General features: G+C 39.0%; 3 protein-coding genes and 1 pseudogene across 3 annotated transcripts; 2 read left to right on the top strand and 2 right to left on the bottom strand.

The window, feature by feature from the left end:
- Positions 1-7,778: 7,778 nt before the first annotated feature.
- Vmn1r37 (vomeronasal 1 receptor 37) lies at positions 7,779-8,687 on the bottom strand. Its single transcript, NM_134165.1, has one exon. It carries the CDS (start codon positions 8,685-8,687, stop codon positions 7,779-7,781), a length of 909 nt encoding a protein of 302 aa, NP_598926.1.
- A 14,502-nt stretch (positions 8,688-23,189) lies between these two features.
- Vmn1r36 (vomeronasal 1 receptor 36) lies at positions 23,190-24,107 on the top strand. The gene has a single exon (NM_134166.1). The coding sequence runs from the start codon at positions 23,190-23,192 to the stop codon at positions 24,105-24,107; it is 918 nt and encodes a 305-aa protein (NP_598927.1).
- Positions 24,108-27,886: 3,779 nt separating this feature from the next.
- Gm6794 lies at positions 27,887-28,403 on the bottom strand (annotated as a pseudogene).
- Positions 28,404-60,394: 31,991 nt separating this feature from the next.
- Positions 60,395-61,285, top strand: Vmn1r35 (vomeronasal 1 receptor 35). The gene has a single exon (NM_134167.1). It carries the CDS (start codon positions 60,395-60,397, stop codon positions 61,283-61,285), a length of 891 nt encoding a protein of 296 aa, NP_598928.1.
- The last annotated feature ends 10,804 nt before the right edge of the window (positions 61,286-72,089 follow it).

Below are 72,089 nucleotides of genomic sequence, written 5' to 3'. Positions count from 1 at the left end.
TTTGTTGAAAATGCTGTCTTGTTTCCACTGGATGGTTTTAGCTCCCTTGTCAAAGATCAAGTGACCATAGGTGTGTGGGTTCATTTCTGGGTCTTCAATTCTATTCCATTGATATACCTTTCTGTCACTCTACCAGTACCATGCAGTTTTTATCACAATTGCTCTGTAGTACAGCTTTAGGTCAGGGATGGTGAGTCCAACAATAGTTCTTTTATTGTTGAGAATAGTTTTTGCTATCCTAGGTTTTTTGTTAGTCCAGATGAATTTGCAGATTGCCCTTTCTAACTAAGTGAAGAATTGAGTTGGAATTTTGATGGGGATTGCATTGAATCTGTAGATTGCTTTTGGTAGGATAGCCATTTTTACTATATTAATCCTGCTAATCCAGGAGCATGGGAGCTCTTTTCATCTTCTGAGATCTTCAATTTCTTTCTTCAGAGACGTGAAGTTCTTATCATATAGATCTTTCACTTCCTTAGTGAGGAACACACCAAGGTATTTTATATTATTTGTGATTATTGTGAAGGGTATTGTTTCCCTAATTTCTTTCTCATCCTGTTTATCCTTGTGTAGAGAAAGTTCACTGATTTATTTGTGTTAATTTTATATCCAGCTACTGCACTGAAACTGTTTATCAGGTTTAGGAGTTCTATGGTGAAATTTTTAGGATCACTTATATATACTATCATATCATCTGCCTATAGTACTATTTTGACTCCTTCCTTTCCAATTTGTATCCCCTTGATCTCCTTTTGTTGTCTAATTGCTCTGGCTAGGATTTCAAGTACTAATTGCATAGGTAGGGAGATAGTGGGCAGCCTTGTATACTACCTGATTTTAGTGGGATTGCTTCCATCTTCTCTCCATTTAGTTTGGTATTGGCTACTGGTTTACTATATATTGCTTTTATTATATTTAGATATGGTCCTTGAATTCCTGTTCTTTCCATGACTTTTATTATGAAGGGGTGTTGGATTTTGTCAAATGCTTTCTCTGCATCTAAGGAGATGATAATGTAGTTTTTGTCTTTGAGTTTGTGCATATAGTGGATTATGTTGATGGATTTCCATATTAAACCATCCATGCATTCATGGGATGAAGCCTACTTTGTCATGATGGATGATCATTTTGATGAGTTCTTGGATTCTGTTAGCAGGATTTTATTGAGTATTTTAGCAGTGTTATTCATAAGGGAAATTGGTCTGAAGTTCTCTTTCTTTGTTGGATATTTGTGTGGTTTAGGTATCAGAGTAATTGTGGCTTCATAGAATGAACTGGGTAGACTACCTTCTGTTTCTATTCTGTGGAATAGTTTCAGGAGAGTTGGAATTAGCTCTTCTTTGAACGTCTGATAGTACTCTGCACTAAACCCATCTGGTCCTGGGCTCTTTTTTGTTGGGAGACTATTAATGACTGCTTATATTTCCATAGGGAATATGGGACTGTTTAGGTCATTAATCTGATCCTGATTTAACTTTGGTATTTGGTATCCGTCTAGGAAATTGTCAGTTTCATCCAGGTTTTCCAGTTTTGTTGAGTATAGCCTTTTGTAGTAGGATCTGAGGATGTTTTGGATTTTCTTAGGTTCTGTTGTTATCTCTCCTTTTTCATTTTTGATTTTGTTAATTAGGATACTGTCCCTGTGCCCTCTAGTTAGTCTGGCTAAGGGTTTATCTATCTTGTTGATTTTCTCAAAGAACCAGCTCTTGGTTTGATTGATTCTTTGAAAAGTTTGTTTTGTTTCCATTTGGTTGATTTCAGCCCTACGTTTGATAATTTCATGCCATCTACTCCTTTGGGGTGAATTTGCTTCCTTTTGTTCTAGAGCTTCTAGGTGTCCTGTCAGGATGCTAGTGTATGCTCTCTCTAGTTTTATTTTGGAGGCACTCAGGGCTATGAGTTTTCCTCTTAGGACTGACTTCATTGTGTCCCATAAGTATGGGTATGTTGTGGCTTCATTTTCATTAAACTCTAAAAAGTTTTTAATTTCTTTTTTTCCTTCCTTGACTGAGGTATCATTGAGTAGAGTGTTGTTCGGTTTCTACGTGAATTTTGGCTCTCTATTATTTATACTGTTATTGTAGATCAGCCTTAGTCCATGGTAATCTGAAAGGATGCATGGGACAATTTCATTACTTTTGTATCTCTTGAGGCCTGTTTTGTGACTGATTATGAAGGAAGTTCCATGAGGTGCTGAGTAGAAGGTATATCCTTTTTTGTTTTTAGGATAAAGTGTTCTGTAGATATCTGTTAAATCCATTTGTTTTATAACTTCTGTTAGTTTCCATGTGGCTATGTTTAGTTTCTGTTTCCAGGATCTGTCCATTGATGAGTGTGGGGTGTTGAAGTCTCCCACTATTATTGTGTGAGGTGCAATGTGTGCTTTGAGCTTTACTAAAGTTTTTTTTTAATGAATGTGGCTGCCCTTGCAATTGGAGCATAGACATTCTGTATAGAGAATTCATCCTGGTAGATTTTATTTTTGATGAGCATTAAGTGCCCCTCCTTGTCTTTTTTGATAACATTGATTTGGAAGTCAATTTTATTCTATTTTAGAATGGTTAGTCCAGGTTGTTTCTTCAGACCATTTGCTTGGAAAATTGTTTTACAGCCTTTTACTCTGAGGTAGTGTATGTCTTTTTCCCTGAGGTGGGTTTCCTGTAAGCAGCAAAATATTGGGTCCTGTTTATGTAGCCCATCTGTTATTTTATGTCTTTTTATTGGGGAATAGAGTCCATTGATATTAAGAGATATTAAAGAAAAGTAATTGTTGCTTTCTGTTATTTTTGTTGTTAAAGTTGGCATTCTGTTCCTGCGGCTGTCTTCTTTTAGGTTTGTTGGAGGATTACTTTCTTGCTTTTTCAAGGGTGTAGTTTCCTTCCTTGTGTTGGAGTTTTCCCTATATTATCCTTTGAAGGGCTGTATTCCTAGAAAGATATTGTGTGAATTTGGTTTTGTCATGGAATGCTTTGGTTTCTCTATCTATAGTAATTGAGAGTTTTAGCCTGGGCTGACAATTGGGTTCTCTTAAGGTCTGTATAACATCTGTCCAGGATCTTCTGGCTTTCATAGTCTCTGGTGAGAAGTCTCGAGTAATTCTAATAGGTCTGCCTTTATATGTTACTTGACATTTTCCCCTTACTGCATTTAATATTTTGTCTTTATTTAGTTCATTTGTTGTTCTGATTATTATGTGTCAGGAGGAGTTTTTTTTTGTTTTGTTTTTTTTTTTTTTTTTTTGTTTTTTTTTTTTTTTTTTTTTCTGGTCCAGTCTATTTGGAGTTCTGTAGGTTTCTTGTATGTTCATGGGCATCTCTTTCTTTAGGTATGGGAAGTTTTCTACTATAATTTTGTTGAAGATATTTGCTGGCCCTTTAATTTGAAAATCTTCATTCTCATCTACTCCTATTATCCATAGGTTTGGTCTTCTCATTGTGTCTCGGAGTTCCTGGATGTTTTGATTTAGGATCTTTATGTATTTTGCATTTTCTTTGATTGTTTTGTGTCCATGTTCTGTATGGAATCTTCTGCATCTGATACTCTCTCTTCCTTCTCTTGTAGTCTCTTGCTGATGCTCACATCTATGGTCCCTCATTTCTTTCCTAGGGCTTCTATTTCCAGAGTTGTCTCACTTTGGGTTTTCTTTTTGTTTCTACTTCCATTTTTAGATCTTGGATGGTTTTGTACAATTCCATCACCTGTTTGGTTGTGTTTTCCTGTAACTCTTTAAGGGGTTTTTGTGTTTCTTCTTTAAGGGCTTCTACTTGCTTAGTAGTGTTTTCCTGTAATTCTTTAAGGGGTTTTTGTGCTTCTTCTTAAAACCTTCTACTGTTCAGCCATGTTCTCCTGTATTTCTTTAAGTGAGTTATTATTTTTCTTCTTAAAATCCTCTACCAGCATCATGAGATATGATTTTACTTCTGAATCTTGCCTTTCATGTGTGTTGGATTATCCAGAACTCACTGATATGGGAGTGCTGGGTTCTGATGATGGTGAGTGGTCTTGGTTTCTGTTAGTAACATTTTTTTTTTTTTTGCCTTTTGACATCTCGGAATCTCTTGTGACAGTTCTTATAGCTGTCTCTGGTTGGAACTTTTTCCTCCTGTGATTCTGTTATCCTCTCTCAGCACTCCTGGGAGTCCAACCCTCTCCTGTATCTCAGTGGTCAGAGTACTCTCTGCAGGCCACCTCTCCTCTGAAGGGAAAGGAGTGCAGATGTCTGTACCACAGATACGCATCCTGACTGAAGATGAAGGCCTGAACTGGGGCCTGTCCCAAAATCTATGTTGCTTCTGCAGTCCACAGGAGTTCCTGCACAGCCTGGTGCCTGAGGGATCTGGGATACAAGATGGCTCTCCCACCTGCTCCAGTGACCAGAGCCCTCTTTTGTGGCCACCCCTCCTCTGGAGGGGAAGGAGGGTAGATGCCTGGAGATCAGATCTGGTTCTTGGCTGAATATGAAAGCCAGAAATAGGGCATGTCCCAGAAGCTATGATGGCTCTGCAGTCCGCAGGCTCTCCTGTGCAGACTGGTCTCTGAAGGACTCATGACCCAAGAAGGGCCTCTCAATCTTGATTATTTTTTCAAAGCATCAACAATTCTATTCATTGATTTTTTTGAATTAGTTTTATTTTACATAATTTCTACCTTGTTGTCTCTAAAAGTTCTCCTGTCTCCATACCAACTCTCTCCCACTCAAAGTCATGCCCTTTTCTAAGAGAATTTTTCTTAATACAGTACTCATGACATTTCCTGAAAGGATAAATATTTAAATAAAAACAATGATAAATTTCTGTCACAATATTAATTATGGATTTCCCTTTCAATCATGTTCCAATATTAATTATGGATTTCCCTTTCCTCAGCTTCTTTCCACTTTATTCTGAGCCTATATCCTATTGTCAGACCTGTACATTTAAAAAACAAATGCTGGGCCCACTCTAGTACCAGGGTGCCTTGCCCGCGGAGTCTCCGGACACCTGCAAGTAACCACACAGCATTCCCCACGGGATCCTAAGACCTCTGGTGAGTGGAACAGAGTGTCTTCTCAAATCCAATCGTGCGGGACCCGAGACTGCATTAACTAGGGAGCAGATAACCCGGCCTGAGCAGGGGCACAAGTCCCTTCTGGTTCACTCCAGCAGTGGACTTCCTTGTGCGCAGAGTTTCTGGACACCCCCAAGGTCCTCACAGGACCCTCCACAGGATTTTAAGACCTCTGGTGAGTGGAACATAACTTCTGCCAGGAGGCAAGTTCGAACACCAGATACCTGGGCACCTTCCCTGCAAGAGGAGAGCTTGCCTGCAGAGAGTACTCTGACCACTGAAACTAAGGATAGATCTAGTCTCCCAGGTCTGCTGATAGAGGCTAACATAATCACCTGAGGAACAAGCTCTAACCAGAGACAACTATAACAACTAGCTCCAAAGAATACCAGATGGAGAAAGGCAAACGTAAGAATCCTACTAACAGAAATCAAGACCACTCACCATCATCAGAACGCAGCACTCCCACCCCACCTAGTCCTGGGCACCCCAACACAACCGAAAAGCTAGACCCGGATTTAAAAGCATATCTCATGATGATGGTAGAGGACATCAAGAAGGACTTTAATAACTCACTTAAAGAAATACAGGATAACACTGCTAAAGAGTTACAAGTCCTTAAAGAAAAACAGGAAAACACAACCAAACAGGTAGAAGTCCTTAAAGAAAAACAAGATAGCACATCCAAACAGGTGATGGAAATGAAAAAAGCCATACTAGACCTAAAAAGGGAAGTAGACACAATAAAGAAAACCCAAAGTGAGGCAACACTGGAGATAGAAACCCTAGGAAAGAAATCTGGAACCATAGATGCGAGCATCAGCAGCAGAATACAAGAGATGGAAAAGAGAATCTCATGACACCATCCTTGAGGACTTAGCTTTCCCAAGTGAAATTGTGGGTAAGATGATCCGTGTGAAACTGGATGGCAGCTGGCTCCTAAAAGTCCATTTATACAAAGCACAGCAGAACAACGTGGAACACAAGGTTGAAACTTTTTCTGGTGTGTACAAGAAGCTCACAGGCAAGGATGTTAATTTAGAATTCCCAGAGTTTCAGTTGTAAAGAAAATGACTGAATAAAGTGTCATTCATAGTAAAAAAAAATGAAATGAAGTTGCTGTTCGGATGGTTCGACTTGGGGAGCTCTGCCATATCCATTCATTCATCCATTTATCCATGCATCCAAATGTATATGTCTGTCTATATGTATGTGCATATGTGTATAGATATGTGTGTGTGTTTGTGTGTGTGTGCGTATGTGTATATATATACATATATATATATATATAAAAGCATGCATGAATAGTTGTCAAGGTGATTGTTACACTAGACGCTGACCAGAGTGTGAGGGTATGAATATGGATGCGTCTATGCATACTTGACTACTATAAAGCATCTTAATTCCTTTCCTTTCTTTCCTGTGTGGTTCACAAAGAGATACCCAGCTTAGCCAGACAGGCTGACTCACCAGAGAAAGGAGCACTAGCAGTAAATCCTTTTACTCAATTCCCTGCTGCTAAACAGCACATGTTAATCTCCAGATATCAGTGCTTATTAAAGCACAGGTAATAAGGAGTTAATAAAGCTAAGTTTTCAGTGTTTAAGGAAGCACAGAACAATAAGAAAAAGTTAAGTTTCCCTAGTGTTTCTTTAAGCATAAAGAGTTAAATAAAGCACAGAGAGATATAAGGAGTTAAAGAAAGCACAGAGAAAAGACGCCAGCAATTTTAAACTATAGAATAAGCAAGAACATTTGCAGGACTTTTTGGAACTTATCAGCAGGCATTCAGTTGAGTTAGAGAGCTTGAAGGCCAGAGACCATCAGTCTTTAAAGCCATTTCGGAGGCTGTGACCCACTTCAACCCATTCCAGGCCACGAAGGCACCCAAGAAGCCAAATTTGTCTCCAGGCTTCCATATTCACGTGCACACACACCCTTCATCTATGCACACATATACATGCATGCACCCATACAAAAAATAACATGTCATACATTATGTATGTATATGTACACAATTTTTATTCATCAATATTTCAGTAAGGGTGAAATAATTGAAGTACAAATATTCAGGTACATGAAAATTTCATATAAGAAAGACTTGTTAAATATTTAATCCTTAATGAGTAGCAAAAACTGGAAACTTTATACTCAGAACTTTTATGAAACCATAGAAATTAAAGCTAGGAACCAGAGTTAAAGTTACAATCAAATATTTATATTATTCTTGATCATTTAGAGTACATTAAAATATTTTTAAAAAAAAATCTTTTAAACTTACTAGCAGCAAGGATAATCTTTTGAATAACATCGATATCTAGGAGATATTTCTGATAAAGAGTGAAAGGGAGGAACTAAGGGAAATCCTGTGGAAATATGAATTTATGTTGTACAATATACTTAAGAACCATATACTTATTGTTAGCAGAATTGTCAAAAGAATGAACAAGTATAATACTAAAAATTCTATTTAAATCATATGAAGAATCTTGCTTTGCTGCTTGAACTATTAAACAGTTTAAGAAAAATCTGTTTTTTAAGGAAAAAATTATTGGTGCTGCACCAGCATGGCACCTTAAAAACATCTCTACCTCCAGATCCAGAGGATCGCATGATTTCTTCTGACATCTGTGGATACCAGGAATGTATACATGCATACATGCCAGTCTGAAACTGATACATACAAATAAAATAAACAAATTGTTGTATAAATAAGAGGAAAATTACACTTTTTAAAAAATCTGGTGCCATAATTTTTGCATACTTTTTAGTATAATGATTATTCGCTTATCAGAACTGATTTGTACCAAAGGAGTAATTGTGGGATAGACATTCATGACAAACTTCTGAACAGTCAGGATGACCGAGTCATACATCCATAACAGGACTGAGGAGGACGAGATGATGAAGTCCACCCAGTACATGACCACAAAGAAAACCACCAGCAGCAAGATGGTCTGAGTGGCCCTTTTCTCAGGGGAGGCTCTCAGGTGGTTGATGCTATGAAGATGCTTGCATTGCCTCTGATGTCTGAACAAGATAATCACCATGTATGTGCTCATAGTCAGCATGACTCCTACAAGAAACACATCTCTTAAGGTTGTCATGGTTAAAATCAGTCCCCTGATGATGTAGTTCATGGGGAAGAGTGAGCAGGATTTAGTCACCTTCAGCTGGTTGGTCTCACTCACATTGGTATAAGCGCCAGTATAGATGATCCGGTTAATGCTGAATGACAAATTGAAAGACCAAAAATAGAAGAAAGAATAGATCATGTATTTTTTTAGTTTATGTTTAAATTTTGCCAACAAAGAGGTATTGGGACTGATCGTCACAGCCTGGAACACACTCAGGAGGCAGGTGATGCAGATAGAGAGGCCTCTCATCACTCTGTTTATGTAAGCAGTTGCCTTACATATGAAGTCATTGCCAATGTTCAATGACCCTAAGAAATCTTTAAGCCAAGCATGCCCTCCAGTGAGAAACATCATTATGTGAATGAAGGTCAACTGAAAGGAGATCATGTCCATGGGCTTAGATCTGTGACACAGGATTATCATAGTGTAGAAAAAAAGAAGAAATATATTGGCTATAGCTCCAAGCCCAGTTTGAAAATTAAGGATATTATTTAATGAAAACATAATCAGAAAGTGTATTCATCTTAAGCACATAGAGGAAGCATATTTCGAATATCTGAAAAAATATTAGATACATCAAACTTATGATTCTCTGGTTAGTATATCTACATCATTGTTCTGTTTTAGATACTTATTTTTATTGGATAATTTATTTACTTACATTTCAAATGTTATCCCCTTTTCAGTTTCCTCTCCAGAAACCCAGTATTCCATCCTCCCTCACTCTGCTTCTATGATAATACTCCTTGACCCAACCACCAACTCCCACCTCCCATCTTTGGAATTCCCGACATTGAGGCATCGATTAGCTACATATTCTTGATTACTCTCTCTAACTTTTGATGTTCCAAAATGGACATCATTTCCTACATTTCTGTAAATCTCTCTATGTATCTTCTTTCTGTATAGAATGCTATAGAAACTACATGCAGTCCCAGTCACATCTATAGAGAATTCACAATTTGTGGGCCTTTATTATTACACCTGATCCTCCTCATATCTTAGTAATCCAGTCCCGTTGACTTAAATCACGTCATTTTGTAGTTAACACCTAAAATTATAGTGATGAGCACACAACATAAATCACTTTGTACAAATGAACAGACATTATGCTGAGCTGGGAAAAAAATCACAAAAGAAATAGAAAACATCATGTCATTCTCATATTCCATAATTTGTTATACACAAAATTGAAACTCTCCATGGCATGATTAATACTTCTAAAGGAATTTCAATGATAATTCATAAAAATCCCAGTGTTTTAGTTAGCAAAATATCATTCTTGATTCCTCAATTTTTATTTCTTTTTCTGAGAGATCTTACATCTCTCAGATCTGGAATTAAAGAAAAAGATACAGTTGGAGACCATAAGTATAACTCCACACCTATTAAATATTTAACCATTAACTATGGTTATAAATAAGCCTAGATATCTCCCAGTTTCGTTCTCCTCCCAATTAAACCTTTTGTGAGATTCTACTGCAGTTCTAAAGAACTGCTGGCTCAACACATATACTAGATGTCTTTTATTTTGCAGGGGGAGGGGAGGTAGAACATTTCTAATGGCATTTCAGCCATCCCTGTTGTTATTTTACCTCGCTAGTGCCTCCTGCATTTATCTCTCTCCTTCTTTTGTAAGAATCCCCCATCCATTTTTCCATTCCCTCACCAAAGCAATTGTGTTCTGCTATGCTCTGTTACCTTGCTCCCACCTTCTCCTGTATTTATGTTTCCCTCATTACCTAAGGAGGCCCCCTTTACTTTTCCCTTCTCAGATCCCTGTGTCCTACAATTCCCCTTTACCTTCTTCCCACATTCTTTTCTCTCCCACTCCTTAATGTGCCCATCTTTGCCCCTTTTCTTGATCAAACAACTTGCACTGTTCTATTACTTGTCCCTATATTGTTAACTACAAACCCACTCCTATCCTGGCAATGGTCCCATTTTATTTTCCTAGGTTCCATAGTTTCTACAGGCTACATAATCTCATCTGAAGGCATGGAGCTGGGAGCCTCCTGTAAAAGAGAACATGTGATGCTAAGACACACACAAATTTCAACACATTATGACAAAGGAGAACTCACCAATGGTGACCAGATAGAGATTCTGTTTTAGAGTTACTGCTTTAAAAGACGTTCCTTCTCGTGAATGAAAAACAATGTTAGAAGTGCTATTTTACATCATCAGCATCCACACACTTTTTGCAATTGATCTCAACAGTCTTACCTTTGGAAACCATATTAGCTGAAATCTACATTATTTATAAATCATTACACTGATGTTCCTATGTCTACAAGAATCTGTTGTATTTGTTTATGCTACAGAATTGCTCAAAAGTAAAATTCTAAACAGAGATTCTCCAAACATTTTTAAAGAATCCTGTTCCTATTCTAACTCCTACTTACAGCTCTCAATATTAATGAAAATGAAAAAGAAACACTTACCAGGTGGGCCTTTGATGAAAATCCTTACAGAATGGGGCCCTAAGAAGTAGTTATAAGGCAGGAATGTCATCAGCTCATCTCCCTCTAGACCCATAGTTATGATGTCATCTGGAGAAGGGAGTTCTGACCTTGAGGTTGTTACAAAGTTGCACCATCAAATGGAAAAGTGAACTTCCCTACTTCCAAGAGAAAAGTAGAGTAGGAACAGCTGAGCTCTGGCTTTCCCATGTGTGAGCTATTCTCTCCAGGCCATATCTGTCTGTGTGGATTAACTGATCCCAGTCCTTGTGAACACAATAAAAGTAACAATAATATTTCCTTTAACAAAAGTACAAAGACATTTCAGATTCTCCCATGGTGTCCCACTTTCTTGTAAAACATTCCCTGTAGCCTCCATACCTCAGGGTAACATCTAGAAATTAATAACACAGATGCTAAAATTACAGAAACGTCACCTCCTTCAAAACACACTTAAGAAAAGTTATCTTTCTTACAGAGAACACAGTGGTGAAGGAATGCAACTGTATTGTCAGTAGAAATGGGCTATGGGGCTGGAATGTAGGTCAGTCTGTAGAGTTCGTGCCTCTATATGTACAAAGGATGAATCTCTGGGTTTGAAACCCAGCACCACATAACAGTAACTATTGTATGTATTATCACACATAGTAATGTACACATGTGTAATTACTACAGTCAGGAAGTAGTGGTGGGAGGATCAGATATTCAAGACTGCTCTTTGCTACATGTTCAGTTTGATGCTTCTGGCAGAGCATGCTGCATTTCTCCACCAGGAAGAAAATAAAACAACCCTCTTCCACAATTTAGATAAAAGCCTATAGGCTCCTGCTATGGACTATTCTTCCATGCCTATTCTTTAACTAACTCTGGTGATTGTATTAACAGGATACTTTATATCACAAACTCAGATAAAGAAGAAACTGACAAATGTCTCTTATTGACAAATAACTGTCATCATCTCCTTTTTTATAATTTATCATAAAGTTATTTCAGCTCTAATTATAACTGCCACTTTGGTTATTCTCTTAATTCAAATAACTCCTACATTCCAATGGTGACATTTAGGCAGACAAGATGGACTGATGAGACAAAGGAATCATTCACCAAGTCTCATCACAAGCGTTTAATCTCATGGACCAACATAGGAAAACGAGGTAACATCTACAAGTGGGTCACTAACGGGCACTTATACCATGTGGCATGAGTGTGTATACTCAATAAGTAAGTAATAAAAACAAAAAGGTGGCATTTGTTTTTTAAATGTACAGGTCTGACAATAGGATATAGGCTCAAAATAAAGTGGAAAGAAGCTGAGGAAAGGGAAATCCATAATTAATATTGGAACATGATTGAAAGGGAAATCCATAATTAATATTGTGACAGAAATTTATGATTGTTTTTATTTAAATATTTATCCTTTCAGGAAATGTCATGAGTACTGTATTAAGAAAAATTCTCTTAGAAAAGGGCATGACTTTGAGTGGGAGAGAGTTGGTATGGCGAGTCAGGAGAACTTTTAGAGACAACAAGGTAGAAGTTATGTAAAATAAAACTAATTCAAAAAAATCAATGAATAGAATTGTTGATGCTTTGAAAAAATAATCAAGATTGAGAGGCCCTTCTTGGGTCATGGGTCCTTCAGAGACCAGTCTGCACAGGAGAGCCTGCGGACTGCAGAGCCATCATAGCTTCTGGGACATGCCCTATTTCTGGCTTTTCAAGGACCATATCTAAATATAATAAAAGCAATATATAGTAAACCAGTAGCCAATACCAAACTAAATGGAGAGAAGATGGAAGCAATCCCACTAAAATCAGGTAGTATACAAGGCTGCCCACTATCTCCCTACCTATGCAATTAGTACTTGAAATCCTAGCCAGAGCAATTAGACAACAAAGGGAGATCAAGGGGATACAAATTGGAAAGGAAGGAGTCAAAATAGTACTATAGGCAGATGATATGATAGTATATATAAGTGATCCTAAAAATTTTACCATAGAACTCCTAAACCTGATAAACAGTTTCAGTGCAGTAGCTGGATATAAAATTAACACAAATAAATCAGTGAACTTTCTCTACACAAGGATAAACAGGATGAGAAAGAAATTAGGGAAACAATACCCTTCACAATAATCACAAATAATATAAAATACCTTGGTGTGTTCCTCACTAAGGAAGTGAAAGATCTATATGATAAGAACTTCACGTCTCTGAAGAAAGAAATTGAAGATCTCAGAAGATGAAAAGAGCTCCCATGCTCCTGGATTAGCAGGATTAATATAGTAAAAATGGCTATCCTACCAAAAGCAATCTACAGATTCAATGCAATCCCCATCAAAATTCCAACTCAATTCTTCACTTAGTTAGAAAGGGCAATCTGCAAATTCATCTGGACTAACAAAAAACCTAGGATAGCAAAAACTATTCTCAACAATAAAAGAACTATTGTTGGACTCACCATCCCTGACCTAAAGCTGTACTACAGAGCAATTGTGATAAAAACTGCATGGTACTGGTAGAGTGACAGAAAGGTATATCAATGGAATAGAATTGAAGACCCAGAAATGAACCCACACACCTATGGTCACTTGATCTTTGACAAGGGAGCTAAAACCATCCAGTGGAAACAAGACAGCATTTTCAACAAATGGTGCTGGCACAACTGGTGGTTATCATGTAGAAGAATGTGAATTGATCCATTCCTATCTCCTTGTACAAAGCTCAAGTCTAAGTGGATCAAAGAACTGCACATAAATCCAGAGACATTGAATTTTACAGAGGAGAAAGTGGGGAAGAGACTCGAAGATATGGCAACAGGGGGAAAATTCCTGAACAGAACAGCAATGGCTTGTGCTGTAAGATCAAGAATCAATGAGCAATCTTGGATCCAGGACTCCAACGAAAGTAGTCTGCACAGGTGAGAGTGTGCACTACAGAAGCTAACATCTTCTGTGACAGGCCAAAGCAACACAGCCTCTGGGAAAGGTCCTTTTGGGCCTTCATCTTCAGTCGGGTGGGAGGTCCGAACGCCTGATAACTGTGCACCTTCCCTGTAAGAGGAGAGCTTGCCTGCAGAGAGTGCTCTGACCACTGAAACTCAAAGGAGAGAGCTAGTCTTCCATGTCTGCTGATAGAGGGTAACAGAATCACCAGAGGAACACTCTCTAAACAGACAACTAAATCAACTAACTCCAGAGATTACTAGATGGCGCAAGGTAAATGTAACAATCTTACTAACAGAAACCAAGACCACTCACCATCATCAAAACCCAGCACTCCCACTTCGCCCAGGCCAGTGCACCCCAACACACATGAAAAGCTAGACCCGGACTTAAATGCATATCTCATAATGATGGTAGAGTACATCAAGAAGGACTTTAATAACTCACATAAAGAAATACAGGAGAACACTGCTAAACAGGTAGAAGACATTAAAGAGGAAGCACAAAAATCCCTTAAAGAATTGCAGGAAAACACAACCAAACAGGTGATGGAATTGAATAAAACCATCCAAGACCTAAAAAGGGAAGTAGACACAGTAAAGAAAACACAAAGTGAGGCAACGCTGGAGATAGAAACACTAGGAAAGAAATCTGGAACCATAGACGCGAGCATCAGCAACAGAATACAAGAGATGAAAGAGAGAATCTCAGGTACAGAAGATTCTATAGAGAACATCGGCACAACAATCAAAGAAAATGGAAAAATGCAAAAAGATCCTAACTCAAAACATCCAAGAAATCCAGCACACAATGAGAAAACCAAACCTACGGATAATAGGAGTAGATGAGAATGAAGATTTTCAACTCAAAGGACCAGCAAATATCTTCAACAAAATTATAGAAGAAAACTTCCCAAATCTAAAGAAAGAGATGCCCATGAACATACAAGAAGCCTACAGAACTCCAAATAGACTGGACCAGGAAAGAAATTCCTCCTGACACATGATAATCAGAACAACAAATGCACTAAATAATGATAGAATACTAAAAGCAGTAAGGGAAAATGTTCAAGTAACATATAAAGGCAAGCCTATCAGAATTACACCAGACTTTTCACCAGAGACTATGAAAGCCAGAAGAGCCTGGACAAATGTTATACAGACACTAAGAGAACACAAATGCCATCCCAGGCTACTATACCCAGCAAAATTCTCAATTACCATAGATGGAGAAACGAAAGTATTCCACGACAAAACCAAATTCACACATTATCTTTCCACGAATCCAGCTCTTCAAAGGATAGTAATAGAAAAAAACCAATACAAGGAAGGAAACCACATCCTAGAAAAAGCAAGAAGGTAATCCCTCAACAAACCTAAAAGGAGAAAGCCACAAGGACAGAATGCCAACTTTAGCAACAAAAATAATAGGACCCGACAATTACTTTTCCTTAATATCTCTTAATATCAATAGACTCAACAACCCAATAAAAAGACATAGACTAACAGACTGGCTACACAAACAGGACCCAACATTCTGCTGCTTACAGGAAACCCATCTCAGGGAAAAAGACAGACACTACCTCAGAGTGAAAGGCTGGAAAAAAATTTTCCAAGCAAATGGTCTGAAGAAACAAGCTGGAGTAGCCATTCTAATATCGAATAAAATCGACTTCCAACCCAAAGTTATCAAAACAACAACAACAACAACAAAAAACAAGGAGGGACAGTTCATACTCATCACAGGTAAAATCCTCCAAGAGGAACTCTCAATTCTGAATATCTATGCTCCAAATGCAAGGGCAGCCACATTCATTAAATACACTTTAGTAAAGCTCAAAGCACACATTGCACCTCACAAAATAGAAGTGGGACACTTCAACACACCAGTTTCATTAATGGACACATCGTGGAAACAGAAACTAAACAGGGACACAGTGAAACTAACAGAAGTTATGAAACAAATGGATCTAGCAGATATCTACAGAACATTTTATCCTAAAAAAAAAAAAAAAAACATATACCCTCTTCTCAGCACCTCACGGGACCCTTCTCCAAAATTGACCATATAATTGGTCACAAAACAGGCCTCAAGAGATACAAAAATATTGAAATTGTCCCATGCATCCTATCAGACCACCATGGACTAAGGCTGATCTTCAATAACAACATAAATAATGGAAACCCAACATTCACGTGGAAACTGAACAACACTCTTCTCAATGATACCTTGATCAAGGAAGGAATAAAAAGAAATTAAAGACTTTTTAGAGTTTAATGAAAATGAAGCCACAACATACCCAAACCTATGGGACACAATGAAAGCATTTCTAAGAGGGAAACTCATAGATCTGAGTGCCTCCAAAAAGAAACTAGAGAGAGGACACACTAGCAGCTTGGCAACACATATAAATGCTCTTGAAAAAAAGGATTTAAATTCACCCAAGAGGAGTAGACTGCAGGAAATAAACTGAGGGGTGAAATCAACCAAGTGGAAACAAGAAGAACTATTCAAAGAATTAACCAAACGAGGAGTTGGTTCTTTGAGAAAATCAACAAGATAGATAAACCCTTAGCTAGACTCACTAGAGGGCACATGGACAGCATCCTAATTAACAAAATCAGAAATGAAAAGGGAGACATAACAACAGATCCTGAAGAAATCCAAAACACCATCAGATCCTTCTACAAAAGGCTATACTCAACAAAACTGGAAAACCTGGACGAAATGGACAAATTTCTGGACAGATACCAGGTACCAAAGTTGAATCAGGATCAAGTTGACCATCTAAACAGTCCCATATCACCAAAAGAAATAGAAGCAGTTATTAATAGTCTCCCAGCCAAAAAAAGCCCAGGACCAGATGGGTTTAGTGCAGAGTTCTACCAGACCTTCAAAGAAGATCTAATTCCAGTTCTGCACAAAATATTCCACAAAATAGAAGTAGAGGGAACTCTACCGAACTCATTCTATGAAGCCACAATTACTCTGATACCTAAAGCACAGAAAGATCCAACAAAGATTGAGAACTTCAGACCAATTTCCCTTATGAATACCAATGCAAAAATACTCAATAAAATTCTTGCTAACCAAACTGGACAACACAGTAAAGCAATCATCCATCCTGACCAAGTAGGTTTTATTCCAGGGATGCAGGGATGGTTTAATATACGGAAATCCATCAATTTAATCCATTATATAAATAAACTCAATGACAAAAACCACATGATCATCTCGTTAGATGCTGAGAAAGCATTTGACAAGATCCAACACCCATTCATGATAAAAGTCTTGGAAAGATCAGGAATTCAAGGCCCATACCTAAACATGATAAAAGCAATCTACAGCAAACCAGTAGCCAACATCAAAGTAAATGGTGAGAAGCTGGAAGCAATCCCACTAAAATCAGGGACTAGACAAGGCTGCCCACTTTCTCTCTGCCTATTGAATATAGTACTTGAAGTCTAGCCAGAGCAATTCGACAACAAAAGGAGATCAAGGGGATACAAACTGGAAAAGAGGAAGTCAAAATATCACTTTTTGCAGATGATATGTTAGTATATATAAGTGACCCTAAAATTTCCACCTGAGAACTCCTAAAACTGATAAACAGCTTCGGTGAAGTAGCTGGATATAAAATTAACTCAAACAAGTCAATGGCCTTTCTCTACACAAAGAATAAACAGTCTGAGAAAGAAATTAGGGAAACAACACCCTTCTCAATAGTCACAAATAATATAAAATATCTTGGCGTGACTCTAACTAAGGAAGTGAAAGATCTGTATGATAAGAACTTCAAGTCTCTGAAGAAAGAAATTAAGGAAGATCTCAGAAGATGGAAAGATCTCCCATGCTCATGGATTAGCAGGATCAACATTGTAAAAATGGCTATCTTGCCAAAAGCAATCTACAGATTCAGTGCAATCCCCATAAAAATTCCAACTCAATTCTTCAATGAATTAAAAAGAGCAATCTGCAAATTCATCTGGAATAACAAAAAACCTAGGATAGCAAAAACTCTTCTCAAGGATAAAAGAACCTCTGGTGGAATCACCATGATTGACCTAAAGCTTTACTACAGAGCAATTGTGATAAAAACTGCATGGTACTGGTATAATGACAGACAAGTAGACCAATCTAATAGAATTGAAGACTAAGAAATGAACCCACACACCTATCTTCACTTGATGTTCGACAAGGGAACTAAAACCATCAAGTGGAAGAAAGACAGCATTTTCAATAAATGGTGCTGGCACAACTGGTTGTTAACATGCAGAAAAGTGTGAATTGATCCATTCCTATCTCCTTTTACTAAGGTCAAATCTAAGTGGATCAAGGAACTTCACATAAAACCAGAGACACTGAAACTTATAGAGGAGAAAGTGGTGAAAAGCCTCGAAGATATGAGCACAGGGGGAAAATTCCTGAATAGAACAGCAATGGCTTGTGCTGTAAGATCGAGAATTGACAAATGGGACCTCATGAAACTGCAAAGCTTATGTAAGGCAAAAGACACCGTCAATAAGACAAAAAGGCCACCAACAGATTGGGAAAGGATCTTTACCTATCCCAAATTGGACAGGGGACTAATATCCAAAACATATAAAGAACTCAAGAAGGTGGACTCCAGAAAATCAAATAACCCCATTAAAAAATGTGGCTCAGAGCTAAACAAAGAATTCTCACCTCAGGAATACCGAATGGCTGAGAAGCACCTGAAAAAATGCTCAGCATCTTTAATCATCAAAAAATGCAAATCAAAACAACCCTGAGATTCCATCTCACACCAGTCAGAATGGCTATGATCAAAAATTCAGGTGACAGCAGATGCTGGCGAGGATGTGGAGAAAGAGGAACACTCCTCCATTGTTGGTGGGATTGCAAGCTTGCACAACCACTCTGGAAATCAGTCTGGCTGTTCCTCAGAAAATTGGACATAGTACTACCGGAGGATCCCACAATACCTCTCCTAGGGATATATCCAGAAGGTGTTCCAACTGTTAAGAAGGACACATGCTCCAGTATGTTCATAGCAGCCTTATTTATAATAGCCAGAAGCTGGAAAGAACCCAGATGCCCCTCAACAGAGGAATGGATAAAAAAAATGTGGTACATTTACACAATGGAGTACTACTCAACTATTAAAAAGAATGAATTTATGAAATTCCTAGCCAAATGGATGGACCTGGAGGGCATCATCCTGAGTGAGGTAACCCAATCACAAAAGAACTCAAATGATATGTACTCACTGATAAGTGGATATTAGCCCAGAAGGTTAGTATACCCGAGATATAAAATACAATTTGCCAAACACATTAAACTGATGAAGAACGAAGACCAAAGTGTGGACACTTTGCCCCTTCTTAGAATTGGAAACAATCACCCATGGAAGGAGTTAAAGAGACAACGTTTGGAGCTGAGACAAAAGGATGGGCCATCTAGAGACTGCCATATCTAGAGATCCATCCCATATTTTGCCTCCAAATGATGACACCATTGAATACACTAGCAAGATTTTGCTGAAAGGACCCTGATATAGCTGTCTCTTGTGAGACTAGGCCGGGGCCTAACAAACACATAAGTAGATGCTCACAGTCAGTTATTGGATGGATCACAGGGCCCCCGGTGGAGGAGTTAGAGAAAGTATCCAAGGAGCTAAAGAGATCTGCAACCCTGTAGGTGCAACAACATTATGAACTAACCAGTACCTCGGAGCTCTTGACTCTAGCTGCATATGTATCAAAAGATGGCCTAGTCGGCCATCACTGGAAAGAGAGGCCCATTGGACAGGCAAACTTCATATGCCCCAGTACAGGGGAATGCCAGGGCCAAAAAATGGGAATGGGTTGGTAGGGAAGTGGGGGGGATGGTATTGGGGACTTTTGGGATAGCATTCTAAATGTAATTGAGGAAAATATGTAATAATAAAAAATATTTAAAAAAAAAGAAAACAGAGGTCAAGAGAAAAATCTCTAGCTTGGCTTAATAGTTTAAAAAAAAACAAATGCCACCTTTTTTTTTATTATTTACTTATTGAGTGTACACACTCCTGCCACACGGTATAAGTGCCCGTTAGCAACCCACTTGTAGATGTTACCTCCTTTTACTGTGTCGGTCCTTGAGATTAAGTGCCTGTGATGAGACTTGGTGAATTTGTCTCATCAGTCCATCTTGTCTGCCTAAATGTCACCTTGAGTGTAGGAAGAATTTGAATTAAGAGAGTAACCAAAGTGGCAGTTATAATTAGAGCTGAAATAACTTTATGATAAATTATAAAAAAGGAGATGATGACAGTTATTTGTCAATAAGAGACATTTGTCAGTTTCTTCTTTATCTGAGTATATGATATAAAATATCCTGTTAATACAATCACCAGAGTTATTTAAAGAATAGGCATGGAAGTATAGTCCATAGCAGGAGCCTATAGGCTTTTGTCTAAACTGTGGAGGAAGGATGATTTATTTTTTTCCTGGTGGAGAAATGCAGCATGCTCTGCCAGAAGCATCAAACTGAACATGTAGCAAAGAGCAGTCTTGAATATCTGATCCTCCCACCACTACTTCCTGACTGTAGTAATTACACATGTGTACATTACTATGTGTGATAATACATACAATAGTTACTGTTATGTGGTGCTGGGTTTCAAACCCAGAGATTCATCCTTTGTACATATAGAGGCACGAACTCTACAGACTGACCTACATTCCAGCCCCATAGCCCATTTCTACTGACAATACAGTTGCATTCCTTCACCACTGTGTTCTCTGTAAGAAAGATAACTTTTCTTAAGTGTTTTATGAAGGAGGTGACATATTTGTAATTTTAGCATCTGTGTTATTAATTTCTAGATGTTACCCTGAGGTATTGAGGCTACAGGGAATGTTTTACAAGAAAGTGGGGCACCTTGGGAAAATCTGAAATGTCTTTGTACTTTTGTTAAAGGAAATATTATTGTTACTTTTATTGTGTTCACAAGGACTGGGATCAGTTAATCCACACAGACAGATATGGCCTGGAGAGAATAGCTCACACATGGGAAAGCCAGAGCTCAGCTGTTCCTACTCTACTGTTCTCCTGGAAGTAGGGAAGTTCACTTTTCCATTTGATGGTGCAACTTTGTAACAACCTCAAGGTCAGAACTCCCTTCTCCAGATGACACCATAACTATGGGTCTAGAGGGAGATGAGCTGATGACATTCCTGCTTTATAACTACTTCTTAGGGCCGCATTCTGTAAGGATTTTCATCAAAGGCCCAGCTGGTGGGTGTGTCTTTTTCCTTTTCATTAATAGTGAGAGCTGTAAGTAGGAGGTAGAATAGGAACAGGATTCTGTAAAAATGTTTGGAGAATCTCCGTTTAGAATTTTATTTTTGAGCAATTCTCTAGCATAAACAAACACAACAGATTCTTGTAGACATAGGAACATCAGTGTAATGATTTATAAATAATGTAGATTTCAGCTAATATGGTTTCCAAAGGTAAGACTGTTGAGATCAATTGCAAAAAGTGTGTGGGTGCTGATGATGTAAAATAGCACTTTAAACATTGTTTTTCACTCATGAGAAGGAATGTCTTTAAAAACCGTAACTCTTGCTAGTGTATGCAATGGTGTCATCGTTAGGGGCTAATTATGGAATGGAACCCTGGATATGGCAGTCTCTAGATGGTCCATCCTTTTGTCTCAGCTCCAAACTTTGTCTCTGTAACTCCTTCCATGGGTGATTGCTTCCAATTCTAAGAAGGGGCAAAGTGTCCATATTTTGGTCTTCGTTCTTCTTCAGTTTCATGTGTTTTGCAAATTGTATCTTATATCTCGTGTATACTAAGTTTCTGGGCTAATATAATACATTAAAATGATCTGAAAACCCTTAGATGTTTGTGTAAGTATCAAAATAGGATTTCAGGAAGATTTTTTAAAAAATACTTAGGGTTTTTCTCTTTTGTAGGTCTGGTTATAATAAAGATATTGATTTGTATAAAAAAAAAACCCAGTAACTCTAAAACAGAATCTCTATCTGGTCATCATTGGTGAGTTCTTCTTTGTCATAATGTGTTGAAATATGTGTGGGTCTTAGCATCACATGTTCTATTTTACAGGAGGCTCCCAGCTCCATGTCTTCAGATGAGATTATGTGACCTGTAGAAACTATGGAACCTAGGAAAATAAAATGGGACCATTGCCAAGATAGGAGTGGGTTTGTAGTTAACAATATAGGGACAAGTAATAGAACAGTGCAAGTCATTTGATCAAGAAAAGGGGCAAAAAGGGGCACATTAAGGAGGGGGAGAGAAAAGAATGTGGGAAGAGGGTAAAGGGGAATTGTAGGACACAGGGATCTGAGAAGGGAAATGTAAAGGGGGCCTCCTTAGGTAATGAGGGAAACATAAATACAGGAGAAGGTGGGAGCAAGGTAACAGAGCATAGCAGAACACAATTGCTTTGGTGGGGAAATGGAAAAATGGATGGGGGATTCTTACAAAAGAAGGAAGGAGATAAATGCAGGAGGCACTAGCGAGGTAAAATAACAACAGGGATGGCTGAAATGCCATTAGAAATGTTCTACCTCCCCTCCCCCTGCAAAATAAAAGACATCTAGTATATGTGTTGAGCCAGCAGTTCTTTAGAACTGCAGTAGAATCTCACAAAAGGTTTAATTGGGAGGAGAACTAAACTGGGAGATATCTAGGCTTATTTATAACCATAGTTAATGGTTAAATATTTAATAGGTGTGGAGTTACACTTATGGTCTCCAACTGTATCTTTGTCTTTAAATCCAGATTTGAGAGATGTAAGATCTCTCAGAAAAAGAAATAAAAACAGATGAATTAAGAATGATATTTTGCTAACTAAAACACTAGGATTATTATGAATTATCATTGAAATCCTTTAGAAGTATTAATCATGCCATGGAGATTTTCAATTTTGTGTATAACAAATTATGGAATATGAGACTGACGTGATGTTTTCAATTTCCTTTGTGATTTTTTTTCACAGCTCAGCATGTCTGTTCATTTGTACAAAGTGATTTATGTTGTGTGCTCATCACTATATTTTTAGGTGTTAACTACAAAATGACGTGATTTAAGTCATAGGACTGGAATTTTAAGATATGAGGAGGCTCAGGTGTAATAAAGGCCCACAAATTGTGGATTCTCTATAGATGTGACTGGGACTGCATGTAGTTTCTACAGCATTTGAAAAAAGAGAGAAGATACATAGAGAGATTTACAGAAATGTAGGAAATTATGTCCAGTTTGGAACATCAAAAGTTAGAAAGAGTAATCAAGAATATGTAGCTAATCGATGCCTCAATGTAGGGAATGCCAGGGATGGGAGGTGGGAGTTGGTGGTTGGGTCGAGAAGTATTATCATAGAAGCAGGGAGAGCAAGGATGGAATCCAGGGTTTCTGGAGAGGAAACTGAAAGGGGGATAACATTTGGAATGTAAGTAAATAAATTATCCAATAAAAATAAGTATCTAAAACAGAACAATGATGTAGATATACTAACCAGAGAATCATAAGTTTGATGTATCTAATATTTTTCAGATATTTGAAGTATGCTTCCTCTATGTGCTTAAGATGAATACACTTTCTGATTATGTTTTCATTAAATAATATCCTTAATTTTCAAACTGGGCTTGGAGCTATAGCCAATATATTTCTTCTTTTTTTCTACACTATGATAATCCTGTGTCACAGATCTAAGCCCATGGACATGATCTCCTTTCAGTTGACCTTCATTCACATAATGATGTTTCTCACTGGAGGGCATGCTTGGCTTAAAGATTTCTTAGGGTCATTGAACATTGGCAATGACTTCATATGTAAGGCAACTGCTTACATAAACAGAGTGATGAGAGGCCTCTCTATCTGCATCACCTGCCTCCTGAGTGTGTTCCAGGCTGTGACGATCAGTCCCAATACCTCTTTGTTGGCAAAATTTAAACATAAACTAAAAAAATACATGATCTATTCTTTCTTCTATTTTTGGTCTCTCAATTTGTCATTCAGCATTAACCACATCATCTATACTGGTGCTTATATCAATGGGAGTGAGACCAACCAGCTGAAGGTGACTAAATCCTGCTCACTCTTCCCCATGAACTACATCATCAGGGGACTGATTTTAACCATGACAACCTTAAGAGATGTGTTTCTTGTAGGAGTCATGCTGACTATGAGCACATACATGGTGATTATCTTGTTCAGACATCAGAGGCAATGCAAGCATCTTCATAGTATCAACCACCTGAGAGCCTCCCCTGAGAAAAGGGCCACTCAGACCATCTTGCTGCTGGTGGTTTTCTTTGTGGTCATGTACTGGGTGGACTTCATCATCTCGTCCTCCTCAGTCCTGTTATGGATGTATGACTCGGTCATCCTGACTGTTCAGAAGTTTGTCATGAATGCCTATCCCACAATTACTCCTTTGGTACAAATCAGTTCTGAGAAGCGAATAATCATTATATTAAAAAGTATGCAAAAATTATGGCACCAGATTTTTAAAAAAGTGTAATTTTCCTCTTATTTATACAACAATTTGTTTATTTTATTTGTATGTATCAGTTTTGGATCGGCATGTATGCATGTGTGCATTCCTGGTATTTATAGAGTTGAGAAGAGCTCATGAGATCCTCTGGATCTGGAGGTACAGATGTTTTTAAGGTGCCATGCTGGTGCAGCACCAATACTTTTTTCCTTAAAAAACAGATTTTTCTTAAACTGTTTAATAGTTCAAGCAGCAAAGCAAGATTCTTCATATGATTTAAATAGAATTTGTAGTATTATACTTGTTCATTCTTTTGACAATTCTGATAACAATAAGTATATGGTTCTTAAGTATGTTGTGCAACATAAATTCATATTTCCACAGGATTTTCCTTAGTTCCTCCCTTTCACTCTTTATCAGAAATATCTCCTAGATATTGATGTTACTCAAAAGATTATCCTTGCTGCTAGTAAGTTTTAAAAGATTTTTAAAAAAAATATTTTAATGTACTCTAATGATCAAGAATATTATAAATATTTGATTGTAGCTTTAACTCTAGTTCCTAGCTTTAATTTCTATAGTTTCATAATAATAATGAGTTTAAAGTTTCTAGTTTGTACTACTCATTAAGGATTAAATATTTAACAAGTCTTATATGAAATTTCATGTGCCTGAAATTTGTCCTTCAATTATTTCACCCTTAGTAAAATATTGGTGAATAAAAATTTTGTACATATACATACATGATATATGACATGTTATTTGCGTATGGGTGCATGCATGGATATTTGTGCATTGATGAAGGGTGTGTGTGCATGTGGACATGGAAGCCTGGAGACAAATTTGGCTTCTTGGGAGCCTTCTTGGCCTGGAATGGGTTGAAGTGGGTCACAGCCTCCGAAATGGCTTTAAAGACTGATGGTCTCTGGCCTTCAAGCTCTCTAACTCAACTGAATGCCTGCTGATAAGTTCCAAAAAGTCCTGCAAATGTTCTTGCTTATTCTATGGTTTAAAATCGCTGGTGTCTTTTCTCTGTGCTTTCTTTAGCTCCTTATATCTCTCTGCTTTATTTAACTCTTTATGCTTAAAGAAACACTAGGGAAACTTAGATCTTTCTTATTGTTCTGTGCTTCCTTAAGCTCTGAAAACTTAGCTTTATTAACTCCTTATTACCTGTGCTTTAATAAGCACTGATATCTGGAGATTAACATGTGCTGTTTAGCAGCAGGGAATTGAATAAAAGGATTTATTGCTAGTGCTCCTTTCTCTGGTGAGTCAGCCTGTCTGGCTAAGCTGGGTATCCCTTTGTGAACCACACAGGAAAGAAAGGAAAGTAATTAAGATGCTTTATAGTAGTCAAATATGCACAGACACATCCATATTCATAACCTCACACTCTGGTCAGGGTCTAGTGTAACAATCAACTTGACAACTATTCATGCATGCTTACATATATACATATATATATGTATATATAAACACACATATATACACACACATACACACACATAGACACACACATATATACACATATGCACATACATATAGACAGACATATACATTTGGATGCATGGATGGATGGATGAATGAATGGATCTGGCAGAGCTCCCCAAGTCGAACCATCCGAACAGCAACTTAATTTCTCTTCTCTGGCTTTTTTATACTATCTTTGACAAAAAGGTGTTTTTTTCAAAAATTTATTTAATCTTTTATTTATTTAATTATTTACACTCCATATTTTAGCCACATCCCATACCTTCTCCCTGCACCCCTGTCTCCATGAGCATGTCCCCAAACTGCATCTCCCACACCTTACCAGACCTCTAAACTCCCTAGGGCCTCCAGTCTCTTGAGGATTAGGTCCATATTCTCTGACTGAACCCAGACCCAGCCGTCTTCTGCAGGATATCTGTTCGGGGCCTCATATCAGCTGCTGTATGCTGTCTGATTGGTGGTCCAGCTTTTGAGAGATCTTGGGAGACCAGGTTAATTGAGACTGTAGATTCTTCTACAGGGTCGACCTCCTTATCAGTTTCTTCCAGCTCTCTCCTAATTCAACCCCTGAGGTCAGCAGTTTCTGTTATTGGTTAGGCACAAACATCTGCATCTGACTCTTTCAGTTGCTTCTTGGGTCTTTTTGAGGGCAGTCATGATAAGTCCCTTTTTGTGAGTGTTCCATAGCCTCAGTAATAGTGTCAGGCCTTGGAGCCTCTCCATGAGCTGGGTCCTATTTTGGGCCTATCACTGGACCTTCTTTTTCTCAGGCTCTGCTCCATTTCCATCCCTGCAGTTCTTTCAGACAGGAACAATTATGGGTGAGAGTTTTGACTGTGAGATGGCAACCCATTCCTCACTTGATGCTTTGTCTTTCTGCTTGAGGTGGGCTCTACAAGTTCCCTCTGCCCAATGTAGGGCATTTCATCTAAGGTCCCTCCCTTTGAGACCTGAGAATCTCTTACCTCACAGGTTTCTGGTACATTCTGGAGGGTCTCCCCAACCTCCTACCTCCCCAAGTTGCCTGTTTCCATTTTTTTCTGCTGGCCCTCAGGACTTCAGTCCTTTTCCCCATCCAATACCACATCATGTTCATCTCTTCCCTACATGTCCACGTTCCTTCAAAGGTCCCTCCCTCCCTCCCACCCCCTTGAGATTGTTTTCTTCTGCCTCCTCTGAGGCCTCCTCACTTGGTCCCTTCTGCTTGTTGACCTTTGTGAGATCTGTGGACTGTATCTTGGCTAATATCCCACTTGTTAGTGAGTACATACCATGCATATCATTTTGTGTCTGAATTACCTTACTCAGAATGTTATTTTTCTAGTTCCATCCATTTGCCTGCAAAACTCAGGATGTCTTTGTTCTAAATAGTTAAGTGGTATTCCACTGTGTAAATGAACTCCATTTTCTGTGTCCATTCTTCTGTCATGGACATCTGGGTTGTTTCCGGCTTCTGGCTATCACCAACAAGCCTGTTATGAACACAGTGGAACACGTTCCCCTGTGGCATGCTGGGGCATCATTTGGGTATATCCCCCAGGCTGGTATTGCTATGTCTTCAGGTAGATCCATTTCTAATTTCCTCCAAACTGATTTCCAGAGTGGTTGTACCAGTTTGCAATCTTACCAGCAGTGGAGGAGCATTCCTCTTTATCCATATCCTCATCAACATTTTATTGTCACCTGAGGTTTTGATCTTAGCTATTTTGATTTATGTAAGGTGGCCCTCAGGGTCGTTTTGTTTTGTAATTCTCTGATCACTAAATACTTTGAATATTTCTTTGGGTGCTTCTCAGCCATTGAAGATTCCTGTGTTCGAATTCTCAGTTTAGTTCTATACCCCATTTTTCGTTTGGGTTGTTTGGTTTTTTGATGGTTAGGTTCTTGAGTTCTTTATATATTTTGGATATTAGCCCTCTAAGATTTTTTTCCCAATCTGTAAGTTGTCAATTTGTCTTATTGACTATGTCCTTTGCCTCACAGAAGCTTTGTTCTTCAGAAAATTACCTCAGAGATAAAATATTACATAAAATGGGAGTTACAGAAGGATGTAAATATTATGTTGAAATCAGTGTTTCATTATAATATGACATTATAAGTTAAAAGCAACATTTTTTTTTCATGGCCTTGCCTTCCTGTAGTGCATACATGCATCTTTATCCTTGTACCAAAATGTTTTTCCTTGAACACAAATTTTCTGATATCTATTTTTCTTTTTAGTGTAAATATGAAAACTCATTGTATTTGTTTATTATGCAGTCTTTACTTACTCTTATGGGGAATGAGCACATTCTATTCTTTCCCCCACCCCCCATAGGTATATAAACTATTTATTAACAGCAAAGGCCCAGAGACTTATTTCTTCTTGGATACACCCACAGTTCGGCCCCTGTGGCCAGTGGTCTTGGTGTGCTGACCGGGGGCACGAAGGCCCCAAAAGTGGCACAGCCCTCTATGGGCTCGAATTTTCTTCAGCCGCTCCAGGTCCTCACGCAGCTTGTTGTCTGGACTGTTGGCCAGAACCTGGCTGTACTTCCCATCCTTCACATCCTTCTGTCTGTTCAGGAACCAGTCTGGAATCTTGTACTGTCATGGGTTCTGCATGATGGTGATCACTCGCTCCACCTCATCCTCCGTGAGTTCTCCAGCCCTCTTGGTGAGGTCGATGTCTGCTTTCCTCAACACCAGATGAGCATAGCTCTGCCCCACGCCCTTAATGGCAGTGATGGCGAAGGCTATTTTCTGCTGCCCATTGATGTTGGTGTTAAGTACTCGTAAAATGTGCTGGAACTTCTCAGGAATCACTAGAGACATGGCGGCGGCACAGACGGCAGCGTGTAGGCCTCCTGTGGAAGAGCACATTCTATTCTTGATTCTCACTTTATTACATCTTTATAGCAAGGCAACTATGACCATCTCTAAAATTTTCTTAAAATTATTTGAATCAAATCAGGGGTTCTATAGAATCTTTATTGCTTTTTCTATATAGTATTATTACAAGACAGCACATTTTTTTAGGTTTGCAGAAATCTGCTGGAAAGGGTAGGTCCATACCTAGTAATGGTTATATATGTAATAATAACACAAAGCATATTAATAGCAGGAATCTTTCCTGAAATGTAATTTCCTTGACCTTGCCTAAAGGAGCAAATCCATCATAGCTTTTCCGTCCATGGTGGACCCATCTCAGGAAGATTACTTGCTGGTTTTTAGCTTCTCCTAGATAGCTCCTGGCATCGGCTGTTTTTATTTTTTCTTTTTCATATGCTCCTCACCTTGTATGTTGAGACTGTCTCTCACTGTAATCTGGGACTTGCCAATAGGCCAAGATAGTACTCTTCTGTCTCTGCCATTACAACTCTGGAAAATAAAATTGTTCACCACTGTGCCCCATCTCTTTAAAAGTTGCTTTTCTCTTTTTGTGAAAATAGATATATATTTTTCTTTTGTATTGGATATTTTCTTTATTTACATTTTAAATGTTATCCTCTTTTCTGGATTCCCCACTTCCAGGAAACCCCCTATCCCATCCTCCTTCTCCCTGCTTCTATAAATGTGTTCTTCCACCCACCCACCCACTCCCACCTTCCTGCCCTCTATTCCCCTGCACTGAGGCATCTGTCAAGCCTTCATAGGATCAAGGTCCTCTCCTTCCATTGATGTCTGACAAGGCCATCCTCTGCTACATATGCTGCTGGAGCCATGTGTACTCCTTTATTGATGGCTTAGTCCCTGGGAGATCTGCGGGAATCCAGTTTGTTGATTTTGTTCTTTCTATGGGGTTGCATACCCCTTCAAATCCTTCATTCCTTTCTCTAACATCTCTATTGGGACCCCATGCTATGTACAATGGCTGTCTGTGAGCATCTGTTTCTGTATTTGGAAGAATCTAGCAGGTCCTCTCAGGAGACAACCATATCATGCTCCTTTTACACCATGTACTTATTGCCAAACACAATAGTGTCTGGGTTTGAAATCCTGTATATGGGATGGATCCCCAGGTGGGACAGTATATATCTTTTCTTCAGTCTCTGCTCTGTACTTCATTTCCATATTTGTATTATTGGAGAAAATCCTGTCTGATCTTTGTATTTTCAAATTGAGATATTTATGTATTTACTGATCTGTATGAGTTTTTTTGTGTATTTCATTGGCCAATTTATTAATTGAATTTCTTATTTTTTAAATAATTTTTATTAGATATTTTGTTCATTTACATTTCAAATGCTATCCCCAAAGTCCCCTGTTCCGCCCCCCCCCCCGCCCTGCTCCCCAACCAACCCACTCCTGCTTCCTGGCCCTGGCATTCCCCTATACTGGGGCATATGATCTTCACAAGACCAAGGGCCTCTCCTCCCATTGATGGCCAACTAGGCCATCCTCTGCTACATATGCAACTAGAGACACTGCTCTGGGGGCTAGTGGTTAGTTCATATTGTTGTTTCTCCTATAGGGTTATAGACCCCTTCAGCTCCTTGGGTACTTTTTCTAGCTCCTCCATTGGAGGCCCCGTGTTCCATTCAATACATGACTGTGAGCATCCACTTCTGCATTTGCCAGCCACTTGCATAGCTTCACAAGAGACAGCTATATCAGGGATGTCATTTGAGATGTAAATGAATGGAATGAATAATATTAATAAAAATAATTTTCATTGTCAGTCAGTTGACCATTGAAGAAGGGCTTTTGTTTGTTTTCCCACAATTCTGAAGAGAGATCTTTTGTGGCATCCCAGGGAAGAGCACTACATCACAGTGTCCCTCCCCTTTTCCTTAGTCCCATATTGAGTTTTGCCTTGCTCCTTGGTTAGTGGAAGAAGCAGATTGCAAAATTAGGGTGGGATATGATAGGGATCTCCCTTAGTATAGGTAGGGCCCAGACACAAGTCATGTTGTTTTTTTTTTTAATCTGTGTTGCAATCCCACAGTTCCTCATTGCCTCTCCCCATGGTTGTGGCTACTTGAGAGGCAAGTACATCACAGGGTCCCTTTGTTCACAGTTCCCTTACTCTTACAAACAACAAAACACCATTGGTCATCTCTTCTGTACCCTCTCCTATACTTCTAGCATGTTCAAATCAATCTTTTCCATGTGTTATTTGACGTTGTGCACAGGTTACACTCTAAACACCAAGATGAGAATAGGAGCTTCTACTGTCCAAATATATGAGTGCTTTACAATGACCACATCAGACTGAGGTCTTCCATCAGATCAGCCACTCCTCTAAGTCTATGTCTGGCATAGAAGACAGTACTATGGGTCCACTTATTTCTAATTGCCCTAGAAATTGTATAGTAGCCAAGCCAGTGGCTGTTCATTAAACAAACAGACTGTGCCATGTTCCACATTAACTCCAGGGAATGCTGAGTCTCAAATTCAAAGCCAATCCCTCAGTATAATTCAGTACAGGGCTTGGCACTATAGCCATCTTTGTGTATTTGGCAGTTTAGATAGAAGCTGCCCCCCTGCCCTGCTGGCTCCCTTTGCCTCTGTTGGGACTTCAACTTAAGTAATAGACTTTGGATCATAGTCTTTATTTGTTTTTCATCTCAAGGCCTCTAACTCCAGGGCTCACCTTGTCCTCTGTTGGTTCCTCCAAGACTTGTGGGAGGGAGCTCATTTCCCATGTGCAGGATGCAAGAGATGCATCCCTGACTTGAAGTTAAAGCTTGTCTCTTATAGTGAGGGAATCAACATGTTTCAGGATGTCTTAAGCAATTCTCCCTAAATCTCCTGAATCCCCAGTTCTTTCTCCAACTTCTTCTACCTCCTGCCCTGTGGTACTTTAGTCATCTTGTACTATGGATGTCACAGTGATCTTCAGAGCCACTGAAGGTTTCCAAAACACGTATGATCTGAACCCAAGAGATAGTCTTTATGTTCACTGAGTGAAGATCCTTCTGCTAATTAAAGGTCTGTAAGGCCAGATATCATTGTCAAACTGGAAAAAATGTGAGAGATGAAACCACTATCTTTTCTACTAAACCCACCAGTCTCACAGAAATGTCTACTAACAAGAAAAACCTAGGTGAACCACAGGACAGAATTTTAAAAGAACAACCATAAACTTTATTAAAAGGTTTAAAGCAGATACAAAGAACTTAATGAAACTAAGGAGACAGAAACTAAGGGGAATAAATTCTTGAGTAATGCTCATGAAAACACAAAGGTAAGGGTGATGGGAATGGAGATAATCCAGAGCTGGAAAACAAAATTACATAAAGAGGTAGAATTACAAAGAGTACTGAACCAGAAATGAATATGGAATTTAAAAACCCAATAACTCAAAAATAAAACTCAATGGAAAACCTCTCAAATAGAAGTGGAAAGTAGGAAAAAAAATATTAGGACCTTAAGAAAAAGTAGAGAATCTAGACCAAATAATTACAAAATATGTAAACTTAGTAACAGGCACACACATATATACACACTTATGAAAAGAGACAGAGAGAGAGACACACAGAGAGAGAGAGATACAAAGAAAAGGAACATGTGGGAAATGTGGGACACAATTTGTAAAAAGCTTTCAAACTATAGGCATAGTTGAGGGAGAAGATTCCAAAGTAAATGGCATCGACCTGCTCTTCAAAAGATCAGAAAAGAAAACTTTCCAAAACTAAAGTAAGACATAACCATACAGAAGCTAGAAGCATGTAGAACACACAATAGAACCAGAAAGAAAAATACCCACTGCATATATTAGCCAAATTATGAAGTATATATGTAACAACAGAACAGTACAACAATAAAAACAACAGCAGCAGCTGCAACAACAACAACAACAGTAGCAGCAACAAAAGTGTATTGGAAAACTTCAAGAGAAAAACTGTAGCTCACAGATAAAGTAGAAAAATCATTAGGATAACAGCTGATTTCTTAATGGTAACTTTCAAAGCTAAGAGATCCTAGAATGATGGCTTCTAAGTCCTAAAGGACTATGAGGGCCAGGCCTATAAACGTACCTAGAAATCCTTTCTGCCATAACTAAAGGAAAAAGAAGAATTAGCATGGTATAAGCAGACTAATAAAATTGTATTCAAGAAACAAACAAATAAACAAAATATCATAAAGAAGGGATGGTGAGATGGCTCAGGGGGTAAGAACACTGACTTCTCTTCCAAAGGTCCTGAGTTCAAATCCCAGCAACTACCTGGTGGCTCACAGCCACCATTAATGGGATCTGACGCCCTCTTCTGGTGTGTCTGAAGTCAGCTACAGTGTACTTATGTATAATAATAAATAAGTCTTTGGGCCCAAGCAAGCAGTGATTGAGTGAGCAGGGCCGACCGGAACAAGCTGGGATGACCAGAGAGAGTCAGTTCCCACCAACCACATGAAGGCTCACAACCATCTGTACAGCTACAGTGTACAGATACATAAAAATAAATTTAAAAAAATCTTTAAAAAAATACCAAAAAGAAAAGTTCAGTCTGGAGAATGAACACAGAGAAAAGACTGTAGGAAGAAATACAAAGTCACCCCCAGCCCAGCAATAAGCAAAGAGGCACCTTGTGTGATGTTGTTCTTATATCAGTCAGGGCCAAAGCAGATGGAAATCATGACAAAGGTTCACCTTAGTTTGATGCCTGGTTTGGTAGCCAAGGCTGTCTAATGCCTAAGATACCAGAAAATCCAATCCAATCCAATCCAATCCGATCCGATCCGATCCGATCAGATCAAATCAGATCAGATCAAATCAAATATAGGCAACATAATGCAGGAGGAGGAAGAGGGACAGAGATCTGCAGACCACCATGCTGCCCACAATACTGCCTCCACCTCATGGCACAGAAGGGCCATAGATATCTGCTTGTCACCATGCCCTGCAGCATTAGGTGGAGGATGTCGCTCAGGGTCTTGCCAGTCATGTGACTAGTCTATAGCAGAAAGCCACCACAATGTGCAAGCATGTGGTGGTCAGATGGGAAAGAAGGAGAAGTGGAGCAGTTAGAACAATGAAGCAACTTGGAACTGGAGCTTCTAGGGTAGAGAACCTTGCTATGAGTCTCCAGCCCAGCCACTTGGGGCCATGGTTTATAAATGGGGTTCTGATGCTAACTCTATTCCACAATTGGTCCTTGATTTGTCAATAAAGAAAACCAAGGGCCAATTGCTGGCAAGAGGGTATAGGTGCTACTTCTGGGTCCCAGGAGGGAAAGGAAGGAGAGAGGCCTTTTCTGCCATGTTTTCTGCCATGTTTGGAGGAAGAAAGAAGCAGAAATCATGTAAGGCCTCATAGGGAATGTAGGGATTGTGGCCTGCACTATGTGCAGGTGGCCAAGAATTTTTGGCAGGGTTAGGTGGAACAAGCCACTAAGTTTAGGGTTGGAGAGAGGGAGGTAATAAATTGGTAAAGGCACGTCTGTCCGGGTGGGATGTACTGCACCCAGCAGTTGTGCCAAGTAGACAAGTTAAAAGTAAATGGAGCTGTACGTGTGACTTTTATCTGCATATTCAAGGTTCTAAGGAGTGGGCCAGTGACTGGACCTTTTCTGGAGCGAGCAAAGGCAGGTAGAAAGAGAAGCCAGGTTAAGGCTGGTGGTGGCAAATCCCAGAAGCAATCAGGGAAGAGCAAAAGGAAAGCTGGGAGGGGCTGGTAGCAAGGTTTCAAGAAAGGCAGTAAAACTACAAGAAACAATGATAAGGTCCCAGCCTAAGCTGTCACTGCCATAGCCTTTGGGTCCATGGTTATGTAGCAGTAGGATACAATGTTCATGTCCGTGGCCTATATTACTACTAGAGATTATAGGGATGTCCCTGATTGGCACAGAAACTGGGGAAGTGTGAATGTCCAGGGCCTGTATATAAGTGGCCTCGAAGTTCACTGATTATGAATCTCTGGAGAGCTGGCCACATCTCTCTCCTGCAGGAGCTCTCAAGAGAGAGTTCCTGTGATTCTCCATGGCAGCACAGCAGGGCTAGCACTAGTTAAGAGGGCATGGGTGAGCCAGCCCTGAGGCTGAGAGCTTGAGAGATCTGGGCCCCCACTCCTCTGCCATGAGGTTATATGATCCCCATGTCAACCCTCACTACCTTGTCCAGTAGAGAGAACAGGCCCTGAGTCATGAGAACCTGTGTGCTAGCCCTGCCCCCTCACTGGCTATAGATCTCAGTTAGAGCAGCCCTTGTACTTTGTCTGGGCAATAGAGTGGTACTGGCCATGATGTTCAAGGCACTGGTAAACCAGTCCTGTTTGAAGGCAGGAAGCTGACTCAGACCCTTAGAAGATGCAGCACTTGGGAGAGTAGGTTCTGAACCTTGACTGGGCAGCACAGTGGAGCTGGGTCTGAAGGCCGTGTGTGGTTGAGCTGACCCTTTGGAAGTGAGAGCAGGAGCTGATCCTGTCTCCTTCTGCTGGCAGCTTTGTTTAGCTTAGCTGGAGCAATACTGGAGAGCTCACTCTGATTTGCATAAGGGAGAGATGGCAGGCTGCCCTGCTCAGCTATTACCCAGGTTCTGTGACCCAGGGCTCTGAATTGTCCCACCCCCAAAATCTATATAATATGTGAACCTTTGGAATGAGTCAAAGGGACAGTCCTGCTGTTCCAAGTCTGTAGGATCTCCATGATACAAGTCAAGAACAGGATAACTGGGAAGATCCAATATTGATGGTGTCACAGAGGCCACAGATATGGAATGAAGGCAATGATTCATTGAAATGAATATTTGCAAGTAAAGATGTGTGGAGAGAGAAATATACTGTAGAACACATTGTGATATAGTACAGCTTCTACAATGAGTTGTTTTCTATGTTTTGTTGCTATTGCTGTTGTTTGTGTGTTTTATCTTTGAAGGGAGGTTCCAAAGGCCAAGAGTGGATATGAGTGGACAGCACAATAAGCAGGACTGAAGTAGATGATGTTAAACATACAAAGAATGACAAAACATTTAAAAAATACATCATAATTCTTAAAAAACAGGGACCACTTATAACATAAACCCCATCAAAAATTAGCAACACGATGTCCACATCTCACATGCATATTTTAATAATAGCTTTACACACTTGTGCCCTCAATATCCATTCAGAAGACACAGAACCATCTAGTGGATCAAAAAATATACCCATCAATCTGTATTGCATAACCCCTCCCCCCAACATTTTAGCTGTAAAGAGAGGCACCACCTTACAGTCAAAGGATGAGCAGAAGTACTCCAAATAAATGCGACCAGGAGGTAAGCAGGTGCCATTATCCTAATATTTGACAAAATGGATTTCTACTGAAGCTAAGAAGAAGAAATAGAGGACACACTTAATTCTCCTCAAGGGAACATGTAACCAAGAAACATTAGTATACGGAACATATATGCATCAAATTTAGGGGCATGAAATTTCATTAAAAAGAACATCTACTACTGGATTAAAAGATTCAATATAATATAAATTCATTATCAGTGAATGAGTTAAATACCTAACTTTCTCCAATAGGTAAGTGTGGTGGTTTGGGTATGATTGGCCTATTGAGAGTGGTGTACTCTTAGGAGGTGTGGATTTGTTTGAGGAAGTGTGTCACTGAAAGGGTGGGCTTTGAGACCCTCCTACTTGATGCCCATGAGACAGTCTTCTCCTGGTTTCCTTCAGAACAAGATATATAGCCCTCAGCTCTTTCTCCAGAGGCATGCCTGCCTAGACACTGCTGCTGCAGACCCTCTGGGCCCCTTTGGCTGCGTGGAACGGGTCTCTCGTCGTGGGTGGTCAAAGCATCAGATGAGTGACAAACAGACACACACAGAGGAATTTGTGTTGGATCTGAATGTAATTTTTCAAATCAAGCATCAGACTTTTTATGCAGAAGACAATAAGAAAGTTGGGTGAAAGGTTAAATACGTAATAAAAAAAAAAAAAAAAAGAAAGTTGGGTGACATATTTGTAAGGTACAAATGAGGTAACCGGAATCTTACATAAAACAGAGGAATGCAAACACAAAAGGTCTAATGGAAATCACCTGGGATAGAATTCATTGATAACAACTGGGATCAACAAGAGCTCCACCTAAGATTCACTAGTCTTAGAAGCCAGGGTCAAGGGCTTCGCGCCCTTGCCATAGTTCCTATTTTAGTCTATTGTATAGTCCACTTTCCCCTTAGGTCATAGTAAATACGTGTGTATGGGTGTAACTTCGCTATAGTTCTAAGTATCTATTCTGGTTTCTCCTTTGGTCTGAAACTTCCTTCTTCCTTAGTGATGGTAAATTCCTGTGTAAGGGAGTGGCCTAGCGTTTACTCAAAGTGATAGTGTAATACCAGGGGCTATTCTGAATGTCACTGTCTAGCTCAAGGGCGTTCTAGGATTGTTGGAACACTGGTGGAAGGCTTTAGCTATGTCAGAATTCAATCTTAAAAGGCACTTATAAAAAAGAGAGCACGTGGATCCATCCACTAGACTAACGTGGGAATGGAAAATTTAGAGAGCACGCCAGACTCCAGGAGCGAGTTTCTGTGAAACTCTTTTTGCTTCATGAGCAGCTTTTAGGCATCCCTGCCTGAAAGGCTGACTCTACCGGAGTGCCGTGGCACACTGCCATGCTTCCTGCCGTGATGATAATAGACTGAACTTCTGAACCTTTAAGTTATCCGCAGTTAAATATTGTCCTTCACATGCATTGCATTGGTCATGGTATCTCTTCACAAAAAATGAAACTGTAACTAAGACAATAGGTCAATTTGGACAAAAATTAAGCAGAGAAACCCCAGAAATGGCTTTATCCATCAAATGGACTTAACAGATACCTATAGAATATTCTATACAAACACCAAAGCATATATATTCTCTCAACAGCACAAAGAACAATTTCTGAATATCCTGAAATGCAAAACAAATCACAAATTCAAAAAGATTGAAAATGCTCTTTATATCCTATCTGCCTACAATGTGATAAAACCTGAAATCAACAGCATACAACTCTGGTGAAATATAGAAACTCATGGAGGTTATACTGAAAGGAAATAAAACTTGAGACCTGTGATTCATGTAATATATGTCAAAAAGCCCAAAGAGTTGTTTGTGAGCTTCGAAACCAGGGGCTAAAAACATAGCAGAACAGACCAGGACATGCCTGGGCAGGCCCATCGTTACATGTCCTGACTGGCCTGGTACCTCCCTATCTCCCGCCCTTCTGACAGTCTGTTAATGTTTAAATGAACCAATCATGTGAAACCGTGCCAATTCCTCCCCCAGCCCCACCCCTTTTCTATAAAAATCCCTAGCTTCCAAGCCTCAGGGTCGAAACCATTGTCTCCTGCGTGAGATACGTTTCGAACCGGAGCTCCGCCATTATGGCTCCACCATGTGGTTGACACCTCTGTCTCCTGCGGGAGATATGTGTCGGCCCGGAGCTCCATCATTAAACTACCTCATGCTTTTACACCAAGATGGTCATTTGTTCATGATTCTTGGGTGCATGCCGAATCGAGAATTGAGTGGCGGTTTCCCCACTAGGTTCTTTCAATACAACTCATTATGTCACACTGATTGGATCAAAGAAGAAGTCAAGAAAGAAATGAAAACTTCCTGGAACTAAATTAAAATGGAAATACAACAAAACTTCTGGGACACATTGAAAGCATGCCTACGAGGAAATGTGTAGTTTTAAGTGTCTTCATTAAAAAATCAGAAAGAGTACAAGTAAATGATGCAACTCAAAAATTTGGAACACCAAGAACAGACTAAAACCAAATCTAGTTGACAGTCACAAATAATAAATATCAGAGCAGAATTTTTTTTCTTTTTAAATATTTTTTTATTTATTAGGTATTTTCTTCATTTACATTTCCAATGCTATCCCCAAAGTCCCCCATACCCTCTCCCCCAATCCGCTACCCACCCACTCCCACTTCTTGGCCCTGGCATTCCCCTGTACTGGGGCATATAAGGTTTGCAAGACCAATGGGCCTCTCTTTCCAATGATGGCCAACTAGGCCATCTTCTTATACATATGCAGCTAGAGACACAAGCTCCAGGGGGTACTGGTTAGTTCATATGGTTGTTCCACCTATAGGATTTCAGATCCCTTTAGCTCCTTGGGTAATTTCTCTAGCTCCTCCATTGGAGGCCCTGTGATCCATCTAATAGCTGACTGTGAGCATCCACTTCTGTGCTTGCTAGGCCCAATAATAACCTCACAAGAGAAAGCTATTTTCTTCATTTACATTTATTAGAGTCCTTTCAGCAAAATATTTATTTGATTGCTAGTGTATGCAATGGTGTCAGTGTTTGGAGGCTGATTATGGGATGGATCCCTGGGTATGGGAGTCTCTAGATGGTCCATCCTTTCGTCTCAGCTCCAAACTTTATCTCTGTAACTCCTTACATGGGTGTTTTGTTCCCAATTCTAAGAAGGGGCAAAGTGTCCACACTTTGGTCTTCTGTTTGTTCAGTCTGTGTCTTTTGAGTAGAAAATTGGGGCCATTCATGTTTAAATTATTACGGAAATGTGTGTGTTAGCTCTGAAGATCATTCTGTTGATTTTTGGTGTTGTTTTTGTTCTCAGCAGTACTTCGTGTTTTAATAATTATGGTGTGTATTCTTTCTACAGTCTCTTTGATATGCTCATTTCTCTATTCAGCCCAAAACAATGCTTCCTGTATCTTCTTTAGATTTGGCTTATTGAACATAAAAATTTTTTTGAACATAAAAATTTTTAGAGGCTGTTTATATTATGGAAAAATGTTCCTTCTCCTTCAGTCATCTCACTAGTTTTGTTGGATATATTACCTCAGGTTGGCTGTAACAGTCCTTTAGGACTTGGAATATATTTCTTTGGTTCTTCTGGCTATGAACAGTCCCACTGAGAAATTAGCTGTTCTTTTTGTGGGTTTTCTTTTATTTGTGATTTGTAGTTTTTCTCTTGCAACATTCTATACACTATCTTTGTTTTATATACTATGTATACATAGTTCTTGACTATGAGATACCATTGAGATTTTATTTTCCAGTTTTGTTCATTTGGTGTTCTGTGTACTTTTTGTAATTGTATGGATATGTCTTTACATAATTTCAGGCAGTTTTCCTCTATGATCTTATTGTAGATTAACTCCATTGAGAGAAGGTTCTCTTGTCAGCTGTGCTTCTCTTGAAAGGTATAGATTTTTCATGGTGTCTCACATTTTTTTTGTGTGTTGTTTTCCTGTGCTTTATTTTTTATTCATATTATTTATTTATTTGATTGATATCTTCTATTTTAATTTTGGGATCTGATATTCTGTATTCTCCTTGATTCTTTCTATTTATAATGCTTTCCTTTGAGTGTTCTAGCTGAGTTATTGAGTTTTTCAGTGACTTCTTCATTTCAGACAGGGAGTGCCAGACTAAGCTGGTATCCCGGTTATGGGACCTAGGCTATAGGATCTGGTAGTTTGTAGAACAATTCTGGATAAGGAGATCAGGGGTACTCACTAAGCTAGACCCGGGTGGAAGCCATGGGAAGTCTGGAAATGGAGTGGTTTAGTTGGTGTAGCACAAAGGATTCTCTGTGTAGATGCATATCGCTGAGTCCTAGAGGACACCTTGAGATTTCAGTGTAGTGGAATATATATTTTAAAGGAATGCCTTTAGTATTTTCTTAATTTCATAGGTGTCTGTTGTATCGCTTCCCTTTTCAGGTTTAATATTCTCAATTTGTGTCTTATATTTTTTTTTTTTCTGTTTAGCTAAGGGCCTCTCAATCTTGATTATTTTTAAAAGTACCATCACATGTGTTCATTGTTCCCTTGTATTAATTTTATTTTACATAATTTCTAACTCATTGCCCCTCCACATTTTCCCGACTCTCCCCCACAACTCTATCCTTCGCAGAGTCATGCGCTCTTCTAGGAGACATTTTGTAAATTCAGTACTCATGACATTTCTTGAAAAGATAAACATTTAAAAGACAATCAAATTTCTGTCATATTTTAAATTGTGGATTTCCCTTTCCTCAGCCTCTTTCCACTTTATTCTGAGCTGATATCCTATTGGAAGACTTTTATTTTTTATTTAAAATAGAAGTCATATTTTTTGTTTTCACTATTTCTTTATTGAATGTGTACTTTCATGCCACATTGTAAATGTGCAGGTTAGTGACCTACTTTTATGGATGTTCTTCTCTCCTTTTAGTATGTGGGTCCTTGAGATTGAATGCCTGTGATGAACCTTGGTGAAGGATGCCTTTGCCCAATTGGTCCATCTTGTCTCCCTAAATGTCACCATTGAAACATAGGACGAATTTGAATTAAGAGAATAACCAAGGTGGCAGTCATAATTAGAGCTTAAGTAGCTTTATTATAAACTAGAAAAAAGGAGTCACTGACAGTTATGTGTCAACACCAAGAGACATTTGTCAGTTCCTTCTTTATCTGAGTGTGTGATATAAAGTATACTGTTAATACAATCACCAGAGTTGACCAAGGAGTAGGCATGGAAGAACAGTGCATAACAGGAGCCTGGAGACTTTTGTCTAAACCATGGAGGAGGGAAATTTTCTATTCCCCCTGGTGGAGAAATGCAGCATGATATACCAGAAGCCTCAAACTGGCCATGTAGCTATGGATATTCTTGAATATCTGATCTTCCCACCACTACTTCCTGAGTGTAGTAATTATATATGTGTACATTACTATGTGTGGTAATATATACAATAGTTACTGTTATGTGGTGCTGGGTTTCAAACCCAGATATTAATTCCTAGTACATATAGAGGCATGCACTCTACTGACTGACTTACCCAAGCCCCACAGCCCATTTCTACTGACAATAAAGTTTCTTTACCTCACTACTGTGTTCTCTGTAAGAAAGATTACTTTTCCTAAGTGTGTTTGGAAGAGATGACTTTATTTTAATTTTAGCATCAGTGTTATTAATTTCTAGATGACACCGTGAAGTATGGAGGCTACCGGGAAGGTTTTGCAAGCAGGAAGGACACCTCAGCGAATCTGAAATGTCTTTGTAGTTCTGTTAAAGGAAATGTTATTACTGTTACTTTTGTTGTGTTCACAAGGACTGGGATTAGTTAATCCACACAGACAGATATGGCCTGGAGAGAATAGCTCACACACGGGAAACCCAGAGCTCAGCTATTCCTACTCTACTGTTCTCCTGGAAGTAGGGAAATTGAGTTTTCCATTTGATGGTGCCACTTTGTAACAACCTCAAGGTCAGAACTCCATTCTGATGGCAGCTTTGGGTAGCTTAGCTGGAGCAATACTGGAGAGCTCACTCTGATGTGCATAAGGGATGGCTGTCAGGCTGCCCAGCTCAGCTACCACCAAGGCCCTGGAATCCAGGATTATGAATTTTCCCACCCTAAAATCTATATCATCTGTGAATATTTGGAATGAGTCAAAGGGTCAGTCCTACTGTTCCAAAGCTGTAGGATCTCCATGATACAAGTCAAGAAGAATATAAGTGAGAGGAGTCCTGACTAAGATCCAATATTGATGGTGTCACAGAGGTCACAGTTATGGAATGAAAACAACGACTCCTTGAAATGAACATTTGCAACTAAAGATGTGTGGAGAGAGGAATATACTGTTGAATACACTGTGACATGGTACAGCTTCTACAATGAGTTGTTTTCTATGTTTTGTGGCTGTTGCTGTTGTTTGTGTGTTCTATATTTGGAGGGAGATTCCAAAGGCCAAGTGTGGATATGAGCTGACCACACAACAAGCAGGACTAGAGCAGATAATGTGAAACTTCCAATAACAAAAATGGAATGACAAAATGTTAAAATGACAAAAATGTTTAAAAAATATGACAAAAATGTTTAAAAAATACGTTATAATTCTTAAAACACGGGGGCCCATCAAAAATCAGCAACATTATGTCCACATCTCACATACATATTTTAATAATAACTTTAAATGCCTGTGCCCTCAAATTCCATTCAGAAAACACTGAGCAACCAAATGAATCACAAAATAAAATCCAGAAATCTTCATTGTACAAAATCCGCACATTTTATCTGTAAAGAGAGTAAAAAAAGATGAACAGAAGTACTCCAATCAAATGGGACCAGGAAGCAAGCAGGTGCCATTATCCTAATATCTGACAAAATGGATTTCAACTGAAACTAATTAGAAGAAATAGAGGGGGGTACTTCATTCTACACAAGAGAACATGTAACCAAGAAACATTAGTATATGGAACATATATGCATCAAATTTAGGGAATTCATTGAAAAGAACATCTACTACTGAATAAAAGATTCAGAATAATATAAATCCATTAATAGTGGATGAGTTAAATACCTAACTTTCTCCAATAGGTAAGTGTGGTGGTTTGGATACGCTTGGTCTATAGAGAGTGGTGTACTGTTAGGAGATGTGACCTTGTTGGAGGAAGTGTGTCACTGAAAGGGTGGGCTTTGAGACCCTCCTACTTGATGCCCATGAGACAGTCTTCTTCTGGTTTCCTTCAGAACAAGATATATAACCCTCATCTCCTTCTCCAGAGCCATGCTTGCCTAGACACTGCCATGCTTCCTGCCTTGATGATAATGGACTAAACTTCTGAAACTTTATGTTAGCTTTAATTAAATGTTGTCCTTCATGTGCAATGCATTGGTCATGGTGTCTCTTCACAAAAAATGGAAACTGTAACTAAGACAATAGGTCAATCTGGACAAAAATTAAACAGAGAAACATCAGAAAGGACTTTATCCATCAAATGGACTTGACAGATACCTACAGAATATTCTATACAAACACCAAAGCATACACATTCTCTCAGCAGCACAAAGAATAGTTTCTGATATAGACCATATCCTGAAATGCAAAAAAAAAAAAAAAAAAAAAAAGGTCACAAATTCAAAGAGATTGAAAATGCTCTTTATCTGCCATATCCAGGGATCCACCCCATAATCAGCATCCAAACGCTGACACCATTGCATACACTAGCAAGATTTTATTGAAAGGACCCAGATGTAGCTGTCTCTTGTGAGACTATGCCCGGGCCTAGCAAACACAGAAGTGGATGCTCACAGTCAGCTAATGGATGGATCATAGGGCTCCCAATGGAGGAGCTAGAGAAAGTAGCCAAGGAGCTAAAGGGATCTGCAACCCTATAGGTGGAACAACATTATGAACTAACCAGTACCCCGGAGCTCTTGACTCTAGCTGCATATATATCAAAAGATGGCCTAGTCGGCCATCACTGGAAAGAGAGGCCCATTGGACTTGCAAACTTTATATGCCCCAGTACAGGGGAACACCAGGGCCAAAAAGGGGGTGTGGGTGGGCAGGGGAGTGGGGGTGGGTGGATATGGGGGACTTTTGGTATAGCATTGGAAATGTAAATGAGTTAAATACCTAATAAAAAATGGAAAAAAAAAGATGCCAGAGACAACCAATCAAAAAGGAGTAGGGTGCCCTCTGGAGCGATGACTCAGTAGTGAAGAGCACTTGCTACTCTTGAGAGGACCTAGGCTCCATTCCTAGCATCCATATGTTGTCTCATAACATCTGTTAGTCAAGGACTTGGGGAATCCAACCTTCTTTTTGGTCCTCTAAAGGCACCAGATGTACACATGGTACACAGACACACTTACAGGCAAAGTATCTGTACATATAAGATAAATACAGCTTTTTTAAAAATTAGGAAAAAGTAAAAGAAGGCAACGCTGGTTGGGGAAGAAAAAAAAAAAAGAAAAAAGAAAATGCTCTTTATATCCTAACTGCCTACAATGTGATAAAACCTGAAATCAACAGCACACAACTCTCAGATGAAATACAGAAACTCATGGAAATTATACAACTCATGAGGGCACAGTGATTGGGTCAAAGAAGAGATCAAGAAAGAAAGAACCCAGATGTCCCTCAACAGAAGAATTGATACAGAAAATGTGGTACATTTACACAATGGCGTACTACTTAGCAATGAAAAACAACGAATTTATGAAATTCTTGGGGAAATGGATATATCTGGAGGATATCATCCTGAGTGAGGTGACTCAATCACAAAAGAACTCACATGATATGCACTCACTGATAAGTGGATATTAGCTCAGAAACCTAGAATACCCAAGATACAACTTCCAAAACACAAGAAAATCAAGAAGGAAGACCAACTCATGGATACTTCATTCCTCCCTAGACCAGGGAATAAAATATCCATGGAAGGAGTTGCAAAGACAAAGTTTGGAGCTAAGACGAAAGGATGGACCATCCAGCGACTGCCCCACCTGGGGTTCCATTCCATAATCAACCAAATGCAGACACTGTTGCATACACCAGCAAGATTTTGCTGTAAGGACCTTGATATACCCCAGCTGTCTCCTGTGAGGCTTTGCCAGTGCCTGGCAAATACAAAAGTGGATGCTCATAGTCACCTCTAGGATGGAACACAGGGCCCCCAATGTATGAGCTATAGAAAATACCCAAGAGCTGAAGGGGTCTGCAAACCTATAGGTGGAGCAACAATATGTACTAATCAGTACCCCCCAGAACTCGTGTCTCTAGCTGCATATGCAGCAGAAGATAGCCTAGTGGGCCATCATTGGGAAGAGAGACCCCTTGGTCTAGCAAACTTTATATGCCCCAGTACAGGGGAAAGCCAGGGCCAAGAAGTGGGAGTGACCCTTCCAGTCCCTGCCAGCACTGGGGTAGTTTGGGCGCGGAGTCTGCGGACACCTGCAAGCTACCCACAAGACCCTCCACGGGATCTTAAGACCTCTGTGAGTGGACCACAACTTCTGCCATGAGGCAGGTTCGAACACCAGATATCTGGGCACCTTCCCTGCAAGAGAAGAGCTTGCCTGCAGAGAGTATTCTGAACACTGAAACTCAGGAGAGAGTTAGTCTCCCAGGTCTGATGATAAAGGCTAACATAAACACATGAGGAACAAGATCTAACCAAGACAACTATAACAACTAACTCCAGAGATTACCAGATGGTGAAAGGCAAACGTAAGAATTTTACTAACAGAAACCAAGACCACTCACCATCATCAGAACACAGCACTCCCATCCCACCCAGTCCTGGGCACCCCAACACACCCGAAAATATAATCCCTGATTTAAAAGCATATCTCATGATGATGGTAGAGGACATCAAGAAGGACTTTAATAACTCACCTAAAGAAATACAGGAGAACACTGCTAAACAGGTAGAAGACCTTAAAAAGGAAGCACAAAAATCCCTTAAAGAATTGCAGGAAAACACGACCAAACAGGTAATGGAATTGAATAAAACAATACATTTACACAATGGAATACTACTCAGCTATTAAAAAGAATGAATTTATGAAATTCATAGGCAAATGGTTTGACCTGGAGGGTATTATCCTGAGTGAGGTAACCCAATCACAAAAGAACTCAAATGATATGTACTCACTGATAAGTGGATATTAGCACAGAAACTTAGAATACCCAAGATATAAGTTACAATTTGCAAAACACATGAAACTCAAGACGAATGAAGACCAAAGTGTGGACACTTTGCCCTTTCTTAGAATTGGAAACAAAACACCCATGGAAGGAGTTACAGAGACAAAGTTTGGAGATGAAACAAAAGGATGGACCATCTAGAGACTGCCATATCCAGGGATCCATCCCATAATCAGCTTCCAAACACTGACACCATTGCATACACTAGCAAGATTTTGCTGAAAGGATCCTGATATAGCTGTCTCTTGTGAAACCACGCCAGGGCCTAGCAAACACAGAAGTGGATGCTCACAGTCAGCTATTCGATGTATCACAGGGCCTCCAATGGAGGAGCTAGAGAAAGTACCTAAGGAGCTAAAGGGATCTGCAACCCTATAGGTGGAACAACATTATGAGCTAACCAGTACCCCGGAGCTCTTGACTCTAGCTGCATATGTATCAAAAGATGGCCTAGTCGGCATCATTGGAAAGAGAGACCCATTAGATTTCCAAACTTAATATGCCCCAGTACAGGGGAATGCCAGGGCCAAAAAGTGGGAGTGGGTGGGTAGGGGAGTGGGGGGAGTGTATGGAGGACTTTTGGGATAGCATTAGAAATGTAAATGAGGAAAATACCTAATTAAAAAAAAAAAGAAGTGGGAGTGAGTGGGTAGTGGAGCAGGGCGGGGGGAAGGGTATAGGGGACTTTTGTGATAGCATTTGAAATGTAAATGAAGAAAATATCTAATAATAAAAAAAAGAAAAGAAAGAAAGAAATGAAAACTTCCTGGAACTAAATTAAAATGGAAATACAACAAAACCTCTGGGACACATTGAAAGCATGACTATGAGGAAATGTGTAGTTTTAAGTGAATTCATTAAAAAATCAGAAAGAGTACAAGTAAATGATAAAACTCAAAAATTTGGAAAAGCAAACATAGACTAAAACCAAATCTAGTTGACAGTCACAAATAATAAATATTAGAGTAGAATTTAATTAATCATAACAGGGAAAACAATAAAAAGAATCAGTACATCCAAAAGATGGCTCTTTGCAAAAATAATAAAGATTGAGAAACCCCTGGCCCAACTAACCAAAAGAAATAAAGAAAGAAACAAAGAAAGAAAGAGATAAAGAAAGGAAGAAACAGAGAAAGAAAGAAAGAGAGAGAGAGAGAGAGAGAGAGAGAGAGAGAGAGAGAGAGAGAGAGAGAAAGAGAGGAAGAGAGAAAGAGAGAGAGAAAGTACCCGAATTTAAAGACTCAGAAATGAACAGGGAAACATTGCCACAAAGGCCAAAGTAATTCATAATATTATAAAGTAATACTTTGGAGGCCGTTGCCAGAACATCTGCATGAGACATCTTGGTTCCCGGATCCTGCCAAGACTAGTCTGCACAGGTGAGAGTGTGGACTACAGAAGCTAACAGCTTCTGGGTCAGGCAGGAGCCACAGAGCTTCTAAAGCAGGCCCAATTTCTGGCTCCAGACATCTGGCACCTTCCTTGCCAGAGAAGAGGTGTCCACCCCGCCCGGGAAAGTTTTGATGGAGCATCCGCGAGAACCATCTTCCTTCCTGGATCCCACCAAGACTAGTCTGCACAGGTGAGAGTGTGGACTACAGAAGCTCACAGCTTCTGGGACAGACCCTGTTTCAGGCCTTCATCTTCTGCCAGGAGGCAAATCCGAACAACAGATATCTGTGCACCTTCTCTGCAAGAGGAAAGCTTGCCTGCAGAGAGTGCTCTAACCACTGAAACTCAGGAGAGAGCTAGTCTCCCAGGTCTGCTGGTAGAGGCTAACAGAATCACGAAAGGAACAAGCTCTAACCAGAGACAGCTATAACAACTGACTCCAGAGAACACCAGATGGCGAAAGGCGACATAAGAATCTTACTATCAGAAACCAAGACCACTCACCATCATCAGAACCCAGCACTCCCACCTCAGCCAGTCCTGGGTACCCCAACACACCCAAAAAGCTAGACCTGGATTTAAAGACATATCTCATGGTGATGGTAGAGGACATCAAGAAGGACTTTAATAACTCACTTAAAGAAATACAGGAGAACACTGCTAAAGAGTTACAAGTCCTTAAAGAAAAACAGGTAAACACATCCAAACAGGTGATGGAAATGAACAAAACCATACTACACCTAAAAAGGGAAGTGGACACAATAAAGAAAACCCAAAGTGAGGCAACACTGGAGATAGAAACCCTAGAAAAAAAATCTGGAACCATAGATGTGAGCATCAGCAGCAGAATACAAGAGATGGAAGAGAGAATCTCAGGTGCAGAAGATTCCATAGAGAACATCGGCACAACAATCAAAGAAAATGCAAAATGCAAAAAGATCCTAACTCAAAACATGCAGGAAATACACACACAATGAGAAGACCAAACCTATGGATAATAGGAGTAGATGAGAAAGTAGATTTTCAATTTAAAGGGCCAGCAAATATCTTCAACAAAATTATAGAAGAAAACTTCCCAAACCTGAAGAAAGAGATGCCCATGAACATACAAGAAGCCTACAGAACGCCAAATAGACTGGACCAGAAAAGAAATTCCTCCCAACACATAATAATCAGAACAACAAATGCACTAAATAAAGATAGAATATTAAAAGCAGTAAGGGAAAAAGGTCAAGTAATATATAAAGGCAAGCCTATCAGAATTACACCAGATTTTTCACCAGAGACTATGAAAGCCAGAAGATCCTGGAAAGATGTTATACAGACACTAAGAGAACACAAATGCCAGCCCAGGCTACTATACCCAGCCAAACTCAATTGCCATAGATGGAGAAACCAAAGTATTCCATGAAAAAACCAAATTCACACATTATCTTTCCACGAATCCAGCCTTTCAAAGGATAATAACAGAAAAAAAAAAAAAAAAAAAAAAAAAACAATACAAGGACGGAAATCACGCCCTAGAAAAAGCAAGAAAGTGATCCCTCAACAAACCAAAAAGAAGACAGCCAGAAGCACAGAATGCCAACTCTAACAACAAAAATAAAAGGAAGCAACAATTACTTTTCCTTAATATCTCTTAATATCAATGGAATCAATTCCCCAATAAAAAGACATAGACTAACAGACTGGCTACACAAACAGGACCCAACATTCTGCTGCTTACAGGAAACCCATCTCAGGGAAAAAGACAGACACTACCTCAGAATGAAAGGCTGGAAAACAATTTTCCAAGCAAATGGTCTGAAGAAACAAGATGGAGTAGCCATTCTAATATCTAATAAAATCTACTTCCAACCCAAAGTCATCAAAAAAGACAAGGAGGGGCACTTCATACTCATCAAAGGTAAAATCTTCCAAGAACTGTCATTTCTCAATATCTATGCTCCAAATACAAGGGCAGCCACATTCATTAAAGAAACTTTAGTAAAGCTCAAAGCACACATTGCACCTCACACAATAATAGGAGGAGAATTCAACACACCAGTTTCATCAATGGACAGATCATGGAAACAGAAACTAAACAGGGATACAGTGAAATTAACAGAAGTTTTGAAACAAATGTATCTAATAGATATCTATAGAATTTTTTATCCTAAAACAAAAGAATGGGACCTTGAAGGTTCTCCATGAGGGCTCTTTGTAGAGTCTCTAGACTGAGGTCTTGTAGCTTCTTTTGAAGCCCTAGAACATCTTTAAGATTGGTGATCTGAGTCTGAAGTTCTCTTTTAGTTTGAAGTAATCGCTGACTGGACGAAGGGGCCAGCGATACAGGCCGAGGATCAGGCTGAGGATTAGGGGAAAAGGGGGGCAAATAAGGAGGAAGGTGGAAATTGAAGGGCTCGGTGGTAAGATAGGCACCACGCTGGGGACCATAGTGGTCTTGTTCATATTTAAAGGCTTCGTCATCCAATTCTGCTTCTGAGGCACGATCGAGGGGTTCATCTGACAACTCCTTATTCAAAATGGGGTAAATTCTTTTTGGTCTAACAGGGAGTCAAGCAGTAGCCCCTTTTCTAGAATCTAATGTAATTTGGGGAGAAAGAGGGGAAGGCAGGGAGTTCTTAGGGACTGGGGCATTGGTAATCTATGATGGTGGAGACTGAAGATTCGCTGGTGGCTTAGTTTCACTTTCGTGAGAAGGCGATTGGGGATCGGGAGTTTTCTAAAAAATCTTCAGTAAGGGCTAAGAGGTGAGCGCCCTCTCTGCCCTTTTCTGTCTGTTTAAGGAGATCTCTGATGATTCCCCAATAGCTAAAAAAGGACTCAGGGACATCTTCTCCTTGTTTTATTAAAGCATTGATATCTTTGCCTACTTTATTCCAAGTTAAAGGGTGTATTTCAGGACCATTCAATACCAGCCATGGAAATCTCTCGTCCACAAAACAAAACAAAACAAAACAAAACAAAATTTATTAAATCCTTTTTCTTAACTCTTATACCTCTCTCCTAAAGAGACCCCTTCATCTCTTGAATAAAACTGTCTCTTTGGACAGAGCATTCCCCATGGTGAATGGGATAACAATTTTATGCTCAGGCTTACCTCTCGACCTTCATGAAACTCAAGCGAAGTGGCAGGGAATGATCTCACTGTCTATGTGGTACCTCTTGAATCTGTTGTCCGGAGGGTGGTTGTACCTCATGCCCCACGTCTGACGCCACTTGACCCGTCCAGCAGATCCAGTTATTCGAGGGTCTCTAGGGGACCTTCTCCTAAGAACCAAATGGGGGGATGTCAGGGACTCCGGTGGAGTCAGCTTGACAGATGAAAGTCTAAAAGCTTTCTCATGAGGAAAGAGTTTCAAGGAAACTTACTCCCAGATCTTTGGCTATTTCCCTAACCCATAAAATTAATTTTCCAAATCCACTTTAGTCTAGTGTATGGATCCACATGCACTCTATATAGCTTTACCTTATAGTAAATGCCTTTTAAGATTGTATTCTAACATAGCTAAAGCCTTTTCCCAGTGTTCTTAGACTCCAGATAGCAGCAAGGAGCTTTACCTATTCAGTAAACAATTAAGCACTTGCCATTTTACTCAGCTGTTTACAGATAGAGACTAAAATTCTCACTAAGATAGAAATTCTTATTACAGACTACATTCCATGCCAAGAGCAAATTCGTATACTATACTGAAAATGGACAGTCTTCAGATATAGATAAGAATTAACTAGGCCTAGAGAATTTTGGGGTCAGTGACACTACATTATTCTTGAGGCATGTCAAGAGTTAACTACCCTGGGGCTATTAACAATTAGTGTAAAACTCTTGCCTGGCAGATAGTGCTAATCTCTAATGTAAACATTTATCTGGTTCCTTTTGAAGTCACTCCTTTTGCACCTGGAAAAATTCAATGTGCCTTGTTCTGCAATTTATTCTGTATTATAAAAGTCTGATGCTCGACTAGAAAATTACATTCAGATCCAACACCATTCTAGCGTGTTTGACTGCTTGTCACTACATCTTATCTTGCCCATCTACTCTAGAGACTCTTTCCTACACAGGCACAAGAGACCAGAGGGCCTGCGGCAGGGGGAGACAGAGACGGACACCAAGTGCGAGGAACAACACAGAACCATTCTGATTAGCATCAAGGTGTCACTGTATTAGCAAGGCTCAAGGCTTAAATGCACAAGCAAAAGGGTAAGTACTTCTCAGCAGGAGGAACGGGGCAGCAGAAATTTTTCTTTTGGTAACTACATGGGAAAGCAGGAACTTGGTGGTATCAGGGTACATCAGGACATCCGCCTTGACTTAGGGCTGGAACAATCTGTGGTTGTTCTCGGAGCAGTGTGTCAGTGGCTTGCTTTTGATCCCCCTTTTCTTCTGGGGAGGGGGGAAGAGGCCCAATTCAGGGATCAGGACAATTGTGTCGTCTTAATAGCTCCCAACAATACATTTCCTTTCCCATTGACTCTAAATTCAGAATCAGGTGTTCATAGCTGTCAATTTATTTTGTTTTGTGGATAAATTTGTAATCCTTACCATGACTTTGTATAAGTCTTTCTGTTGATATTTAGGGGTTGGAAATCTCTCTGGCCTTTCCCTTTCACTGGTTAAAGGATTATCTTTGTGGCATTTTACCACTCTCTTTGTTCTTTTAACAACAGGGTTTTTATTAAATGTCTCATCTCTTCAAACATTGACTTGGCTCTAACATTACATCTCCTGACACTTCTTTTCTTTTCAAACTGTTACATTTTACATTTGTCATTGCCCAGTTTACTCATTTTCAATGTAGACCTTCATAAGTGTCATCACTTATAACCACTTGACTCAGACAATACTAGGATGTATTAAAATCTCCTTTGCCAAATACATTAATCCGAGAGTCTTCAATTTATCCTAAGGCAGATTCTTGAGTTAAAGGCAGGCACCAACCATATTCTTTGACAAAATATCACAAGTACATTCTCTAGGCTACTTTCTAGTATTTATCACCTCTGAAATTTTGTAAGCTAGGGCCTTCTTTGTTCAAGTTGCTCTCAGCACTGTTGGATTCCATGGTCCTAATAGGGTGACTCATTAAGTTCCACTTAAAGTATTCAACTGCTTTTTCAACCAAACTCTCAAAGTCTTTCATATTTCTCCAAAAGTTGGTTTTAGTGGAGAAACTGGATATGATGTGACCGTTCTATGGTTTGGCAAAGAGGTAAGGCAAAGATACAGTTCCTAGCTTAGTGCTTCTATGCAGTGAAGACAGGGAAAGCCAAACTAAGCTGGTACACTGGTTATGGAACCTAGGCTAAATCTGGTAGTTTGCAGAAAAAGTGTGGATAAGGAGGACAGGAGCACTTACCAAGTTAGACCTGGTTGGAAGACATGGGGACTCTGGAAATGGAGTAGGGTAGTTGGTGTAGCACAAAGGATCCTCTGGGTAGATGCAGATAGTTGAGTCCTAGAGGAATCCTTGAGATGGGTGGTGTTGCCATAGGTATGATATTTTTCAATGCAGTGGAGTATATATTTTAAAGGTATGCTTTTATGATTTTCTTAATTTCATTGGTATCACTTTTAATGGCTCCCTTTTAGGTCTAATATTATGAATTTGGGTCTTATCCTTATTTTATTTTGAGTAAGGGCCTCTCAGTGTTGATTATTTTTTTCAAAGCATCAACAATTCTATTCACTGATTTAGTATTAGTTTTATTTTACATAATTTCTACCTTGCTGTCTCTAAAAGTTCTCCTGACTCTCCATATCAACTCTCACCCACTCAAAGTCATGCCCTTTTCTAAGAGAAATTTTGTAAATACTGTACTTATGACATTTCCTGAAAAGATAAATATTTAAATAAAAACAATCATAAATTACTGTCTCAATATTAATTACAGATTTCCCTTTCCTCGGCTTTTTTCCACTTTATTCTGAGCCTATATCCTATTGTCAGACCTGTACATTTAAAAAACAAATGTCACCTTTTTGTTTTTATTATTTACTTATTGAGTGTGCACTCTCATGCCACATGGTATATGTGCCCATTAGTGACCCAATTGTGGAGGTTCCCTCCTTTTACTATGTTGGTCCTTGAGATGAAATGCCTGTGATGAGACTTGGTGAATGATTCCTTCATCTCATCAGTCCATCTTGTCTGACTAAATGTCACCATTGAAATGTAGGATGAATTTGAAATAAGAGAATAACCAAAGTGGCAGTTACAATTAGAGCTGAAATAACTTTATGATAAATTATAAAAAAAAGAGTTAATGACAGTTATTTGTCATCATGAGACATTTATCAGTTCCTTCTTTATCTGAGTATGTGATATAAAGTATCCTATTAATACAATCACCAGAGTTGGTTAAAGAATAGGCATGGAAGAACAGTCCCTAGCAAGAGCCTATAGGCTTTTGTCTAAACTGTGGAGGAGGGACGTTTCATTTTCTTCCTGGTGGAGAAATGCAGCATGCTCTCCCAGAAGCATCAAACTGAACATGTAGCAAAGAGCAGTCTTGGATATCTGATCCTCCCACCACTACTTCCTGAGTGTGGATAATTATATATGTGTACATTGCTATGTGTAGTAATATATATATAATAGTTACTGTTAGGTGGTTCTGGGTTTCAAACCCAGATATTCATCCTTTTTGCATACAGAGGCATGCACTCTGCCAACTAACATACATCCCAGCCCCAAAGCCGATTTCTACTGACAATACAGTTTCATTACCTCACCACAGTGTTTTCTATAAAAAAGAATACTTAAGTGTTTTTGAAGGAGGTGACATTTTTGTAATTTTAACACCAGTGTTATTAATTTCTAGATGTTACCCTGAGGTATGGAGGCTACGGGAATATTTTACAAGAAGACAGGACACCTTGGGAGAATCTGAAGTGTCTTTGTACTTCTGTTAAAGGAAATATTATTGTTACGTTTGTTGTGTTCACAAGGACTGGGATCAGTTAATCCACACAGACAGATATGGCCTGGAGAGAATAGCTCACACATGGGAAACCCTGAGCTCAGCTGTTCCTACTCTACTGTTCTCTTGGAAGTAGGGAAGTTCACTTTTCCATTTAATGGTGCAACTTTGTAACAACCTCAAGGTCAGACCTGCCTTCTCCAGATGACACCATAACTATGGGTCTAGAGGGAGATGAGCTGATGACATTCCTGCCTTATAACTACTTCTTAGGGCTGCATTCTGTAAGGATTTTCATCAAAGGCCCAGCTGGTGAGTGTTTCTTTTTCTTTTGATTAATATTGAGAGCTGTAAGTAGGAGGTAGAATAGGAACAGGATTCTGTAAAAATGTTTGGAGAATCTCTGTTTAGAATTTTACTTTTGAGCAATTCTGTAGCAGAAACGAACACAACAGATTCTTGTAGACATAGGAAAATCAGTGTAATGATTCATAAATAATGTAGATTTCACCTAGTATGTTTTAAGAATATTATATACATGACAGTCAAAGGGGGCTGCTGGGGAAAGTATGGGGTCTAGCAGAACGGTGGGTACAGACAGGAAAGGCTCTATTAAATCTATTCTGAGTATTTCAAAAATATCTGGAAATCTCATCTTACTTATTTACTAAACCCTTGAAAAGTTACTCTTCCATAAATGTAAGCTTCCAGATTTCAGTAAGTGTCTGAGTTTCTTAAATAAAATAAATTTAGTTTTAATACTTCAAGTTTTCTAAATCATAATTGTGACATTGATATTGATATAGTAAAGTAAGTTTTCCATTATCCATGAGAAGAATATTTGCAATTCTCAAATAGTATATAATTATGTAAATTCAAAATCACCAATCTTCTTTTAATGGTTACAAACTACAATAAAATAGACATTCATGCCGGTTGTGGTGGTGCACGCCTTTAATCCCAGCACTCAGAAGGCAGAGACAGGCAGATATCTGAGTTCAAGGCCAGCCTGGTCTACAAAGTGAGTTCCAGGACAGCCAGGGCTATACAGAAAAAACCTGTCCTAAACAACAACAACAACAACAACAAACAACAACAACAAAAACAAAACAAAACAAAAAAAGACATTCGCAAAAATACCATGTAAATTTCAGATTAGCTGGTAATTATCACAAGTTCATTTTTATTTTCCTAGAATATTATTTACTAATATGCAATGTATAATGTATAATATATATGAGAATAAAATAATAAATGAAGGCAGGTGTTGTGTCACACACCTATGGTCCCAGCACTTTCAAAGCTAAGGCAAAAGTGTCATTACTGTGATTAGAGAATGAGAATCTATCTGTCACACACAGAAAAATGCAACCAAATCAATGTAGAAAACATAAAATGTAGAGTTATGTTGACATCATGCCAATAAATAGAACAAAATAATGCCAATAACTTTCATTAATTCACTGGCCAAAGAGTATCAACACCACAAAAACAACTGATATAAATACGAGTTTATGTTTATAAGCTTTACAAAATTTTCAGTTTCTTTGAATAAACTACATAAAAAGTCTGCACTAGTTCACTAGGCAGGACCCAAGATCTGATGAAGCAAACCAGAAAATAGGCAACACACGCTCTATTCGTTTTAATAATCATTTTATTTAATAAAAATATTTTATAATTTTCAGTTTTTTCTGTCAAGTAATGTACACACACACTCACACACATATACATACATACACACACAATATGCAGAGAACTTTTTCATATCTTTCCCAAACTCACACTATGCAACTTGTAATGAAGTTCTGGGTATCACTGCTTCTCCACAATCTCTGCAGCAACATTTCTGCTGCTGTTGCTTCATCTCAGGGGAACTGGCTTCTAACTGTGAGACTGAGTTATTCTAGTCAGCTTCGTGAGCTTTCAGGTACACCTTTGCAAAATTCAATTTCCAAAGAATAATTCATGCATTTAAGTTATTTAAGAGGATCAGGTAATACCTGTGAATTAATTAGGTAATAGCTGTGAACCAATTACCTAATTAATAAGTGATCAGGATTAATTCATGCTGTCTTTATATATTTCATAAAGAGTCCATGGAACTAGCTTTGGTGGCTAAGGTCTTCATCTCCTGTGAGTTCTGAAGACTTATTCTTGCTGCTGAGAGTGGCCAGTACATCAGCCAACACCATCTATCTTCTCACCTGAAAGTCATATACTCACTTCAGGTTCTGAGTTATACAGCTTTTTGGTTATTACTTGCTAAATATGGTAAAATTTAAAATGGTAATGAAACCTTTGATGTAGTATATTTGTATGTCCCTTATCTTATTAAATCCCCACAAAGCAGAAGGCAAAGATCACCAGAAATTGATCAAACCAGATTGTTCTAAAATCAAATACTGATATAATGAAGGGGTAAAATGTTTTTTCTTGGAAGAATGTAGTGCTACAGAGAGAGAAGCTCTTGATTTCTTTAGTTTCAGATCTCTTCAGACAGATACTTTCAGGCTGCTTAATCTTTTGGTTTGGGTCAATTTAATAGTGATGGCTTCTCCACTATTACCAATGTTGATGGGCACACTTGGGATTTTCTTACTTATAACTAAATTTTACAACCTACACTAATGGGAAAGCCAGAAACCGTGACAACTATACTTCCAGTGTCTCCTCTGAATCTGCTCCAGTGTTTTCTCATTGGCCTGAGCAGCCCCAACCTGAATACAACTACAGAATTCAAGGTTAGTGAGTGTCCAATGTGTCACAGTGGGTCTAGTTTTTCTTGGCACTGTATTACTTTGTAGCCTCTATCTGTGATCTTTCTTATATTCTATAACTTCCTGATTAACATATTGGTATAAATCTTGTGATTCTTCAGTTATAGAACTTTTAGTGTCAAAAAACAAAAATATATCCTAAACATTTAAAATTTAAATTAAACAACTCAGATTGGTGTGAACATCAGTAGCTTCAGCACTCATTTGCTGAAGTAAAAGAAACATAAATTTGAGAACATCCTGGACTATATAGCAAGGTCAAGCCTGCATCAGCACAGAACAAATGAGCAAAGAATAGTCAGAGCTTGAGGACCTGTAGGTCTCAGTTACAAGTGTTCCTAGAATGTGCAGACTGCTTAGATTGACCCTAGCTTTACAAATTTTTTCAAATAAAACAAATGAATTAGTGCATGCATATGTTAACAACTCAGTTTGTAGCTATGGTAACTCTAGTCTTTTTCTGGTGCAGTGAACCCCAGAGAAAGATGCCACTTGATGAATTAGAACATGCATCACTTCCTGTGTGTAGTAAACATTTGTAAAGCAGTGAATATGAAGTAAAAAGGTTGAAGTGCAAAACTTTGGATTACTCTCTTTTACCTTATTATGTTATCATTACTTTTAAAAAGATTTATTTTATCTTCTTTTATACTCATATATAAATAAGCCACTGTTGCTGTCTTCAGATACACCAGAAAAGGGCATCGGATCCCATTGCAGATGGTTGTGAGCCACCTTTTGGTTGCTGGGAATTGAACTCAGGACCTCTCAAAGAGCAATCGATGCTCTTAACCACTGAGCCATCTCTCCAGCTACTTAAAGTATCATTTTTATAAGGATTATAATACATGTCACATATTTATAAATTGTAGATGTATAAGTAATAATGAATGATTATATGTATATGGTTTGATCATTTGCAAATTTAAAGTTGGAATTGGCCTCCAGTTCTTACAGTTTGGAGAACAACACTTGAATTAAATATTATCTTGGAGCTTTTAGTGTACACACATACATATAAACACACACACAGAGACACACACACACAGTGTGTGTGTGTGTTTCCTGCATGTATGTTTATGCACCACTCACATACCTGGATTAGAAGAGAATGGATGCCCTGGAACTAGACTTATAGATCATTACAGGTCATCAGGTCATTGCTGGGAAAACAAACCCAGGTCCTGTGCAAGAGCAAAAAGTACTCTTAACACTGAGCTATCTCTTCAGCTCCTGTCCTGGAGCTTTTGAAAAACAGAACATCACAGTGCAGTTACTGTCAGTTTATGTCAGTGTAAGAATCAGATGTTTGGCTCTGGCCATTGGAATGAATCGATTCCTTTTTTAGAGAAAGCAAAAATCATGTAAATAAAAAATGTATGACATATGGCTTTCTACTCCTGGTGAGGTTTAGAGTGAACTCATCACTAACTTCTGTGTTACTTCCATTCATACATGCATCTATTATATTATATATGTAAATATAATAGTGAACTTGACAGTATAATTGTATGCCCTCTTTTTACACAAGAATCTGTGTAAGTGTAGTAGTTTTCTCTTTCTCTACTATAAGCTGATTTTAATGTGCTGAATTAATTTGATAAAATAATGACAGTAGTAACCAGGGCAAATAACTAACATAGGCACCAAAGGTAAGAATGCTGAGGTAAATTGTAAAAAGTGTGTGGGTGCTGATGATGTAAAATAACACAGGGAACATTGTTTTTCACTCATGGGAAGTAACGTCTTTTAAAACAGTAACTCTAAAACAGAATAGCTATCTGGCCATCCTTGGTGAGTTCTCCTTTGTCATAATGTGTTGAAATCTGTGTGTGTCTTAGTATCACATATTCTCTCTTACAGAGGCTCCCAGCTCCACGTCTTCAGATGAGATTATGTAGCCTGTAGAAACTATGGAACTCAGGAAAATAAAATAGGACAATTACCAGGATAGGAGTGGGGTTGTAGTTAACAATATAGGGACAAGTAATTGAACAGTGAAAGTCGTTTGATCAAGGAATTGGGCAAAGGGGGGCACATTAATGAGGTGGAGAGAGAAGAAGGTGGGAAGAGTGTAAAGGGGAATTGTAGGACACAGGGATCTGAGAAGGGAAATGTAAAGGAAATGAGGGAGACATAAACACAGGAGAAGGAGGGAGCTAGGTAACAGAGCATAGCAGAACACAATTGTTCTGGTGGGGCAATGGAAAAATCGATGGAGGGTCCTTACAAATGAAGAAGAAATATAAGTGCAGAAGGCACTAGAGAGGTAAAATAATAACAGGGATGGCTGAAATGCCATTAGAAATTATCTACATCCCCTTCCCCTGCAAAATAAAAGACATCTAGTATATGTGTTGAGCCAGCAGTTCTTTAGAACTGCAGTAGAATCTCACAAAAGGTTTAATTGGGAGGAGAACTAAACGGGGAGATATCTATGTCTATTTATAATCATAGTTAATGGTTAAATATTTAATAGGTGTGGAGTTACACTAATGGTCTCCAACTGTATCTTTTTCTTTAATTCCAGATCTGAGAGATGTAAGATCTCTTGGAAAAAGAATGAAAAACAGATGAATCAGGAATGATATTTTGCTAGCTAAAACACTGGAATTATTATGAATTATCATTGTTATTTCTTTAGAAGTATTAATCATGACATGGAGAATTTCAAACTTGGGTATAACAAATTATGGAATATGGGACTAATGTGATGTTTTCGATTTCTTTTGTGATTTTTTTCCCAGCTCAGCATAATGTTTGTTCATTTGTACAAAGTGATTTATGTTGTGTGCTCATCACTATATTTTTAAGCGTTAAGTACAAAATGAGGTGATTTAAGTCAATAGGACTGGATTTCTAAGATATGAGGACGCTCAGGTGTAATACAGGCACACAAAGTATGCATTCTATATAGATGTGACTGGGACTGCATGTAGTTTCTGTACCATCTATACAGAGAGAAGATACATAGAGAGATTTATAGAAATGTAGAAAATGATGTCCAGTATGGAACATCAAAAGTTAGAGAGAGTAATCAAGAATATGTAGCTAATTGATGCCTCAATGTAGGGGATGCCAGGGATGGGAGGTGGGAGTTGGTGGTTGGGTTGTGGAGAACTGTCATAGAATCAGGGAAAGGGAGGATAGAATAGGGCGTTTCTGGGGAGGAAACTGAAAAGGGCATAACACTTGAAATGTAAGTAAATAAAATATCCAATTAAAAAAATAATAAGTATCTAAAAATTAATAATGATGCAGCTATACTCATCCGAGGATCCTAAGTTTGGTGTATCTAATATTTTTTTCAGATATTTGAAATATGGTTCCTCTATGTGCTTAAGATGAATACACTTTCTGATTATGTTTTCATTAAATAATATCCTTTATTTCCAAGCAGGGCTTGGAGCTATAGCCAATATAGTTCTTCTTTTTTTCTACACTATAATAATCCTGTGTCACAGATCTAAGCCCATGGACATGATCTCCTGTCAATTGACCTTCATTCACATAATGTTGTTTCTCACTGGAGGGCATGCTTGGCTTACAGATTTCTTTGTGTCATTGAACATTGGCAATGACTTCATATGTAAGGCAACTGCTTACATAAACAGGGTGATGAGAGGCCTCTCTATCTGCATCACCTGCCTCCTGAGTGTGTTCCAGGCTGTGACGATCAGTCCCAATACCTCTTTGTTGGCAAAATTTAAACATAAACTAAAAAAATACATGATCTCTTCCTTCTTCTATTTTTGGTCTTTCAATTTGTCATTCAGCATTAACAGGATCATCTATACTGGTGCTTATACCAACGTGAGTGAGACCAGCCAGTTGAAGGTGATTAAATACTGCTCACTCTTCCCCATGAACTACATCATCAGGGGACTGATTTTAACCATGACAACCTTAAGAGATGTGTTTCTTGTAGGAGTCATGCTGACTACGAGCACATACATGGTGATTATCTTGTTCAGACATCAGAGGCAATGCAAGCATCTTCATAGCATCAACCACCTGAGAGCCTCCCCTGAGAAAAGGGCCACTCATACCATCTTGCTGCTGGTGGTTTTCTTTGTGGTCATGTACTGGGTGGACTTCATCATCTCATCCACCTCAGTCCTGTTATGGATGTATGACCCAGTCATCCTGACTGTTCAGAAGTTTGTGATGAATGCCTATCCTACAATTACTCCATTGGTACAAATCAGTTCTGATAAGCGAATAAGCATGATGCTAAAAAATATGCAAAAATAATGCCACCGGATTTTTTAAAAAGTGTAATTTTCTTCTCATTTAAAAATCAATTTGTTTATTTTATTTGTATGTATCAGTTTTGGACTGGCAAGTATGCATGTGTGCATTCCTGGTATTCATAGAGGTGAGAAGAGCTCACATGATCCTCTGGATCTGGAGGTACAGATGTTTGTAAGGTGCCATGCTGCTGCAGCACCAATAATTTTTTCCCTTAAAAAACAGAGTTTTCTTAAACTGTTTAATAGTTCAAGCAGCAAAGCAAGATTCTTCATATGATTTAAATAGAAACTGTTGTATTATGCTTATCATTCTTCTGACATTTCTGCTAACAAATACATCATAATTTCATATTTCTTCAGGATTTCTTTTAGTCCCTCTATTTTACTCTTTATCATAAACATTCCCTTGATGTCAATGTTTCTCAAAAGATTATCCTTGCTGATAGTAACTTTTAAAAGCTTTTAAAAAATATTTTTTAGTTTACTCTAAATGATCAAGAATATTATAAATATTTTATTGTAGCTTTAACTATGAGTCCTAATTATAATTTCTATGGTTTTATAATAGTAATGAGTTTAAAGTTTCCAGTTTTTACTCCTAATTAAATATTAAGTACTTAACAAGTCTTATATGAAATTTTCATGTGCCTGAATATTTGTACTTCAATTATTTCACCCTTTCTTAAATATTGATAAATAAAAATTGTGTACATATACAATACATACATGATGTATGACATGTTATTTGTGTATGGGTGCATGCATGTGTATGTGTGCATAGATGAAGGGTGTGTGTGCATGTGAACATGGAAGCCTGGAGACAAATTTGGCTTGCTGGGAGCCTTCTTGGCCTGGATTGGGTTGAAGTGGGACACAGCCTTCGAAATAGCTTTAAAGACTGATGCATCTCTGGCCTTCAAGATCTCTAACTCAACTGAATGCCTTCTGATAAGTTCCAAAAAATCCTGCAATTGTTCTTGATTATTCTATAGTTTAAAATTGCTGGTGTCTTTTCTCTGTGCTTTCCTTAACTCCTTATATCTCCCTGTGCTTTATTTAACTCTTTACGCTTAAAGAAACACTAGGGAAACTTAACTTTTTCTTATTGTTCTGTGCTTCCTTAAGCTCTGAAAACTGAACTTTTTAAATTCTTTATTACTTGTGCTTTAATAAGCACTAATATCTGGTGATTAACACATGCTGTTTAACAGCAGGAAATTAAGTAAAAGGATTTATTGCTATTGCTCCTTTCTCTGCTGAGTCAGCCAGAAGCCTCGCAGGCTAAGCTGGGTATCTCTGTGAACCACACAGGACGGAAAGGAATTAAGATAGGCATGGGCACAGGAATATTCATACTCATACACCCTGGTCCAGGTCTATTGTAACAATCAACTTGACAGCTATTCATGCATGCTTACAGAAATATATATATATATGCATATATATATACATATCCATAGATAGATAGATAGAGAGAGAGAGAGAGAGAGAGAGAGAGAGAGAGAGTTTGGTTTTGGTCAGTATATATATATACCAACCAGACAGCATATATATATATATATATATATATATATACACATATATTCGTATATACATATACACACATATATGTGCATATATATATATGTATATACACATATATGCAAATACGCATATATATATATATGTATATACACATATATGCAAATACGCATATATATATATGTGTATATATATATATATATATATATATATATATATATATATATATGCTGTCTGGTTGGTGGCTCAGCATTTGAGAAATCTGGGGAGACCAGGTTAATTGAGACTGCTGGTTCTTATATAGGGTCGCCCTCTTTCTCAGTTTCTTACAGCTTTCCCCTAATTTAACCCCAGAGGTTAGCAGCTTCTGTTGATTGGTTAAGCGCAAATATCTGCATCTGACTCTTTCAGCTGCTTCTTGGGTCTTTCAGAGGGCAGTCATGATAAGTCCCTTTTGTGATCACTCCATAGACTCAGTAATAGTGTCAGGCCTTGGAGCCTTCCCTTGAGCTGGATCCCACTTTGGGTATGTCGCTGGACCTTCTTTTTCTCAGTCTCTTCTCCATTTCCACCCCTGAAGTTCTTTCAGACAGGAACAATTTTTGGTGAGAGTTTTGACTGTGGGATATTATCTTAGTCAGTGTTTCTATTCCTGCACAAATATCTTGACCAAAAATCCAGTTGGGGAGGAAAGTGTTTATTCAGCTTACACTTTCCACATTGCTGTTTATCACCAAAGGATGTCAGTACTGTGTAAGACCCCCTTTCAGAGATCCCCACTCTAGTCTCGGGAGAGAGGGTGCACCCAAAGAAACACGAGAATCCTTCTTGTTGTAAACACACGAGGTAGTTTAATGACAGAGCTCCGGGTCAAAACGTATCTCACACAGGAGACAGTGGATTCAACCCCAAGGCTCGAAAGTTAGGGGTTTTTATGGGGTAAAGGGCTTAGGGGTGGGGAATTCAGCATAGTGACACACTATTGGCTTATTCAAACATCACCAGAAAGATTACATGTCAGCAAAAAGAATACATGCAGGTCAGGGTGTCAGGGTTCTGTGAGTTGTTGACTCAGTTCAGATAGCCCTGTTATGTCCCCACATTCCTCTTTATCTTTATGGTCAAGCTGTTCCCAGGAATGCCCGGGTTTGTTTTTCTCTGTTCTCAGCCCCAGGCAGCATCTAGGCTCACAAACAACCAGCAATTTCTGAGTACTTTATCTGGCTTACTGGTCTTAAATTTCATCTTTCTTTCAACTGGAACTCAAGCAGGTCAGGAAGCAGGAGTTGATGCAGAGGCCATGGAGGGATGTTACTTACTGGCTTGCTTGCTTCCCCTGGCTTGCTCAGCTTGCTTTCTTATAAAACCCAAGACTACCAGCCAAGAGATGCTACCACCTACAAGGGGTCCTCCCCCTTTATCACTAATTGAGAAAATGCCCAACAGTTGGATCTCAAAGAGGCACTTCCCCAGCTGAAGCTCCTTTCTCAGTAATAACTCCAGCCTGTGTCAAGGTGACACATAAAACAAGTCAGTACAGGTGGCAACCCATACCTCACTTGATGCATTGTTTTTCTGTTTGAGGTGGGCTCTACAAGTTTCCTCTGTCCACTGTAGGGCATTTCATATAGGGTCCCTCTCTTTGAGACCTGAGAGTCTCTTACCTCACAGGTTTCTGGTACATTCTGGAGGGTTCCCCAACCTCCTGCCTCCCCAAGTTGCCTGTTTCCATTCTTTCTGCTGGCCCTCAGGACTTGAATCCTTTTCCCCACCCAATATCACATCATGTTTACCTCTTCCTCTACACTTTGGGCCCTACTATATGTTGATCTTTGTGAGTTCTGTGGACTGTATCTTGGGTATTCTGTATTTTTGGCTAATATCCACTTATTAGTAAGTACATACCACGCATATCCTTTTGTGTCTGAATTACCTCGCTCAGGATGATATTTTTCTAGTTTCATTCATTTACTTGCAAAACTCAGGATGTCTTTATTCTCTTTTTTTTTTTTTTTTTTTTTTTGCAGATTTAAGGTTTTCATTGGTGTGAATTTCTTATATTGATACAAAATTTAAAATTAATATTGTTATTATTAGATAGGCATTGTGCCTATGCAACTCATTTAGGAATACAAGGCTTAGACAGAGTCCTTCTAATAACTGTCATTACAAACTGGTTAGGATAATTAAGTAACACAAATCAAGGGCCAGATAGTAAACTCATAGTTATATTAGATTCTGATTTAATTATAATAAAATGTTTTCAATTTACTCAAATATAAATGATTAAGGATAGTTAAGGTTTAACAGATCAGATATACTTCACATAGATAGATAATCTTCAAAAATATCAGAAGTCCACAAAACATGACATTTAAGGCCATTTCCTTATTAAAGATCATTTGACTAGAGAAATGTCTGCTCCTGACAGCACCCCCTTCTTAGTTGCTTCAGTTGAGTCATGGTAGCCACTCTGCAAGAATTGCCTTAATTCATCTACAGACAAAAATACTTTTTGGAGAAAGGACACACTATGCAGAATAGTCAACTTATAGCTCTTTCAAGACAGAGTAAGCAGTTCTTCATAATTCGGCTTTACAAAGGTCTGTTAGATGATCCTGGGCCAGAAAGCCAAAGACTGATGCTCTAGCTTTTTGAGGAATGAAGGGCTATCCCGGTAGTCAGCTGTCTCTACAAGTTGGCTAAGTTTTAGAAGCAAGGTTTTGTGCTTCTTATATTTTCAGGTAATGTTTAAGTCATTCTCAGATTCTGCCGGAGTTAAAGACTAGTTATGATCTCATAGTCAACTCAAGTTGTTTAGCATTGAGAGAGATGATATTAATTTGAGAAGATGATTTTCTGGTGGCATTACAGGCTAAAATCTAAACACAATGCAGGGATAGAATCTTAATTCGTTAAGTTAGGAATGATGGTAGAGTACTTTATCTAATTGACAAATATGATGGACTGGATATAAATTGTATATTATAATTTGTAATTTACATGATTGTTATGGTTTCATTCAATTTATGTCTGGGAGAAGAGGTTTTTGTTTGTTTGTTTGTTTGTTTGTTTGTTTTTTTAATTAGGTATTTTCCTGTTTACATTTTCAATGCTATCCCAAAGGTCCCCCATACCCACCCCCCCAACCCCCTACCCACCCACTCCCCCTTTTGGCCCTGGCTTTCCCCTGTACTGGGGCATCTAAAGTTGGCAAGTCCAATGGGCCTCTCTTTGCAGTGATGGCCGACTAGGCCATCTTTTGATGCATATGCAGCTAGAGACAAGAGCTCCGGAGTACTGGTTAGTTTATATTGTTGTTCCACCTATAGGGTTGCAGTTCCCTTTAGCTCCTTGGGTAATATCTCTAGCTCCTGCATTGGGGGCCGTGTGACCCATCCAATAGCTGACTGTGATCATCCACTTCGGTATTTGCTAGGCCCCAGCAAAGTCTCACAAGAGAGAGCTATATCTGGGTCCTTTCAGCAAAATTTTGCTAGTGTGTGCAATGGTGTGAGCGTTTGGAAGCTGATTATGGGATGGATCCCTGCATATGGCAATCACTAGCACTGCTCCGAGAACAACCACAGATTGTTCCAGCCCTAAGTCAAGGCAGATGTCCTAATGTACCCTGATGCCACCAAATTCCTGCTTTCCCATGTAGTTACCAAAAGAAAAATTTCTGCTGCCTCATTCCTCCTGCTGAGAAGTGCTTCCTTCTTTGTCTGTGCATTTCTGCTGCCCTATTCCTCCTGCTGAGAAGTACTTCCCCTTTTGCTTGTGCATTTAAGCCTTGAGCCTTGCTAATACAGTGACACCTTGATGCTAATCAGAATGGTTCCGTGTTGTTCCTCGCACTTGGTGTCCGTCTCTGTCTCCCCCCCCCCCATTTGGTTCTTAGGAGAAGGTCCCCTAGAGACCCTCGAATAACTGGACCTGCTGGACGGGTCAAGTGGCGCCAGACGTGGGGCACGAGGTACAACTACCCTCTGGACAACGGATTCAAGAGGTACCACATAGACAGTGAGACCATTCCCTGCCACTTCACTCGAGTGTCATGGAGGTCGAGAGGTAAGCCTGGGCATAAAATTGTTGTCCCATTCACCATGGTGAATGTTCTGTCCAAAGAGACAGATTTTATTCAAGAGATGAAGGGGTCTCTTTAGGAGAGAGGTATAAGAGTTAAGAAAAAGGATTTAATAAATTTTGTTTTGTTTTGTTTTGTTTTGTTTTGTGGACGAGAGATGTCCATGGCTGGTATTGAATGGTCCTGAAATACACCCTTTAACTTGGAATAAAGTAGGCAAAGATATCAATGCTTTAATAAAACAAGGAGAAGATGTCCCTGAGTACTTTTTTAGCTATTGGGGAATTGTCAGAGATCTCCTTAAACAGACAGAAAAGGGCAGAGAGGGCGCTCACCTCTTAGCCCTTACTGAAGATTTTTTAGAAAACTCCCAATCCCCAATCGCCTTCTCACGAAAGTGAAACTAAGCCACCAGCGAATCATCAGTCTCCACCATCATAGATTACCGATGCCCCAGTCCCTAAGGACTCCCTGCCTTCCCCTCTTTCTCCCCAAATTACATTAGATTCTAGAAAAGGGGCTACTGCTCGACTCCCTGTTAGACCAAAAAGAATTTACCACATTTTGAATAAGGAGTTGTCAGATGAACCCCTCGATCGTGCCTCGGAGGCAGAATTGGATGAGGAAGCCTTTAAATATGAACAAGACCACTATGGTCCCCAGCGTGGTGCCTATCTTACCATCCAGCCCTTCAATTTCCACCTTCCTCCCTATTTGCGCCCCCTTTCCTCTAATCCTCAGCCTAATCCTCGGCCTGTATCACTGGCCCCTTCGTCCATTCATCGATTACTTCAAACTGAAAGAGAACTTCTGACTCAGATCACCAATCTTAAAGATGTTCTAGGGCTTCAAAAGAAGCTACAAGACCTCAGTCTAGAGATTCTACAAAGAGCCCTCGTGGAGAACCTTCAAGGTCCCATTCTTTTATTTTAGGATAAAATGTTCTGTAGATATCAATTAGATACATTTGTTTCAAAACTTCTGTTAATTTCACTGTGTCCCTGTTTAGTTTCTGTTTCCATGATCTGTCCATTGATGAAACTGGTGTGTTGAATTCTCCCTGTATTATTGTGTGAGGTGCAATGTGTGCTTTGAGCTTTACTAAAGTTTCTTTAATGAATGTGGCTGCCCTTGTATTTGGAGCATAGATATTCAGAAATGAGAGTTCTTCTTGGAAGATTTTACCTTTGATGAGTATGAAGTGCCCCTCCTTGTCTTTTTTGATGACTTTGGGTTGGAAGTAGATTTTATTAGATATTAGAATGGCTACTCCAGCTTCTTTCTTCAGACCATTTGCTTTGAAAATTGTTTTCCAGCCTTTCATTCTGAGGTAGTGTCTGTCTTTTCCCTGAGATGGGTTTCCTGTAAGCAGCAAAATGTTGGGTCCTGTTTGTGTAGCCAGTCTGTTAGTATATGCCTTTTTATTGGGGAATTCAGTCCATTGATATTTGAAGATATTAAGGAAAAGTAATTGTTGGGTCCTATTATTTTTATTTTTAGAGTTGGCATTCTGTTCTTGTGGCTATCTTCTGTTAAGTTTGTTGAAAGATTACTTTCTTGCTTTTTCTAGGATGTGGTTTCCGACCTTGTATTTGTTTTTTTCTGTTATTATCCTTTGAAGGGCTGGATTCGTGGAAAGATAATGTGTGAATTTGGTTTTGTCGTGGAATACTTTGGTTTCTCCATCTATGGTAATTGAGTTTGGCTGGGTATAGTAGCCTGGGCTGGCATTTGTGTTCTCTTAGTGTCTGTATAACATCTTTCCAGGATCTTCTGGCTTTCATAGTCTCTGGTGAAAAATCTGGTGTAATTCTGATAGGCTTGCCTTTATATATTACTTGACCTTTTTCCCTTACTGCTTTTAATATTCTATCTTTAGTGCATTTGTTGTTCTGATTATTATGTGTTGGGAGGAATTTCTTTTCTGGTCCAGTCTATTTGGAGTTCTGTATGCTTCTTGTATGTTCATGGGCATCTCTTTCTTCAGGATTGGGAAGTTTTCTTCTATAATTTTGTTGAAGATATTTGCTGGCCCTTTAAGTTGAAAATCTACATTCTCATCTACTCCTATTATCCATAGGTTTGGTCTTCTCATTGTGTGTGGATTTCCTGGATGTTTTGAGTTAGGATCTTTTTGCATTTTGCATTTTCTTTGATTTTTGTGCCAATGTTCTCTATGGAATCTTCTGCACATGAGATTCTCTCTTTCATCTCTTGTATTCTGCTGCTGATGCTCGCATCTAATGTTCCAGATTTTTTTTTCCTAGGGTTTCTATCTCCAGCGTTGTCCCACTTTGGGTTTTCTTTATTATGTCCCTTCACTTTTTAGGTCTAGTATGGTTTTGTTCATTTCCATCACCTGTTTGGATGGGTTTTCCTGTTTTTCTATAAGGACTTCTACCTGTTTGGTTGTGTTTTCCTGTTTTTCTATAAGGACTACTATCTGTTTGGTTGTGTTTTCCTGTTTTTCTTTAAGGACTTGCAACTCTTTAGCAGTGTTCTCCTGTATTTCTTTAAGTGAGTTTTAATTTCCTTCTTTATGTCCTCTACCATAATCATGAAATATGCTTTTAATCCAGGTCTATCTTTTCAGGTGTGTTAGGGTGCCCTGGACTTTGCAAAGTGGGCACTCTGGGTTCACTGAATTTCATGCGTTTAGCAAATTGTATTTTATATCTTGGGTATCCTAAGTTTCTGGGCTAATATCCACTTATCAGTGAGTACATATTGTGCGAGTTCCTTTGTGATTGGGTTACCTCACTCAGGATGATGCCCTCCAGGTCCATCCATTTGCCTAGGAATTTCATAAATTCATTTTTTTAATAGCTGAGTAGTATTCCATTGTGTAAATGTACCACATTTTCTGTATCCATTCCTCTGTTGAGGGGCATCTGGGTTCTTTCCAGCTTCTGGCTATTATAAATACGGCTGCTATGAACATAGTGGAGCATGTGTCCTTCTTACCGGTTGGGACATCTTCTGGATATATGCCCAGTAGTTGAGTAGAATTCCACTGTGTAAATGAACTGCATTTTTCCTGTCCATTTTTCTTTCCTGGACATCTGGGTTGTTTCTGGCTTGTTTCTGGCTTCTGGCTATCTCAAACAAGCCTGTTATGAACACAATGGAACACGTGCCCCTGTGGCATGGTGGGGCATCATTTGGTATATTCCCAAGAATGGTATTGCTGTGTCTTCAGGTAGATCTATATCTAATTTTCTGAGGAACCTCTAAACTGACTTCCTGAGTGGTTGTACCAGTTTGCAATCCCACCAGCAATTGAGGAGCATTCTTCTTTATCCACATCCTCACCAACATGTGTTGTCACTTGAGGTTTTGATCTTAACTATTTTGATTTCTGTAAGGTGGAATCTCAGGGTAATTTTGTTTTGCAATTCTCTGAACACTAAGGACTTTGAATATTCCTTTGGGTGCTTCTCAGCCATTCAAGATTCCTCTGTTTGAATTCTTGGTTTAGTTCTATACCCCATTTTTGATTGGGTTGTTTGGTTGTTTTTGATGGTTAGCTTTTTGGTTTCTTTATATATTTTGGATATTAGCCCTCTATAGAATGTGGAGTTAGTGAAGATTTTTTTTTCCCCAATTTGTAAGTTGTCAATTTGTCTTTTTGATTATGTCCTTTTTCTAACAGAAGCTTTGTTCTTTAGAAAATTACATCAGAGAAGAAATGTTACAGAAAGTGGGAGTTATAGAGGGATATAAATATTAAGTTGAAATCAGTGTTTCATTGCAATATGACATTATAAGTTAAAAGCAACAATTTTTTCACGGCCTTGCCTTACTGTAGTGCACACCTGAATCTTTATCCTTGGACCAAAAATGTTTTTCTTTATTTTTTTCTAGTTCCGTTTTAAGATCTTGGATGGTTTTGTTCATTTCCTTCACCTGTTTGGTTGTGTTTTCCTGTAATTTTTGAAGGGATTTTTGTGTTTCTTCTTTAAGAGCTTGTATTTATTTGCTTGTGTTCTCCTTTATGTCTTTAAGGAAGTTATTTATGTCCTTCTTGAAGTCCTCTATCATTGTCATGAGAAGTGATTTTAGATCTGAGTCTTGCTATTCTGGTGTGATGGTGTATACGGTCTTGCTATGGTAGGAGGAATGGGTTCTCATGATGCCATATAACCTTGGGTTTTGTTGCTTATGTTCTTATGCTGCCTCCCGCCATGTGACTATCTTTAGTGCTATTTGCCCTTGATATAACTGACTGGAGTCTGTCCTTCCTGTAATCCTGGTTGTGTTAGAACTCCTCAGAGTCCAGCAGTCTATGTGATTCTGTGATTCTGTGATCCTGTGACTCTGTGACCCTGAGATTCTGGGTGTGTCAGAGTTCCTGGGTGTCAGTCTGTCTCTGGGAGTCTTAAACCCTGGTGTGGCCTAGGTCCTGGTATCCTGTGATCTTTTGTGTGTTGGAGAGCCTATTATTTGAGCCTCCTCTGGGTGCAGTCAGACTGGGTGCAGAGTTCAAGCCCAAGGTTTACCAGTGCAGACAGGAAGGATCCCAAGCCACTTGTCTGGCGTGGATCATGCTGTTCCCAGTTACTCCCAGTGGTGTTTAGCAAATGTTGTGTCCTACTTAATCCAGATCCTACATCCTGGGCATGCTCAAGCACCTAGGAGTGGAGCCTCCTCTAGGTGCTGTGGAATTGTCTGCAGAATTCACACCAAAGGTCAAAACCAAACATTTTTATACAATATATTCTGGGTAGGGTTTCCTGTCTAGCTGCTCTTCCCAGTTCCTCACCAAATCTCCTCCAGCAAACAACACTAACATAAAACAAAAACCAATAAACCAGAATAGGACAAAACAGAAGAAAAAGAACCAGAGAAAATGCACAACAAATACAAACAGACAGAGAAACACACAGGTTTGCACAAATAGGAATCTTATAAATACTTAAAAACAGAAGCTGTAACATAAGCACAAAGGACCTATAAAGATTCCAACAATAATGTTTTGAGTTAGCCATCTATTGTGGGTCAAGGAAGGAACCTACCTGTACAAGTAGGTGCTTCATTTCTCTGGTGAGATTCCCTTGGAGAAACCTAACTTTTCAATATCAAGTGATTTTTAAATCCACTCCATTTCTGGATTACTAATAGGTTGAGGGGTTGTGTCCATGTTTCATTTCAGCTTTACGATCTCATCTGCTACAGACCTGTGCAGGCCCTGTGCATG

The sequence above is a fragment of the Mus musculus genome, chromosome 6 (genome assembly GCF_000001635.26).
Source record: "Mus musculus strain C57BL/6J chromosome 6, GRCm38.p6 C57BL/6J".
NCBI classification, from domain to species: Eukaryota; Metazoa; Chordata; class Mammalia; order Rodentia; family Muridae; genus Mus; species Mus musculus.
The sequence above is the reverse complement of the archived record's forward strand: the minus strand, read 5'-3'. Positions and strand labels throughout refer to the sequence as shown.

Excerpts from the sequence above, each read along its gene's own strand:
- Vmn1r35 (NM_134167.1), top strand. The coding sequence starts at position 60,395 with ATGTTTTCATTAAATAATATCCTTTATTTCCAAGCAGGGCTTGGAGCT.
- Vmn1r37 (NM_134165.1), bottom strand. The coding sequence starts at position 8,687 with ATGTTTTCATTAAATAATATCCTTAATTTTCAAACTGGGCTTGGAGCT.
- Vmn1r36 (NM_134166.1), top strand. The coding sequence starts at position 23,190 with ATGTTTTCATTAAATAATATCCTTAATTTTCAAACTGGGCTTGGAGCT.